The 72089-nt window shown below is 31.3% G+C and overlaps 1 long non-coding RNA gene across 8 annotated transcripts; it reads right to left on the minus strand.

Annotated features, from left to right (window-relative positions):
• Positions 1–24642: 24642 nt before the first annotated feature.
• On the minus strand, positions 24643–29378 carry LOC139857921 (uncharacterized). Of its 8 annotated transcripts, XR_011762738.1 has the most exons (11): positions 29208–29378; positions 27602–27741; positions 27110–27202; positions 26920–27000; positions 26740–26824; positions 26535–26633; positions 26123–26291; positions 25934–26003; positions 25314–25674; positions 24939–25131; positions 24643–24849 (listed from the first exon to the last, which is right to left on the minus strand). It is a non-coding gene; the product is annotated as an uncharacterized lncRNA (long non-coding RNA). The 8 variants fall into 8 exon arrangements; XR_011762735.1 differs by having other exon boundaries at positions 26123–26633; XR_011762737.1 differs by having other exon boundaries at positions 26535–26824.
• Between the last annotated feature and the right edge of the window lie 42711 nt (positions 29379–72089).

Consider the following 72089-nt stretch of genomic DNA (forward strand, 5'->3'; position numbering starts at 1 on the left):
ATATAAATATATATCTATATATTTATAATAATAGTTTTCATTACATCACATATTATTTTTCATATTTATTTTCAACAATTAAATCATATATTATTTCAAATAATAATATTTTCAAATTAATGTATATGTATCTATTTATATATAGTTGTTCGTGAATCGTCGAGAATTGTCGAAGGTCAATTGAATATACAAAACAGCTCAAAATTTTTGAGACTCAACATTACAAACTTTGCTTATCATGTCGGAATCATATAAAGATCAAGTTTAAATTTAGTCGGAAATTTTCGGGTCATCACAGTACCTACCCGTTAAAGAAATTCCGTCCCGAAATTTGAGTGAGGTGGTCATGGATAACAATAAGAATGTTTTCCTGACGAATATGAGTTGATAAATAGAGTTTTATCATCATTGAGTAATATAGATAAAACAATTCGATAACTCGAAGCATACGAATGAATCTATCATCATAACTTTTGACTAGTCATGGTTGAATTTTAGAAAATAAGGTTCATCTTAACTTTTGACGTTGTCTTGGTTGAATTCCGGAATTCAAGGGACTTAAAAGAAAATCTTTGAAAATATATAAGATCTGATTCTTCGACGAATAAGGAAATTAAGATCTCTCTAATTAAATACGGTGATCTATTTCGATTACTCTGTCTGATGTTTCCATTATAAATTAAACTCTTCCGTTCCATTATTCTCACCATTCCTATACTTTCCTTCTTGTTTCATACCTCCAAAAGATTCTGAAATGCTTAATCCAGTTCTGACCCTTGTCCTCATCCTTACTATCGCAACAATCATTCTCCTTTTCCAACTTCCACCAGAGGAATCTGCTTTCTTCTACTTCGCCCTTGGGATTATAATGTTTTTAATTCTCCCGTGTCTTTATGTTGCGATTAACATTGATATGCACGGTTTGTAATTTATGTGTTGTTATCAGACTTTATATTCTCCCTTATATTTCAAAGTTCTATGCTTTTGTTTTTCTCTTTCCGACTTCAAGTCAAGCGAATAATAGTCCAGAATTTGTAGATATAGATTTTCGAATGATCATAATGTTCTAAACAGGAAGGAATGTGATAGCGCGATTTGATTTGTCAAATTACCAGAATCTCTGAGAATAGAACCATCAAGAATATATTTTCTTGATATGTTCGGAGGTGAAGTAGAATGAACGAGTTGTGTAACATGGCACATGATGACGTTATGATCTGTGAATCATCACATTTCATTAGAAACTCAGCATGACTTACTGTAATATAATCACGGTGATCAAATGTCATTATATTATACTAACTCATGCATCAGTTCCCAACATTACTTCAATAACATTCATATTTTAAGCTCGAAAGTTTACAGGATATAGAAAGTAACTGTTTCTATATGATGTAACACTAATATCATGATGAGATTGATGATTTCAGATAAGAATAGTTATGAAAATATCTTCAGAAATATGGAGGATATTTATAATGAAAGATACGATGATATCTTGGAATTTCTAATATCGAAGGATGGTGAAGAAAATCTGTCCGCAAGAGTTTGAAGTCAGAAGCAAGGTATTTGCTAAAGATTTCAGCAGACATTGAATCATTTAGATTCTTTGAAGTCAAACTTATTCTTTGTGATTTGTCCACAGCTTCTTTCATAGTTTCGCATAATTCACTTTTTGGTACTAAATTTTTCTATTTAATGTTTCTAATATAATGATACACGGGAAGCATGAAGAAGTGTATAATTTCGAACGAGAATATTTATAAAAATATCCTCAGAAATATCGAAGATATTGATGATGATATTTTGGAATTTCTAAGTTCTATGGTTGATGGAGAAAGATTTTCCGCAAGATTTTAACATGACTTCGGAGCAAGATATTCTCTAAGGATTTCAACGGATCCAGAATTACCTGAATCCTTTGAATATAGAGTTTGGTTCTTGTATTTGTCCTTGATCTCCTTCATGGTTAGCTCAATCCATTTTTCAGTTCCAACTTTTCTGAGTTTTTCCAACATATTATTCTTTATCATCAAACTTCCGACGACTAAGGTCGTTTATGGTTGCCTACAGTTTCTGCTGCTTCATTCAGCTTTTTCAAAGTTCAATGTATTGATTCGTAAGCTGGGTGCCTTTTCAAAATTTCAGAATGAAAGATCATAATTCTAAGAGATAAATGTTATATGGATACATATAACTGTTGATGTAGATATGCTGTGAGTTTTCAAAGTACTGATAGCTGATTCCCGGTAATTGGTATGGCAGTATTCGTTACAAGATGCGGATGAGTATATGATAGGGTTTCAATGAATAAATATAATGATTTATCAGAGAGATTTAAACCAAGAAACAAGGAGGTTGCTGGTACGTCTGCTGGTAATATGGTAAAATATGAAAGGTTCCCCGGTAACAATAAAAGAGCACGTATATATATCAAGTTTATAATAAGGTTGTTTCGAACGAAAGTCGAAGTTGACTTGTTGGAGCTGTGACAAAATTGGCTAATTTGGAAAGAGATTGCAAAGTTATTTTTGCTAATAAATGCCAAAGGATTTGACGCGGCTACGTGTTAAACTTTTACTCAATTGCCGAGAGTTTCTTAGGTGCATAACTATATGCATAAATCTTTTCTTCCGTAGATGCAGTGCGGTTGATTCATCTTATCAATTGAGGTGTTTTCATGAATCATGAAAGGTTTGAATGCAGATTGTAATCGTCAAGATACTAATGAAGTTTAGAATGAAATCAAGTGGCAAACTTGAAGAATTGTTTAGTTTCATATGTTATAATCAATATTTTAATTCATTTTAATTGTCCAATGTTGATAGTCCCCAGTTGATAGTCCACAGTTAGTAGTGTACAAATAATAATTCATATATAGTTTACTATATAATATTCGAATTAATTAATACGTATCGTGACCCGACATTTAAAGTGCGTAAAATAAATAACAGAATTTAAATGACGATAAATAAAATTGTGATGATTAAATTGCGATAAATAAACTGCGATAATTAAAATGTAAACAGTTAGCTAGGAACAGTTAGTTGGAAACAGTTAGCGTGGATTCTTAACAAAATTTCTCATAGTTAATTTGTTTGTTTCTAACAATTTTTATTTTATCAAATGTTTTCTTCATTATGTCACTTGTTGAATTCTGATAGGCCAAAATCCAAATATGAAATTAAATGAAAATGGTTATTCTGCGGTGAACGGATTCGTATCTTTGTAGATGTAAGTAGGATAGTAAATGAATGTTGAATCAGATTTGAAGAATGTACAGTGTAACTTATTAATGTGAAATCTTAAATATTCCTCGGGTATTACCTACCCGTTAAAATATTTTCATCATTAACAGTTTGTACTAAAGAATTTTTAATTACAATCTTTATGAAAACATATATACATATATATTTTCTGTGAAGACCCGTCCTAATCCATCCGGACGAAGTCCATATCGATTATAAACGATTCACAACAGTTGATTACATCGCGAGGTACTTGACCTCTATATGATACATTTTACAAACATTGCATTCGTTTTTGAAAAGACAAACTTTCATTACATCGAAAGTTGACAGGCATGCATACCATTTCATAATATATCCAACTATAATTGACTTGATAATAATCTTGATGAACTCGACGACTCGAATGCAACGTCTTTTGAAATATGCCATGAATGACTCCAAGTAATATCTATAAAATGAGCAAATACACAGCGGAAGATTTCTTTCGTACCTGAGAATAAACATGCTTTAAAGTGTCAACCAAAAGGTTGGTGAGTTCATTAGTTTAACTTAAACAATCGTTTCCATCATTTTAATAGACCACAAGATTTCAGATTTCCATTTCTCATAAACATACGTCCCATGCATAGAGACAAAAATATCATTCATATGGATTGAACACCTGGTAACCGACATTAACAATATGCATATATAAGAATATCCCCATCATTCCGGGATCCTCCTTCGGACATGATATAAATTTCGAAGTACTAAAACATCCGGTACTTTGGATGGGGCTTGTTGGGCCCGATAGATCTATCTTTAGGATTCGCGTCAATTAGGGTGTCTGTTCCCTAATTCTTAGATTACCAGACTTAATAAAAAGGGGCATATTCGACTTCGATAATTCAACCATAGAATGTAGTTTCACGTACTTGTGTCAATTTCGTAAAACAGTTATAAAAGTTGCGCATGTATTCTCAGCCCAAAAATATAAAGGGTAAAAAGGCAAATGAAACTCACGATACTGTATTTTGTAGTAAAAATACATATGACGTCATTGAACAATGCAGGGTTGGCCTCGGATTCACGAACCTATATCAATTGTGTATATATTAATACGTATAATGTAAGTTACAAAATTTTATTTATTAATATGTATTATTTATATATTATAGTTTTGTAGAATTTATTCTAACCTTTATTTTAAAACGTATACTTATATTATATTTTAAGTTATATTTTATATATATATCTATTTTATGTATATATATCTATAATGATTTACGTTTATATAAATAGTGACATTAATATATTTATATACATATATTTGTGGTTAGTATTGTATTTATGAAATTTTATTAGTTTGTTATGTGAATTATTAATACAATCCTAGTATATACCATAAGTATATATATAGTGTACAAAAGATTTATTTGTTAAAATAATAATTTAGATAATAATGATTTACTAATAATAATAATAATTTTATTAATAATGATAATACTAATAGCAAAAAAAATGAAAATGATAACTGTTAATGATACTAATAATAATAACTCTAAAATAATATTAATACTAATACCATACTTATGTTAATAATAAGGGTTCTAATATTTATAAAATGATAAATGATAATCATAATAATACTAGTAAATATTAATGATGATACTGATAAATATGATATTATTAATTGTAAATGTACTGATGATACTATTATTTATAAACCGGTACAAATTCTAATATTGATGATAATAATATATTTTTATTTCCTTCATAATAATAATAATGATAATCATAATCATAATCCTAATGATGATAAAATACTAAAATGATAAGTTTATTACTAATAATAATATTATTAATACCTATCATAATAATAATAGTAATGTCTATAATACTTTCAAATATGATAACAAGTATGATACTAATAATAACAATAACAATAACAATCAAAACAATCACAATAATAATAATAATACTAATAATAATTAATATATAATAACAATAATAAAATTAGAAAAGAAAACTACCTCACATGAAAAGAGTTTCAAAAAAAAAAAAAAAAAACTACCGTCCTCTGGACTCGATCTCGTGACCACATGCTCACACGCAAACACTCTCGACCATCCCACCAATTCTGATTCTCTGTACTAATATCGAATTTAAATTTTATATATAAACTGTTTTTCTTCTATTCCTCTTCTTCTCCACAAGTCTCATGGATTCAACAAAACATCAATAACCAAAAAAAAAAAAAAATCGGGGTTCCCTTTAAAGCTTCAAAACATTACAGAAAAAAAATAATTTGGGTTCTAAAATAAAAAAAAAAAATACTAAAGGCCTACTGCAGCGTCGGTTCTTGGAACAAAACAAAAAAAATTGATTTCGTAATAGATAACATTATAGATAATGTTTATAACACGAAATAGTTTTCTAAACATGTATAAAAACTACTGGAATCGTCAATTTGATCAGAAACATATACACGAACGCGAATTTGTCTCAAGAACAATTGTTGACTTTTTTAAAACTAAACTTTGACTTCAAAATTCAAGATCGATATAAAGATTTGAGAGTTGAGATTTTGCAGATAGATTCAAAGAAAGATTTCTAACCTTTCTGCATTTTTAGATTTTGAAACTTTATTCGAAATTGAATTAAGAGAAAAAAAAAAAATTGGAGCGTGCAGAGAAGAAGAAAAAAAAAATATCGCTGTGTTCTTTAATCCCATTGGATTTCCTTTTTATTTGATTTGCAATTATACATAATCATGTTGTAATAATAGAGATCGGTTGATAAAAAATGGAGAAAATGTCAACACAGGTTCACGAGTTGGGAGCAGGAAAGAAACAAAAAAAATAATAATAATAGAGATAAAGGATACAGAGGTCACGCGTATAATATAGATCCCTACTGTTTTTTTTAATTAATAATAATAATATATAATAACAGTACTATTAATATCTAATAATATTAATAAAATTAATAATAATGATAAATATAATATTAATGATAATAATAATTGTAAAAATGATAATAATAATAATAATAATACCATACTAATTATGATAATATTAATATTTTATCGATAATAATAATATTAGTAATAATAATCTAATTTATACATCCAATTTCATCTTTATATGATATAAAGTGATATTATGAATACAAATATTGATATTTGACGATACAAATAACATTACTACAACAACTATATTTGTATTTAAATTTAATTTATTAATATCATCTATTATTATGTAATATTTAATAATTATGTAATATGTATTGTAACATATACTGAATATTATATATTTATGCATTTTAATATAAATATATTATAATATTTATTTACATACTAATTATATTATACTTATGTATGTAATTATGAAAAATATAAATGTTTTATATATGTAAGTATTATATATATTTATTAAAATAGTACATTATTTCATCATAGATATATTATAAATTTCTACATATACATAATATAATAATTATGTATAAAATCATATATATATAGTTATATTTATGTATATATGTATACTACCATATATATAAAATCATGTTTTAAATGTTGAGTAGATGATTAATTATGTATATTAAATAATTAACTACAAAGTATAACATTGTACATTTAATATTTTGATAACGTTGGTAAAATATGTTTGAATCATTTATATACAATATACTATATATATTCAAAATGAAAATCTTTAGTTATTAAATGTTATCTTTTATAATAACAAAATTACTTAATAGTTCATTAATACTAATATAATTAGTTTTATATATAATTATTTATATTTACATTCTTAGTTACAATTAAAGGTTCGTGAATCGTCGAAAATAGTTAAAGGTCAAATGTTATCATGAAATAGTTCAAACATAATGAGACTCGGTTTAATAGACTTTGCTTATCGAGTCGAATCATATAAGATTATGTTTAAATTTGGTCGGAAATTCCCGGGTCATCACAGTACCTACCCGTTAAAGAAATTTCGTCCCGAAATTTGAGTGAGGTCGTCATAGCTAACAATAAATATGTTTTCCTGACGAATATGAGTTGATAACTTGAGTTTTATCATCATTGAGTAATATGGATAAAAATAATTCGATTATTCGAAGAGTGCGAATGAAGCTATTCACAAAAGGATGAAATGAGAAACAAAGATTTGTTTTTAACTTTTGACGTAGTCAGGTTTGAATTTAGAAAATAAGGCGCGTCTTAACTTTTGACATTGCCTTGGTTGAATTCCGGAATTTAAGGGATTTAAAGAAAATCTTGAAGATCTATAAAATCTGATTCTTCGGGATTTATGGAAATTAAGATCTCTTTAATTAAATACGGTGATCTGCCCCGATTACTACGTCTGATATTTCCAGTATAAATTAAGCTCTTCCTTTCCATTATTCTCACCATTCTTATACTTTCTTTCTTAGTTCATACATCCAAAAGATTCTGAAAATGATTAATCCAGTTCTGATCCTTGTCCTCATCCTTACTATCGCAACAATCATTCTCCTTTTCCAACTTCCACCAGAGGAATCTGCTTTCTTCTACTTCGCCCTCGGGATTATAATGTTTTTAATTCTACCGTGTCTTTATGTTGCGATAAACATTGATATACACGGTTTGTAATTTATGTGTTGTTATCGGACTTTATATTCTCCCTTATATTTCAAAGCTCTATGCTTTTGTTTTCTCTTCCCGACTTCAAGTCAAGCGAATAATGGTCCATAATTTATAGATATAGAGTTTCGAATGATTATAATGTTCTAAGCATGAAGGAACGTGATAGCACGATTTGATTTTCAAATTTATCAACATCACGGAAGATAGAACCATCAAGAATACATTTTCTTGATTTGTTACGGAGTTAAGTAGGATGAAAGAGTTATGTAACATGGCACATGATGACGTTATGATCTGTGAATCATCACGTTTCATTTAGAAACTCAGGATGACTTACTGTAATATAATCACGTTGATCAAGTGTCATTATATTATACTAACTCATGCATCAGTTCCCATCATTACTACAATAACATTCATATTTTAAGCTTGAAAATTTACAGAATATAGAAACTAACAGTTTCTATATGATGTAATACTGATAGCACGAAAAGATTAATGATTTCAGATAAGAATAGTTATAAAAATATCTCCAGAAATATGGAGGATATTTATAATGAAAGGTACGATAATATCTCAGAATATCTAAGATCAGAGGATGATGGAAACTATTGTCTGCAAGGGTTTAGAGTAAGGAGCAAGTTATTCACTATAGACTTTAGCAGACATTGAATTATTTGGATTCTTTGAAGTCAAACTTATTCTTTGTGATTTATCCACGGCTTTCTTCATAGTTTCGCATAATCTGCTTTTCGGTACTATATTTTCTATTGAATGTTTCCAATATATTGATACACAGGAAGCACGAAGAGGTATATAATTTCAGACGAGAATATTTATGAAAATATCCTCAGAAATATCAAAGATATTGATGATGATATTTTGGAATTTCTAAGTTCGACGGTTGATGGAGAAAGATTTTCCGCAAGATTTTAACATGACTTCGGAGCAAGATATTCTCTAAAGATTTCAACGGATCCAGAATTACCTGAATCCTTTGAATATAGGATTTGGTCCTTGTATTTGTACTTGGTCTCCTTCATGGGTAACTCAATCTGTTTTTCAATACCCAATTTTCTATCGAGCGTTCCTAACACTCCTTTCTTTATCATCAAACTTTTGTCCGTTTAGACCATCTACCATTTTTCTGTTTCCTCTGCATTTAATGCTATGATATCTGAATCATCGGTTATTAATCCGAGGTGGTTTCAGGAGAATTGTGTTTTTAGATGATTAAACGCTGATGGTAATATGATGGAATATGAAAGGTTACCTGGTAACAATAAAAGAGCACGCGTATATATAAACGTTATAATAAGGTTGTTTCGTACGAAAAGTCGAAGTTGACTTGTTGGAGCTGTGACAAAATTGGCTAATTTTGAAAAGGGATCGAAAAGTTGTTTTTGTTAATAAATGCCAAAGGATCTGACGCGGCTACGTGTTGAACTTTTACTCAATTGCCGAGAGTTTCTCAGGTGCATAACTATATGCATAAATCTTTCCTTCCGTAGATGAAGTGCGGTTGATTCATCCTATCGATTGAGGTGTTTTCAAGAATCATGAAAGGTTTGAACGCAGAATGTAATCGTGAAGATACAAATGAGGTTTAAGACAAAATCAAGTGGCAAACTTGAAGAATTGTTTAGTTTCATATGTTATATTCAATATTTTAATTCATTTTAATTGTCCAATGTTATTAGTCCACAGTCGATAGTCCACAGTTGACAGTGCAATCATTCATATATAGTTTAATATATAATATTTGAATTAATTAATACGTATCGTGACCCGTGTACATGTCTCAGACTCGATCACAACTCAAAGTATATATATTATTATAGAATCAACCTCAACCCTGTATAGAGAACTCGATCATTACTGCATATAGAGTGTCTATGGTGATTCCAAATAATATATATAGATGTGTCGATATGATATGTCAAAACCTTGTATACGTGTCCCGATATTTAAAGTGCGTAAAATAAATAACAGAAATTAAATGACGATAAATAAAGTGCGTAAAGTAAATAACAGAAATTAAATGACAATAAATAAAATTGCGAGAATATAAATTGCGATAAAATAAATTGCGATAAATAAATTGCGATAAATAAAATGTAATACGGAATTAACAGTTAGCTAGGAACAGTTAGCTAGGATTTTGTTAGCGTGGTTTCTTAATAAAATTTAATATTGTTAATTAGTCTGTTTCTAATCAATTTTTATTGTGTCCATTATTTCTTCATTATGCCACTTGTTGGATTCTGATAGGTCAAAATTCAAATATGAAATTGAATTTGAATGAAAATAGTTATTCTTTGGTGAATGGATAAGTATCCCGGTGGTTGTAAATAGGATAGTGAATAACTGTTGAATCAGATTCGAAGAATATACAGTGTAACTTATTAATGTGAAATTTAAATATTCCTCGGGTATTACCTACCCGTTAAAATATTTTTATTATTAACAGTTTGTACAAAAGAATTTTTAATTACAATCTTTATGAAAACATATATACATATATATTTTCTTCAAATGTAATCATGAATTTAATGAGTTAACATGATATTAAACTCATTTAGTTTTCAGTTGGAACTAGAATAAATAATCTCTAAAACATTAGAGATTACATAATCACCATGTCGAACGAAGATAACTGATGTAGAATGTCATGTAGAATGATGATTATACTCGAGGTATAGATTGAGATGTTGAGGCATGTGATATTGAAATTTGGGTTGTTGGTGGTACTGTTGGTGCCGGTGATTTGGATAAAGCTGGTACGTTTTGCACCATATTTTCCAAGACTACAACTTATGCGCGAAGTTCGTTAACTTCTTCTATTACACCGGGATGATTGTCGATTCGGACGAGCGGATGAATGAGGTTTAGAATCTGAGATAGTATATGATCGTGATGAGATACTTTGGAAATGAGAGAGAAAATGGTGTCTCGAACAGGTTCGCCGGTAAACGTTTTAGGTTCATTGTCAAGAGGTGAATTTGGTTAGTGGAAATGATCGCCTTCTTCGCGTTTCCATTGATTAAGTCGACTACGAACCCATCTCCAATTCATTCAGAATAGATGATGGCTAATTGATCGATTCATTCCGGTTACTCTGCTTTCGGAGCTCGAGTGGAAATCCATATCGAAATAGCTGTCGGAATAACTATCGAAATAGCTATCGAAATCTGATGGACTCGAACTAGTTGAGGGATTCATCTTGTACGATCAGATGAAGGATTTTCGATAAGAAATATATTATAGGATGTAGATTAGTACCCTGCAATACATAATTTACATATGCATATATAATACTAAAATCCCATAAGCTACGGAGGAATCTACGGAAGCTGTCAGGCAAAGGTAACAATAACAGATACACTAAGATATGAATTTAACTATACACTGTCTATGCAATAAAGGCAGTAAGACGTGTCTTAGACTTTAAGGATGATAAGCAAATAATTTTTCGATACTAAATGATAAGCAAAACATTTGACATGCAAACACGGTCGAAGTCCAGACTCATTAATGCATTCTAACGACTATCAGTTAGACTCACTAATGCAAGACCTGGTTCGCTAAGACCACCGCTCTGATACCAACTGTGAAGACCCGTCCTAATCCATCCGGACGAAGTCCATATCGATTATAAACGATTCACAACAGTTGATTACATCGCGAGGTACTTGACCTCTATATGATACATTTTACAAACATTGCATTCGTTTTTGAAAAGACAAACTTTCATTACATCGAAAGTTGACAGGCATGCATACCATTTCATAATATATCCAACTATAATTGACTTGATAATAATCTTGATGAACTCGACGACTCGAATGCAACGTCTTTTGAAATATGCCATGAATGACTCCAAGTAATATCTATAAAATGAGCAAATACACAGCGGAAGATTTCTTTCGTACCTGAGAATAAACATGCTTTAAAGTGTCAACCAAAAGGTTGGTGAGTTCATTAGTTTAACTTAAACAATCGTTTCCATCATTTTAATAGACCACAAGATTTCAGATTTCCATTTCTCATAAACATACGTCCCATGCATAGAGACAAAAATATCATTCATATGGATTGAACACCTGGTAACCGACATTAACAATATGCATATATAAGAATATCCCCATCATTCCGGGATCCTCCTTCGGACATGATATAAATTTCGAAGTACTAAAACATCCGGTACTTTGGATGGGGCTTGTTGGGCCCGATAGATCTATCTTTAGGATTCGCGTCAATTAGGGTGTCTGTTCCCTAATTCTTAGATTACCAGACTTAATAAAAAGGGGCATATTCGACTTCGATAATTCAACCATAGAATGTAGTTTCACGTACTTGTGTCAATTTCGTAAAACAGTTATAAAAGTTGCGCATGTATTCTCAGCCCAAAAATATAAAGGGTAAAAAGGCAAATGAAACTCACGATACTGTATTTTGTAGTAAAAATACATATGACGTCATTGAACAATGCAGGGTTGGCCTCGGATTCACGAACCTATATCAATTGTGTATATATTAATACGTATAATGTAAGTTACAAAATTTTATTTATTAATATGTATTATTTATATATTATAGTTTTGTAGAATTTATTCTAACCTTTATTTTAAAACGTATACTTATATTATATTTTAAGTTATATTTTATATATATATCTATTTTATGTATATATATCTATAATGATTTACGTTTATATAAATAGTGACATTAATATATTTATATACATATATTTGTGGTTAGTATTGTATTTATGAAATTTTATTAGTTTGTTATGTGAATTATTAATACAATCCTAGTATATACCATAAGTATATATATAGTGTACAAAAGATTTATTTGTTAAAATAATAATTTAGATAATAATGATTTACTAATAATAATAATAATTTTATTAATAATGATAATACTAATAGCAAAAAAAATGAAAATGATAACTGTTAATGATACTAATAATAATAACTCTAAAATAATATTAATACTAATACCATACTTATGTTAATAATAAGGGTTCTAATATTTATAAAATGATAAATGATAATCATAATAATACTAGTAAATATTAATGATGATACTGATAAATATGATATTATTAATTGTAAATGTACTGATGATACTATTATTTATAAACCGGTACAAATTCTAATATTGATGATAATAATATATTTTTATTTCCTTCATAATAATAATAATGATAATCATAATCATAATCCTAATGATGATAAAATACTAAAATGATAAGTTTATTACTAATAATAATATTATTAATACCTATCATAATAATAATAGTAACGTCTATAATACTTTCAAATATGATAACAAGTATGATACTAATAATAACAATAACAATAACAATCAAAACAATCACAATAATAATAATAATACTAATAATAATTAATATATAATAACAATAATAAAATTAGAAAAGAAAACTACCTCACATGAAAAGAGTTTCAAAAAAAAAAAAAAAAACTACCGTCCTCTGGACTCGATCTCGTGACCACATGCTCACACGCAAACACTCTCGACCATCCCACCAATTCTGATTCTCTGTACTAATATCGAATTTAAATTTTATATATAAACTGTTTTTCTTCTATTCCTCTTCTTCTCCACAAGTCTCATGGATTCAACAAAACATCAATAACCAAAAAAAAAAAAAATCGGGGTTCCCTTTAAAGCTTCAAAACATTACAGAAAAAAAATAATTTGGGTTCTAAAATAAAAAAAAAATACTAAAGGCCTACTGCAGCGTCGGTTCTTGGAACAAAACAAAAAAAATTGATTTCGTAATAGATAACATTATAGATAATGTTTATAACACGAAATAGTTTTCTAAACATGTATAAAAACTACTGGAATCGTCAATTTGATCAGAAACATATACACGAACGCGAAATTGTCTCAAGAACAATTGTTGACTTTTTTAAAACTAAACTTTGACTTCAAAATTCAAGATCGATATAAAGATTTGAGAGTTGAGATTTTGCAGATAGATTCAAAGAAAGATTTCTAACCTTTCTGCATTTTTAGATTTTGAAACTTTATTCGAAATTGAATTAAGAGAAAAAAAAAAAAATTGGAGCGTGCAGAGAAGAAGAAAAAAAAAATATCGCTGTGTTCTTTAATCCCATTGGATTTCCTTTTTATTTGATTTGCAATTATACATAATCATGTTGTAATAATAGAGATCGGTTGATAAAAAATGGAGAAAATGTCAACACAGGTTCACGAGTTGGGAGCAGGAAAGAAACAAAAAAAATTATAATAATAGAGATAAAGGATACAGAGGTCACGCGTATAATATAGATCCCTACTGTTTTTTTTAATTAATAATAATAATATATAATAACAATACTATTAATATCTAATAATATTAATAAAATTAATAATAATGATAAATATAATATTAATGATAATAATAATTGTAAAAATGATAATAATAATAATAATAATAATACCATACTAATTATGATAATATTAATATTTTATCGATAATAATAATATTAGTAATAATAATCTAATTTATACATCCAATTTCATCTTTATATGATATAAAGTGATATTATGAATACAAATATTGATATTTGACGATACAAATAACATTACTACAACAACTATATTTGTATTTAAATTTAATTTATTAATATCATCTATTATTATGTAATATTTAATAATTATGTAATATGTATTGTAACATATACTGAATATTATATATTTATGCATTTTAATATAAATATATTATAATATTTATTTACATACTAATTATATTATACTTATGTATGTAATTATGAAAAATATAAATGTTTTATATATGTAAGTATTATATATATTTATTAAAATAGTACATTATTTCATCATAGATATATTATAAATTTCTACATATACATAATATAATAATTATGTATAAAATCATATATATATAGTTATATTTATGTATATATGTATACTACCATATATATAAAATCATGTTTTAAATGTTGAGTAGATGATTAATTATGTATATTAAATAATTAACTACAAAGTATAACATTGTACATTTAATATTTTGATAACGTTGGTAAAATATGTTTGAATCATTTATATACAATATACTATATATATTCAAAATGAAAATCTTTAGTTATTAAATGTTATCTTTTATAATAACAAAATTACTTAATAGTTCATTAATACTAATATAATTAGTTTTATATATAATTATTTATATTTACATTCTTAGTTACAATTAAAGGTTCGTGAATCGTCGAAAATAGTTAAAGGTCAAATGTTATCATGAAATAGTTCAAACATAATGAGACTCGGTTTAATAGACTTTGCTTATCGAGTCGAATCATATAAGATTATGTTTAAATTTGGTCGGAAATTCCCGGGTCATCACATTTTCTTCAGATGTAATTATGGATTTAATGAGTTAATATGATATTAACTCATCTGATTTACCGTTAGAACAAGAATATATAATCTCTAAAACATTAGAGATTACATAATCGCCATGTCGAATGAAGATAAATGATGTAGAACGATACGTAGAACGATGATTATACTCGAGGTATAGAATGAGATGTTGAGGTTTATGTTGCAGATGTTGTTGTTGATGGTACTGGTGTTACTGGTGCTGTTGCTGAAGCTGGTAGGTTTTGCACCATGTTTTCCAGATTGGTTATTCGAGCGCGAAGTTTGTCGACTTCTTCCATTATTCCGGGATGATTGTCGGTCGGAACGAGCGGATGAATAAGGTTTAGAATTGAGGATAGAATATAATCATTACGAGATACTCTTGAAATAAGCGAGAAAATGGTATTACGGACAGGTTCGTCGGTAAGTGCTTTAGGTTCATCGTCAAGAGGTAAATTCGGTTGGTGAAAAGGATCGCCTTATTCACGTCTTCATTGATTAAGTCGACTATGAACCCATAAGACGAATTGGGGATGGCTGATTGGTTGATTCATTCTGGTGACGCTGCTTTCGGAGCTTAGGTGAACATCCATGTCGGAATTGCTATCGGAATAACTATCGGAATAGCTATCGGAATCTGAGGGACTCGAACTGGTTGAGGGATTCATCTCGTACGATCAGATGAAGGATTTTCGATAAAAAAATAGATTATAGGATGTAGATTAGTACCCTCCAATACATAATTTACATATGCATATATAATACTAAAATCCCATAAGTTACGGAGGAATCTACGGAAGCTGTCAGGTAAAGTTTACAATAACAGATACGCTAAGATATGAATTATCAGATATGCTAAGATATGAATTTTGTCTATACACTAATCATGCAATCAATGCAATAAGATGTGTCTAGACTAAGGATGATAACCAAGTAATTTCCGACAAAAATGATAAGCAAAACTTTTGACATGCAGACACGGTCGAAGTCCAGACTCAGTAATGCATCCTAACGACTTATCAGTTAGACACACTAAGGCAGACCTGGTTCGCTAAGACCACCGCTCTGATACCAACTGTGATAACCCGTCCTAATCCATCCGGACGAATACATTACATTTGGTTACATCGCGAGGTACTTGACCTCTATATGATACATTTTACAAACATTGCATTCGTTTTTAAAAGACAAACTTGCTTTACATTGAAAGTTGACGACACGCATACCATTTCATAATATATCCAACTATAATTGACTTAATAATAATCTTGATGAACTCAATGACTCGAATGCAACGTCTTTTGAAATATGTCATGAATGACTCCAAGTAATATCTTTAAAATGAGCAAATGCACATCGGAAGATTTCTTTCATACCTGAGAATAAACATGCTTTCAAGTGTCAACCAAAAGGTTGGTGAGTTCATTAGTTTAGCCTAAATAATCATTTCATAATTTTAATAGACCACAAGATTTCTATATTCAGTTCTCATAAAAAAATACGTCCCATGCATAGAGACAAAAATATCATTCATATGGATTGAACACCTGGTAACCGACATTCACAATATGCATATAAGAATATCCCCATCATTCCGGGATCCTCCTTCGGACATGATATAAATTTTGAAGTACTAAAGCATCCGGTACTTTGGATGGGGCTTGTTGGGCCCGATAGATCAATCTTTAGAGTTCGCGTCAATTAGGGTGTCTGTTCCCTAATTCTTAGATTACCAGACTAAATAGGGGCATATTCGATTTAATAATCCAACCATAGAATGTAGTTTCGATTACTTGTGTCTATTTCGTAAAACAGTTATAAAAGCAGCGCATGTATTCTCAGTCCCAAAAATATATATTGCGAAAGCATTTAAAAAGGGATTAATGAAACTCACAATACTGTATTTTGTAGTAAAAATACTTATGACGATATTGAACAATGCAGGGTTGGCCTCGGATTCACGAACCTATATCATGTATATATATTAACACACATAATTGTAACCGAATAACTTATATATTATTATTAATTGTTATTTTAGTAATTTTTTATGTTTCATTAATAACTTTATTAATAAAGATAATACTAATAATTAAAATGATAATAATAATAATAATAATGATAAAATTTGTAATAATAATAATAATAATTATATTAATAATAATAATAATAATAACAATAGTAATATTCATAATAATAATAATAATAATAATGATAATAATAATAGTAATATTAAAGATAATAGTTTTATTACTATTAATAATACTAGTTATATTAGTAATCTTTATTTAATAAATTAGTAATAATAATCTTAATAATGATAATAATAATAATAATATTAAAAATTATACTTTTAACAATAATGATAACTCTAACAATAATAATAATTGATAGTTTTAATAATAATAAAATTGATAAATTTAAAAAAATACTTTTAATAATAATAATTCATTTAATCATGCCTTACTTATAAATATATTCATAACCAAATCTTATATTATCTTATTCATAATCTATATTATTTTCATATTTAAACATCTTTTAAATCATATGCTTAACACTAATTTCCTTAATCTCAATGTTTTGATGATAATAATAATAATAATAATTAGAAAAATAATACTACCTCCAAGTAATGAGCTCTAAAAAAAAATAAACACCACCGCCCGGGCTCGAACCCGAGACTTCACGCTTAAGACACAAACCCCTTATCCAATGCTCCGCCTTCTGCTTTTCTATTTTAATAATCGAAATAAATCTATATATCATATTTCTGTTTTCCCTTCTGCATCATCATAGCCCAAGTTGCTAACCCATTTACGTTAAGGAAGACCAACACCGAAATCAGTCCATGTATGTATTTATTTGGATCTTAAGCCCATTAACAAATATAAAAAGGATTTCGGTTGAACCCTTAAAACAAGCAGAAACCGTATAGTAGCATAGTAGGGTTTTGTTTCTCCTTGTTCCTCATTATAATCGTACCCATGCTGTAGCAGTGTTCCAGTGTAGAAAGAAGAAGAAAGAAACAAATTGTTTTCGGTTTAGTTCGATTGAAACAGAAAAAGAGTACCAACAGGAATTGTGAAATCGTAACAGTATCATCTTCAATTTTTCCCATCATCACTTCATTCTCAAATCGTCGTCTTTACATTATTGTATCCATCACCTCAACATACTCTTGAATACCCGTCACCCTTATCATTCATATCGGCTCAACATAAGACTTTGGCCCAACATAAAAATTGTTGGAGTTCGGCCCAACTAATTAAACCAATCCCAACAACAATCTAATTTCGGTCCAGTTCACAATTTAATTAGGGTGTACGGCTGTAATGAAGTTGGCTTTTGATTAAAAGCAACAGACAAGTGAAGTAAATTAAATAAGTGGTTATATATCTTATAATTGTGTCGACCACATTGTAGAAAAGAGTGAGAATAAAGTTACGCAAAAGCAATGAAATTATATCCCTTTTCTTCTCGTTATTTTGCTCGACAAAAGAAGGAAAGAGAATATAATTAATAGCCACATGATCTTTAGGTTGATGATATAATTCGAATCAGAAGTAGTGGGTTAGTATAGCAGCTTGTTTAAGGTGTTTGGTTCGTTAGCAGAAGAAGAAAATAGAATACCGTAATGCACAATCACAGTCCATCATCGATCTATTGTTCATCGTATCATACAAGTGGGTTCGGATTATCACGTTTGAAAATAGAAGAGAAGTATAGCAGTAGCAACAATCAGTACAGTAGGTGTTGTGTTGATCGAATGGGTGGTGAAAGGTGGTGGTCATGAAGAGGTATGGATGGCGAGTGGTGATTTTTGTGTTGTCATCAAAACAAAAACGGAAAAACAACCCATACCTCTTCGTTTAGTAGTCTTAATCTGTGTAGTTTTGACGTCAGGTTCACACGTATCACCGAATCATGATGAAGCACTAACAGTGAGCGTGAGTTGCATTTAAAATTCATCTTCGAAGGAACTAATATCGATTATAGGAAAAAAAAATTATTTGCTAATGTTGGTATGCATGGAATATGAATCACAAGCTCGATTGGAAATGAAGACGATGGTGAGAGGAATTGGGCGGTGATATGGTTGGGTGGTGATCCAGAGATGGGAGATGATGGTTGATCGAAGAAGGAAGGAAAACAAGAGTGATGATGTGTGTGTCGATATGGTGAGAGTGAAGGTTGAAGGGGTTCCAAGTGATGGTGCGTTATTGTCTATATCTATGAGTATATGTATAAAGATATAATAACAAATATCTTAACTAACACTATCACCATAATTTTGATTCATAAAACAAGTACAGTGAACAAATAGTAATAATGGTTGTTAAATGAATTGTCTTCTGTCGAGCTGTAAAAGAAAGTGGGTTTGTTACCTATCCCTCTCAATATATATAATTCTAAAGATTATAATGATTAATAATAATATATAGTACACTAGTAATTAATCATGTAATGTAAACGTGTGATTACGGTGAAGCAGCCAGAGGTTTGTCCTACTACGGAGTGTTATATTATGTCCATTGCTAAACAGTTACACATAAAAGTGTTCCTAAAAATCCCAAACTTTTAGATTAAATATATTTAATTATTTCACTCATTACCTGTTTGAAACCTGATCCAAAAGGTTCGGTAATTATTTATTTTTTGTACCAATTTATATGTATGGAGTACTAATATTTAATCTTAAAAGAGTAAAAATATATTTGACAAATCTAAAATCTTCGTAATCAATTTACAGTTCAACTGTTATTTCAATCTTTCATGGACATGTACAATATCTATTTTAAAACTAACAAATCGTCAACCGAGTGCTACCGACGTTTACTAATTAGACTCGAAATCATTTATTTTTAATATATTCTCTTTATATATATAAAGAGTTTTAAATAGCAAGTTTAACTACTAAATAACTATATTATATATCTTTAAACCATTGAATTTAATATAATTTATATATTTACAAATAATATTTATATACATATTTATATATATAAATATATATCTATATATTTATAATAATAGTTTTCATTACATCACATATTATTTTTCATATTTATTTTCAACAATTAAATCATATATTATTTCAAATAATAATATTTTCAAATTAATGTATATGTATCTATTTATATATAGTTGTTCGTGAATCGTCGAGAATTGTCGAAGGTCAATTGAATATACAAAACAGCTCAAAGTTTTTGAGACTCAACATTACATACTTTGCTTATCGTGTCGGAATCATATAAAGATCAAGTTTAAATTTAGTCGGAAATTTTCGGGTCATCACATTATAAATGTGGAAAACCAGGCCACATTATTAGAAATTGCCCGAATCAAGGGAATACTAATGGGCAGGGCCACAGAAGAGTTTTCAATATTAACGCGGCAGAAGCACAGGAAGACCCGGAGCTTGTTACGGGTACGTTTCTTATTGACGATAAATCTGCTTATGTTTTATTTGATTCGGGTACAGATAGAATCTATATGAGTAGAGATTTTTGTGCTAAATTAAGTTGCCCATTGACGCCTTTGGATAGTAAATTTTTACTCGAATTAGCAAACGGTAAATTAATTTCAGCAGATAATATATGTCGGGATAGAGAAATTAAACTGGGGGATGAAACGTTTAAAATTCATTTAATACCAGTCAAGTTAGGGAGTTTTGATGTAATAATTGGCATGGATTGGTTGAAAAAAGTGAGAGCAGAGGTCGTTTGTTACAAAAATGTGATTCGTATTATGCGCGAAAAAGGAAAACCTTTAATGGTGTACGGAGAAAAGAACAACTCGAAATTAAATCTTATTAGTAGTTTGAAGGCGCAAAAACTAATAAGAAATGATTGTTACATCATTCTAGCACACATCGAGGAAGTTAAACCTGAAGAAAAGAACATCAGTGATGTTCCCGTCGCAAAAGAATTTCCCGATGTATTTCCGAAAGAATTACCGGGATTGCCCCCACATCGATCCGTTGAATTTCAAATAGACCTTGTACCAGGAGCTACACCAATAGCTCGTGCTAAATACAGACTCGTACCCAGCGAAATGAAAGAATTACAAAGTCAGTTACAGGAACTTTTAGAGCGTGGTTTCATTCGACCAAGCACATCACCGTAGGGAGCTCCTGTTTTGTTTGTCAAGAAGAAGGATGGTACATTTAGGTTGTGTATCGACTACCGAGAGTTGAACAAACTTACCATCAAGAACCGCTACCCACTACCAAGAATCGACGACTTATTTGATCAACTACAAGGCTCGTCGGTTTATTCGAAGATTGATTTACGTTCTGGGTATCATCAAATGCGGGTGAAGGAGGATGATATTCCAAAGACTGCTTTTAGGACGCGTTACGGTCATCACGAGTTTATGGTTATGCCGTTTGGGTTGACTAACGCACCAGCTGTGTTCATGGACCTCATGAACCGAGTGTGTGGACCATACCTTAACAAGTTTGTCATTGTTTTCATCGATGACATACTTATTTACTCAAAGAATGACCAAGAGCACAAAGAGCATTTGAGAAAAGTGCTAGAGTTGTTAAGGAAAGAAAAACTGTACGCTAAGTTTTCAAAGTGTGCATTTTGGTTGGAAGAAGTTCAATTCCTTGGTCATATAGTGAACAAAGAAGGTATTCAGGTGGATCCAGCAAAGATTGAAAATGTTGAAAAGTGGGAAACCCCGAAAACTCCGAAATATATACACCAATTTTTAGGACTAGCTCGTTACTACAAAAGATTCATCCAAGATTTTTCCAAAATAGCAAAACCCTTGACTGCATTAACGCATAAAGGGAAGAAATTTGAATGGAAATATGAACAAGAGAAAGCGTTTCAATTGTTGAAGAAAAAGTTAACTACGGCACCTATATTGTCATTACCTGAAGGGAATGATGATTTTGTGATATATTATGACGCCTCAAAGCAAGGTCTCGGTTGTGTATTAATGCAACAAATAAAAGTAATTGCTTATGCATCTAGACAATTGAAGATTCACGAGCAGAATTATACGATGCATGATTTGAAATTAGGCGCGGTTGTTTTTGCATTAAAGACTTGGAGGCACCACTTATATGGGGTTAAAAGTATTATATATACCGACCACAAAAGTCTTCAACACATATTTAATCAGAAACAACTAAACATGAGGCGGCGCAGGTGGATTGAATTGTTGAATGATTACGACTTTGAGATTCGTTACCACCCGGGAAAGGCAAATGTGGTAGCCGACGCCTTGAGCAGAAAGGACAGAGAACCCATTCGAGTAAAAGCTATGAATATAATGATTCGCACTAACCTTACTACTCAAATAAAGGAGGCGCAACAAGGAGTTTTAAAAGAGGGAAATTTAAAGGATGAAATACCCAAAGGATCGGAGAAGCATCTTAATATTCGGGAAGACGGAACCCGGTATAGGGCTGAAAGGATTTGGGTACCAAAATTTGGAGATATGATAGAAATGGTACTTAGAGAAGCTCATAAAACCAGATACTCAATACATCCTGGAACGGGGAAGATGTACAAGGATCTCAAGAAACATTTTTGGTGGCCGGTATGAAAGGCGATGTTGCTAAATACGTAGGAGAATGTTTGACGTGTTCTAAGGTCAAAGCGGAGCATCAGAAACCATCAGGTCTACTTCAACAACCCGAAATCCCGGAATGGAAATGGGAAAACATTACCATGGATTTCATCACTAAATTTCCAAGGACTGCAAGTGGTTTTGATACTATTTGGTTAATAGTTGATCGTCTCACTAAATCAGCACACTTCCTGCCAATAAGAGAAGATGACAAGATGGAGAAGTTAGCACGACTATATTTGAAGGAAGTCGTCTCCAGACATGGAATACCAATCTCTATTATCTCTAATAGGGATGGCAGATTTATTTCAAGATTCTGGCAGACATTACAGCAAGCATTAGGAACTCGTCTAGACATGAGTACTGCCTATCATCTACAAACTGATGGGCAGAGTGAAAGGACGATACAAACGCTTGAAGACATGCTACGAGCATGCGTTATTGATTTCGGAAACAGTTGGGATCGACACCTTCCGTTAGCAGAATTTTCCTACAACACACTACAAGAAAAATGCTCCTATAGGACCCCCAATTTGGTCATATAAAGCCACTTTATATGACCTTTGGGCTTGATAGGACCTACCAATGGGGGTTGTATCTAACGCGGTCGTATAAAGTATTGAAACTAAAAAGTGTCCTAAAAGGTCATAAGATTATGAAACCAATTATCAGGTCCTATAATATAATTAACAACCACAAAGAAAGGTCCTTAAAATACATATTAGGAGATATTTTTTGAAATTGAGACATACACAGGGCGTCTCAAAAAGTAAAAATAGATGATATAAGTACCAACAAAAGTGTCCTAATAAAAATTTATAATTCGTAAGGACAAAAAAATGGTCCTATTGTAAAAAAAATTTACATTAGTACCAATAAACAGAGTCCTAATCTAACGATATACTAGTTTGGTACCAAGGAAAAAAGTCCTAATATGCACAAATGTTACTTTAGTACCACATAAAGGGTCCTAATAAAATTATTTTTAAGGATACTACAAAAGAACTGGTCTTTGAGAACCTGCTGAAAGGTTCTATTATGTACCCTGATAGGCACTTTAGGCTGAAAGGACCCTTATTTTAAGTGACCTCCCACACCCCTGTCCCAATTGGGTTTTATGAGTCCTAATAGCGTAACCTATTAGGACCTTACGAAGGGTTCTATTAACCTATTAAGACATTATTTATGGTCTTATAATCGAATAGTTAAATCTTAAAACATATAAGGACTTTATTAAAAGGGTCCTAAAAACATATTAGGATCCTTAAAAAAGAGTCATAATATCCTAAATAAGCTAATGGAACCCATGAATGAAGGTCCTAATATGTTCATGGAATCCTTCTTAAAGTCCTAATAGGTTATGCTATTAGGAATCACAAGACCGACAGGAATGTAGAAGATCCCTAAAAATAAAGGTTCTATAAAGGTCCTATAATAGGACCTTCAGTGGGTTTCAAAAAGCCTTTTTTCTTGTAATGTAGGGTCCTATTAACATAATAGAACCCTTAAAAATGGACCTATTATTCCTAAAAATGGTCCTAAAAAGCATGTATTAGGACCTTTTGGTAACCAATTTTAAAGTTCTAAAAAATACATTGCAATGGCCTATATATATATATATATATATATATATATATATATATATATATATATATATATATATATATATATATATATACATATACATACGTACATATACATACGTATTTCTAGAAATGGAATGTGACATTCAAAGTAAATAGAAATTTCATAAAATAAAATAAAAGATTCAATACATAATTTTGTTGAAAACAACACTAAACATAATTAACTTAAAAAAATGATATCGAACATATGAGTAAAGTAACATTTGACAATTAATAAAAAAAAACAACCAAGTCTTTGAAGGATGCGGTTTCCCCCGGCAGAAATTTGATAGTGTCCACATGGCATTTCTTAACGTAGAAAGCTTAGCATGATGTATGTGTACCCCATTTGCTGCACATAAATTAAATACAACACATAAGATGTAAGGTCTTTGAAACATGGATGCACTACACAACATAAAGAAGTCGAAGTGATTTTACCTTTATGTTAGTTTACATATATGTGGTTCACACGGAGATAAAGGTTTGTAGATGATATTGCTCTCACACGCCAATCCGTCTTGGAACCAAATGCAGCTTGTTCATAAGGACTTGTGGTGGTTACAATAAGTTCATTACGGTGAACATTTGTGGTCCGGGTGGTGACAGCCGTTAGTTGACTCGCTTCTTTTGCCTAAAGGATACAAATCAAATATAAAGTCAATGTTAGCAAGTCAAATTTTATCTGATTGTTACTGAACATTAGAACATAATCTTCATAACAATTTATACAAAACAAGAACAACAATCGTACACAAAAACAATTTATGTAGTAAGGCAATAAAACTGATGTTCATTCAGACTGTTAGCAAGTACCTGTTTCTCTATCTCAGCTATTTGTTGTCGCTACTTTTCAGAACTGCTGGCTCCATCACATTGATAAAGATCAACTTGTTGACTCTTGTTGGTTTGACATCCTGGTGCTCAAAGTTGACTCCAAAAAATATACGATGTGCAGCTGCACCTTTATCGTCACCACTAAAACATGAACATACGAAGTGCAGTTGACCTTCAGCGAGTGACAAATGAATTATAGAGATCATCCATACATCGTGCAGAAACTGCACCTTCATTATCACCACTGATTCAACAATAATAAAAACCGGGATGACTGATATGACTTCATGTATAAAAAGATTTGGTGCCTCTCGTTCTAAACTCGTTTTCTTGATGCATCCTACAAAGTTCAATAACGCGGGCATTAAGTGCTGCTAATGGATATTTAGCTGATTGTTTGAGATTCTTGGGCTCGACAAACGCATGTTCTAAAAGCTCTCTAGCATACATTTCTCTATGAACTCTTTAATTTTGGGATCACTGACATTTTCAAGACAAACAGGGCATAATACCCTTTTAAATAAACTCGACGTATAAGAAACAATATTCGATACAACATTGAGAAACAGAAACAGCTCAATGCTTGTGGAGATACTAACCTTTAGTGTTAATGGATTTGTTCTTTAGGATCAGGTTGGCTTCGGGCTTAATCTTTAGCTTTGTTTCCACCTGTAAATTCAATACAACAGAATAGGAAATCAACAATGTAAACAACAGACTTAAAGTTAAAGGAACTATCTCTATTATATTTTACTTAAACATATAGAATCAAACATCCTATAACGAACCAATAAATGTACTTTCAGTACGTTCGGCCATACATGGTACAATCTATGAATAAATCCTTATCAGTTCCGCATTGATCGCATACTTCGAAAAGATAACAGTGTGACCACTCTGACAAAAAGTTGTTTCAGGCCCTCACTAACGGGTTTGCATAAAATGTGTATCCGTTACCTGAAACCAAGACAAGTAAAATAAAATCAATCAGACTTTGCATCATAAACTCACCCCCTACGATACGAGCAGTAGTAACAAACTAGATTAATTTTTAAGACTAATATGAGTATCAATTTTCAATAGGCAAATAAAAACTGCCACCCAAACATGTATATATAACAGTCCAGCTTTGTACGGTGTGAGTGATAGTAATCGTCTAAACAAGCTCAAATTTGGCGGTGCGAGTGATAGTGTGGTTACCAGAGGGAGAGCTCTTCTTCCTGATTTGTCCACAAAAATCACACCAAGAATCATTACAGGAAGGCATAAGCAACAATCCAGCTATGTAAGATAAAGGTCCTTCACATTACAAGTTTTATTTAGCAAAGGAAATTGTGGATTTCGAAACATGATCGAAATGGTTTGAAAGGTTTCGCGTTGTAGTTAAAAGAACTGTACTACATACCAGCAGTTTGAAACGGTTCGCTTACATAAAAGCCTATCCCATTAATTCCTCCAGATTGTTGACAGACCATTAATCCAACAACAATCTAGAACATATACGAATAACAATTAGAAACTGAACTGTATGACCTGACATTTCTATTAAACAATAGCAACAGATCAAAAAGTGGCAGTTGCTTACAATAACTGCTTTAATGTACTTGGCATCGAACAAATCCAAGAAGCGTGCTTTAGGAAGACTTCTAACAGCAAGTATAGTTTCCTATAAAAAAATACATAAATCTATTAGCCTTTATTTTTTTATTAAGACATACAAATAAGACATCAGCAGGTAACTCGTAAAGATTGCAACGAAAAAGTTAGTACTATACATGTATCTCATCAGCTTCAACAAAAATATTTGCTTTTGCACCACGAAGCTTGCGTAAAGAATATTCGAATTCTGCTTCACGTCCTACCTTCGCCTGAAATAAAAAATATCCATATAATGTTATAAAGCATTAGTATTAGGAAAGTGACTAGGTCTACATCAACTTATTTGCGTATCCAACTCAAAACTTTTTAAATATTGAATAGCATAAGGGTTAGAGAAGTGACCGGGTCAGGTTTTGTTAAGTTAGAGACATATATTCTTAAAAAAAATCTAATCCTATCTATGATGTTGTTGTAGGTTTATACTTAAAGACAACTATTGCATGACAGAAGATGATATATTGAGTTTGAAGTCGGCATTTATCATAATTATTCATTGTTAATTTAATCATGTAATCGCTGTGACAATGGAGAAAAAAATAAAAATATAATGACACATCTTTAACTAACCATATGACTAATTATGGAGACTAATATATCAGAGAGCTTGCCTATATAGGTAGATCCTCGTGGTCGAGCTCACTATACCTTTCATTTTGTTCCATCGAAGACTACCTTCAACGTTTTCAGCTCTAGTAAATCCGGAAGTGTGAAAGTGAATAGAAGTCTTTAAAGAATTGCCTTCCAATTCCTACATTATGGTACATAATAAGACACAGTATGTATATGCGTAAAAATAAACATACAATGAAATTTACACCAAAAAAATTATTTTTACTTTGAGCTGCCACATCGAATAATATTTGATCATAACTACTACACATTTATGTAGCTATGAAGAAACATTATAAAAGTAACTTCTTGTTAGTATTTATGAGTTGTAATCACTTGCATCCATAAATTTGCTTGAAAACAAAGGGATCAATGAGAACGCGACATGTGGCGCGAAAATCACATGTGATTGGAAAAAAAAATTCGAAATTTTTTTTTTTGAAATATTTTTTTTTCAAAATTTTTTTTTTCAAACTTTTTTTTTTCGAATTTTTTTTTTTGAATTTTTTTTTTTCGAATTTTTTTTTAAATCATATGTGATTATGCATGTCAATCACATGTGATTGTAAATCCAATCACATGTGATTATGCATGGCAAATCCAATCACATGTGATTGTACAATTCAATCACATGTGATTGTGCAGGTAAATCACATGTGATTGTAAAAAAAATAAAAAATAAAAATTTCGAAAAAAAATTTTTGAATTTTTTTTCGAAAATTTTTTTTTTAATTTTTTTCAATCACATGTGATTTTCGCGACACATGCCGCGCTCTCATTGGTCCCTTGAATCTCAACTTAATTTATGGACTCAAATGAATATTCCTCTAATATTTATATTAAAATACGTTTTCATCTGTTCAACTAATCATATCATATCATATGAATTATTATTATACATATAAATATAGGAGATACCAGTTAGTAACTAACATGCATAATAAACAAATACTCATAATATACTTCATAAATCCTAGTTATGTTAACATTACAACATATATGCATGGTCTGACTTCAAGCTAAAGTTATCAAACAATTAGCTCCAAAAGGCTTATGATAGTAAACTTAGAGAGCAAATATCAACTTTTTACATAACAAACCATGGCTTGAACATTACTAGGAAAAAATAACCTTCCATATACTCGTAGTTGTAGCAGTTATACCATAAACAGATTAAATAATCAACCAACAGTTCAATTCAATAAGTGTTACCGTACAAAATCATAATCAAATTTACCAAAGAAACACATTAATTTTGAAAGTTGATTTATCCTTTTAAGTGAAAAAAACATCATATGTTGGGCATCATATGTTGGAGAATATTACAAAAAAATTGAAATAATCAATGACGAACATACCTGACGGTGGTGAATTTCACACAATTAATCGGTTTTGAGATTAGAATAAGACCCAACGAGTTTTACAAATACCCATCAAATTAAACCCTAGAGATTGCAAAAGTTTGAAGAAAAGCAATCATTTATCATATATTGATCAGATCAATTTTCATATTTGTATTCAAAAATTCGATTGGGAACTTCCACAGAAATCGATAGAACAAATCGATTTCGATTAAGTAATCGATTGAACAAATAGATTACTTACACGACTGAGAAAATACATGTGTTTATATCTCTAGCGATGTTTTTAAAAAAATCCATTAAGATCGATTGAGAAAAGCAATCGGTTATGGATTAGGGTTCTTAAAAGAGCAGCGATCCGTTTCGTTTCCGTCTCGCGAACGGAGATTTTTGGGGGATTTTGAAAGTGAAATTAGTTTAGGCGCTGAAAAGAATTGAGATAAAGTGAGTTAATTTGGGATCTTTAAATTTTTTAAGCAATAGTTTTCTTTCATTTTTAAAAATTCAGATTCGTTAAAATTGTTATAATTCAGTAGGCTTATAACTACCTTTAGTGGCTGATTCTTCGATTTATTCATATTTCAAACATGAATGTGTTTGTGTGTTTCATGTGTGTGTGAGAGAGAGAGAGAAAAAGAATGTGTGTGTTAAGTTTGAGAGAAAGATGTGTATTAAGATGTATATATGTGTTTTTGTAACTTACATTACACATATATATATAGTACAAATTTTACTATCCATATTTGACTAATTACCATCCATATTTTACTACTAAATTTACAACACTCCCCCTTGGATGGTAATTTTTTTTTTTTAAAGAGCAATTAATACTGCCTCGTTAAAAACCTTGCTAAAGAAAACCCAGTGGGATAAAACTTTAGCTAAGGGAAAAAGAGTGCAGCATAGAGTTGACTCCCCCTCAAGTAGACAATGCTGAGTCGTCACATCTTTTGAACTTGCCTCATGCCAATATTGTGAACGTATGTTTTGAAAACAGCGATTGACAGTGCTTTGGTATAAAGATCAGCAGAGTTGTTGATTGAACGTATCTCATTTTAATCTGGTTGTCTTTTACGAGATCTTGAGTATATGAGAAGAATCTGAGGTTTTCATCTGAAACTGTATCATCTGAATCTTTTATGTACAAGTTTGGCCCATGTGATTTGTCTACAGTCTCCTTCATGGTTTGCTCAAACTGTTGTTTCAATTCCTATTCCCTTTCAGTCTTTTTCTGAGCCTTACCAATATACCATTCTTTTCCATCAAACTTATGACCGTTAAGACCGTTTATAGCTTTAGCGCCTCGTCAGCATTTACGTTTTGTTCTGTCATTTTTGATACTCTTCTTTCATTTGTACTATGTAAGCTGTATTATCTTCACAGATAGTTGTTGGGCTTTTATAGCGTTCTAGTCCACAAGAATCAATAATGATTTGTATCATTGATCTTAACTAAAATCATTCCCGAGTAGTTTCATGTAATGCAATCACTTCGGCATGATTTGATTATGTTTCAACAAGTGTTTGTTTTGAGAACGTCATGATATTGTGGTGCCTCCATTTAGGAATACATATCCAGTTTGAGATTTAGCTTTATGTAGATCAGATAAATAATCTGCATCTGTATAACCAAACAAATCTTGTTTCGAGTTGTTAGAATAAAATAATTATAAATCAGTAGTTCCCCGAAGGTATCAAACTATTTGTTTGATCCCATTCCAATGTCTTTTGGTAGGGGCTGAGCTGAACCTTGTCAATAAATTAACTGCAAAAGAAAAGTCAGATCTTGTATAATTTGTAAAATACATAATAACCCCAATTGCACTAAGATATGGGACTTCTGATCCGTAAAGATCTTTATGATCTTCTCGGGGATGAAATGGATCAGTGTCAATATTGAGCGATCTAACAACCAATGGTTTTGACTTTAAAAAATTTAAAAATCTTTTCGGTATAAGTTGTTTGATGTACAAGTAAACAATTAGGCATATGTTCAATTTGCAATCCAAGGTAATACTTGGTTTTTTTTCAAAATCTTTCATTTCAAATTAATTCTTTAGAAGTTGAATGATTTCATAGATCTCTTTATTTGTTCATATGATGTTAAGACCATTGACATAAATAACTACGATATATATATATCTGGTCATTGTTTTCATAATTAAAACATATGTGCAAATAAGTTTATATGTATACACTTTTCTTATCAAGTAATCACTTAATCCGTTATACTATTGTATCAAACCATATAAAAATCTTTGTGATTCAATGGAACACATTTCTTTAGGTTTTGTATTAGATGTTTCTGATACCTTAAACCCTTTAGGTATATTCATATATATCACTATCAAGTGATCCATATAGATAAGTAGTAACAACATCCATGAGATGCATTTAAGTAACTACCAGGTTGATTAAGTATCTAATAAGTAATTGTATCCATTACATAAAGATAAGTTTTTCTCATAATTCATTTCTGGTCTTTGTGAGAAATCTTGAGTTACAAGTCTAGTTTTGCCTTGTAACTTCATTTGCATATTTCTTTTCGGATAAAAATTCATTTGTATCCCATTATTTCACATCTTTAAAAGTGATAACGATTGATCCAAAAACTTTTCTTTTATTGAGCGATTCTAATTCAGCTCGTATTGCTCCTTTCCGTTGAGCTCAATCACGTCTATTTTGATATTCAATGACAGATTTTGGTTCCAGATCATCATCTTTATTCATGATGTCATTGTAACATTATATGAAAATATCTCATCAAGATTTTTCATTTCATTTCAGTTCCATAATATTGCATAATTTATTGCAATTTATGTATTTACATTTATCAATATCCTCTGCAGAAGGAGTATTGATTTGTGGTTCTTCTTGAACACTTTCTTTTACCTCATTATCAGCTGATTTTCTTTTTCGAGGATTTTTATCTTCGGAACCAATTGATCTTCCACGTTTGATGCGTGGCAAAGACTCAACAGTGACATTATTGCCAGCTTTTGGAATTTCAGTTCGAGCTGGAGCATTTATCGCTGGTATATATGATTTAGTCACCTTTTTTTATATCTGTAAATGCATCAGGAAATTTATTCGCAAGTTCTTGCATATGCATTATTTATTGAACTTCGATCTCGCACTCTTTTGTGCGAGGATCAAGATACATTAATTGAGGTTCACACCATGAAACATCATTTTCTTTATATTTTTTATTTCTCCCCCTAATCTAGGGATCAATGTTTCATTAAAGTGATAATCGACAAAACTTGATGTAAAAACATCACCCGTCATGGGTTCAATATATCTTATGATTGAAGATGTTTAATATCTAACATATATTTCAATCCTTCTTTGAGGAACCATTTGTTGTGGTTGTTCAATTAAAAATACACTGCACAACCAAATGTTCTAAGATGAAAAATATTTGGTCTCCACCAAAATTAAGTTGGTAATGGAGAATATTTATAACTTGCACTTGATTTAATGCGAATTAATGTCACATCATGTAAATTTACATGTCCCCATATAAATATTGAGAGTTTTGTACTCATTTTCAATTGTCTAGTTATTAGCTGCAAGCGTTTATCTATTGATTCAGCTAAACCAATTTTGTGTATGCACATGAGCAACTGGATGTTCAACAACAATCCTTGTAGACATATAATAATCATTAAATGCTTGAGATGTTAACTCACCAGCATTATCAAGTCTCATCCTTTTAATGGTGTAATCAGAATAATGTGTTCTTAATTTAATAATTTGTGCAAGAAACTTTGTAAATGCCATATTACGGCTTGATAACACACAAACATGAGACCATCTGATAGATGCGTCTATTAGAACCATTAAATATCAAAATGGTCCACGTGATGGATGAATTGGTCCATATATATATATAACCTTGAATTCTTTCAAGAAACATTGGTGATTTTTTCTCAATATTCTTTTCACCATATACGCTTTTAATCATATGCGCTGTGTTTTTCACCATATGCGTTCTTCATCATATGCGCTTTTATAATATGCGCCTTTTATGTGAATAGTAAATTAATTAATTTCGTTTTACTATTCATATGAATTAATTTCGATTTACTATTTTGTTAATTGAGTAATATATATACATCATATACTTGTGACTCCGAAGGCTCAAATGAATTTGACCATATAGTTATATGTTGTACCTTGCACATTAATTTTCAGTAGAAGCTTTAGATGCATTTTTTTTATGAACTATTTGTTTCATATCTAGCTTAGGCAATTATTGTGAACATTTGGTCCCTATAAGAGCATTTATCTTTTAGACTTTTAGTTGATTTGTACTTGTCACAATTAGGGATAGCACCCGCGGTCGTGGATGCGGATTCATTGGATCCATCACCCGTACCCGCGAATTTTTTTTTCTTTAAAAAAAAAATCAAATAACTGAAAATTTGGATTTTTTTTTTTTAAGAAACATCCAATTGAACCCTTGTTCGTTGTAACAATTTGACTATCTTTTTAACTTTCCATTATTAAACGTAAACCCTCTACAAATCAATTACCATGTTGTTTCTAAAATTTCAAGGTTTTTTTATTTTTACTTGATTGTATATAAGATAAGATAATAAAAATAAAATATACTCGTAATATATATTTTAATCAAATACGGAGTATATAAAGCTCTTTGTCCAGCTCACCATAATCCTATTTTTACTTTATCATCTCAACAAATAATTCACTAACCCCTCCCACTATGTTGGCTTTATTATCTAGGATCCCACATAATAACGCATATCATTATTATTCATCATATTTAATTTGTGACAATAAGGCCCCAATATACTTTCAAATAATACGGATCTTAATTGTTGGGTGACTGGACGTCCGAAACAGATACAAGGATTTTAATCGTGATCTCCACATCATCGTTCATCTATTTTATTTCTTCATGTTAAATAAATCTGTAGTATAAGACTCGTTGGCTTAGAAGTCCCTTTAGCAAACTAGTTGGCCGAGTGGCCCAATTTATTTGTTCACTTTTAGCTACAAACTTTCTGTACTTTTTGTTCAAAAAATATGTTGATATTTTAATTTTTCTTCATGTACTTGGTATCTAAAATCAAAATCACGAATTCTTTAATTTTATGGAAACACCTTATTTTAGTTGTTTTGAAAGTGGATATTTAAAGTTACTAGACCACATGTTCCTTTACTGAAAATGGGTAGTTGGGTTAGTGGCCCACGTGTTGCTTTCCCCATTTTTTTTTTAACTGGTAAACAAATTATATGGAGTAAAAATAATCAAGATCCATAAAACAAAACAAACCCTTACCTACCATTTATCTTTGAAGCTTACTTTCTGGAGCAGACACCATAAATGATCAACCAAAATAAGAAATTATACATAAATAATAAATTTTAAGAATAAATATTAGTATGCATGAAATAAATAATGATTAATTGCATAAGCAATCATAAATGTTAGATAACATATAAAGACCCCATCGTATTCGTATTGATCGGAATTAATCTCGACCCATGGTACCGTGTTGTCAAATGACGTGTTGCGTACATAAAGTACCGTGTTGTCAAATGACGTGTTGCGTACAATCATGAGGTCTTATTAACATAAATATAAATGTTAGTGAAGTTAATAAGAGTTAGATTACAGAAAAAATAATTCATGCGGTATAACCGACCATATATAACTTAAATAACATAAATATAAATGTTAGTGAAGTTAATAAAAGTTAGATTACATAAATATAATTCAGGTGGTATAACCGACCATATATAACTTAAATAACATAAATATAAATGTTAGTGAAGTTAATAAAAGTTAGTAAACATAAATGATAGTTAGGCGACAGTGTCGACCATATATAATTTAGGTGGCAGAGCCAACCATATAATAAGAACAATACAAATGCACTAAGAACTTAATAAAAAAAAAGTTGGTAGTCCAAAATTTGATATGTCTGAGTCTGAAAATTATTAATAATTTCATACCTTGATTAGTGACTCGTGATCGTTTGAGATATCCTTTGATTACACTAAGCTCTTCGTGCTGATAACGTGTTATAATTCAGTAGGCTTATAACTACCTTTAGTGGCCTGATTCTCCGATTTATTCATATTTCAAACATGAATGTGTTTGTGTGTTTCATGTGTGTGTGTGAGAGAGAGAGAAAAAGAATGTGTGTGTTAAGTTTGAGAGAAAGATGTGTATTAAGATGTATATATGTGTTTTTGTAACTTACATTACACATATATATATAGTACAAATTTTACTATCCATATTTGACTAATTACCATCCATATTTTACTACTAAATTTACAACAAAAATTAAAATATTAAAATATTTTTTACTTTAGTTTTTCATAAAAGGTAATCTCTATTCATTTTGACTTTTAAATGATTTTTTTTAGAGAAAATTGTTCAAATTTTCATCACAACACCTAAAGTTTATTTTTTACGTCGTTAGTACCTAATTTTTATTAGACTTGCGTGGTTAGTACCCATATCAAATTAACCTTTCACATGTGCCACACATGTGAGGGTAATTTAGTCCCTTTACACATTTGGAAAATAAATTCATCTGCTTCACTTTCTCTTTTTCTCTTTGACCTTAGACATCAATACAAGATGACGTACAGGTACATAAATTTCATTTTCATTCATCATTATAACAAGTAGAATATTAAAACCTTTCCCATGAAATGAAGTAGCCATTCAACGGCGAATGAGATTCCGATAAACAACATATTCAATTTAATGATTTTTCCTTCAATTTCTTGTAATCTGATATTGAAAATCATCATTTGTTTGTAAATCTCATCACGTCACGTTTTCTACGTCCAGATAAACACGACCCGATAAGATATGCATAATAATTTGATGTGCATGTGCATTTGTTGGCATTGCACACTACCTGCTTGATCAATTGATTGAACGAAATACGGCGTCTAATATACGAAAGGTTGGCTGATGAAGTACAACGATGTGATGGGAGAAATAAGTGTCTTGCACATACCAAAAGCCCATACGATGGGGTAGATGTTAGGTGGTACTTTCGTAAGGTTACAATGGAGAAAAATGGTGGGTCTTTTTATTCATATTTCACACCTTTAAAATGATTCCTAAAATCCTAATAATTCATGTTATTTTCCAAACTTTTGAAGGGATGAAATTACCCTCACATGTGTGGCACATGTGAGGGGTTAATTTGATATGGGTACTAACCACGCAAGTCTAATAAAAACTAGGTACCAACAACGTAAAAAATAAACTTTAGGTGTTGTGATGAAAATGTGAACAAACTACAGGTATCAACGGCGTAATTTTTTCTTTTTTTAACAATGAGATTGAAATCACCAATGAAGACCACCAAAGGAGTTCCCACCACCCGATTTATTCATTTCTCGTGTCAAGAATATTTCATCGAATAACTGTCATAGCACATGTGCTGCGTGTAGTCACCCTTAAGAAGCATCCCCTTAACAAATGTCATAGGACAAGCTCAGGCAGCGATGCCTCCGGAAGCACCCCTTCAACAACTGCCATAGAATAGGCTCAAACAAGGATGCCTCCAAATGACTCCATGACCAACTACAAAACAAATTGCATTGTGAAATCCCCAAACGAGACTCAAACTCGAAACCTCACAAATACTTAGAATGACGGTAACCAATCAGCTAAATGAAGATGGTTATTTAGACTTTTATTATTTATCAAATATATTAATAAAAAGATGAGTATCTCTACATTTAAGTTAGAACTCCGTTAAAAAGGTAACGATACTCCTCTTTTATTAGCATTTGATAAAACAATACATTTTTCCATTAATTTGGATAAAAAAATTAAAATTTTCCCACTTGTTCGATTTGAATTTTGTTAAATCTTCTCTCGAGTATTGTTTTATTACATGTTAATCAAAAAATGGAGTATTGTAAATTTTTAACGAAGTTTTAACTTAAAACTAACAATACTCATTTTTTTAAAAAAATTTTTTTTGGGTAAAACAATCATTTAATAGTCCAAATGAAATATATTTCATTTTTTTTTAATGGAATTCATTCTTTTAAAATTTTAATTTTTATTCATAATTACACCTCTTAATTAAACTTATTTCATGATTGTTATTGACTTTTTGTCGGTTGAAACTATAATAAAATGCTAGTTTATATGATGTAAATTAAAATCTAGGAAGTTATAATTATATTTGTTTTTTGTAAAAGTTGACTCAGGGTCAAATTTGTATTTAGATAAGTATTTATAAGGTTTATCAATTATAAATAAAAAAATTTGGTGCTATAATACAAATAATACTATATTTGTCTCAAAATAATTATATCATAAGAATTTTTGCTGAATTTAAAGGTATATTTGATAAATGTCAGTTCTATCTTTATATTCAGCATGATATTTATTGAATTTATATAAAGTATAAATGATTGAAAATATTAAATTGTGAAAAATTATACATGGAGTTTTATGATATTTAGTAGTATATTTTGTAAATAGTCATGTATTACATGGACAATTATTTTTGGAGTTATGAAGTATTCAAATTGAACAATTATTTTATTTCAATATTTCAGTTATATTAGATATGGATATGAATATTATATAATTTATAGAACTTAATTGAGGAACTTATATCATAGTATTTCAAGGAATTCAAGGAGTTATACGTTAATTTGTTCAAATGTATCTAAGTTTGTATTCAATATATAATGTCAAATAGATGTCAGATCTATAAATCGAGTTAAAAATAAATAAATAAATAACCTTAAATGTGAAAGAAGTTGTGATCGAGATGCTTTTTAAGATGAGTATATTAATGGAGCGTTAACTCTAATCTAAAGTCGTAAAAATTGACGTGACAATACACTCAACGAACAATAACATATTGGTGCCTCCTAGTGAGGCATTATTTTGACGAAAATAAGTGTGAGTCAAATGAGTGACTGGTGAAATGAAAATTTGACACCCAATCAGATTTGACACATTATTTTCTACACTCAACATCCAGTAATATTTTACCAAATCACCAAAAACCTTTCAAAATAAATTTAACGCTCGAGCATCACTATTAAAATTTCAGATATTAAAATTTCAAATGTTGACACCACCAAATCATAGGTAAAAACTCACTTTTATTCTACAAAGTCTTTGTACCATTTTTCATATGGGTGTTTCGGTTTGAAATCAAATCGAAAAAATCAAACCGAATTTGAAAAAAAGGTTTTCATATGGATCAAAACTGAAACCGAATTCGTTTTTCAGTTTTGAAAATTTTAAATTCCGTTAAATCGAAAACTAAATTCAAATCAATAATGATTAGTATATATACATTATTTTATTATTATATTTTTAGGTGTTATCTTTTTCTGAAATAATTTCAAATTCACATTGTTTGTTCAAAGACTAGTAAATTATAGGAGTGATCAATATTCGGTTAGAACCATTTAGTATCAATACCGGATTGAAACCAAACCAGAAATAAACGAACTTAAAATTAAAAATGGTGTTTGGAGAAATCTAAATCGAAACTGAATTCTAATTCGGTTTTCAGTTTTGAACATTCAAAATTCGGTTGAATCGAAAACTAAACTTAAAACTGAATTTAAAATAATTATATATTTTATTTTTATTATAATTTCTATTGTAATTATAATATTTTACTGTATTAGACTAGATATTAGAGACTCCATTAGATTAGATAAAGGTAATATTTATCTTATAAAATTTTAGATTCTCACATTATTTTCACATCATATCCTACTATACATTAAAAGAGAGTCTAGATTACGTAATAAATGTTTTCAAAACCCCCTTAATCTCCGTTAGATTAAAAAATTACATTATAATACCCCTTAATCTAATGGTCCATATTTATTCTCTTTCATTATTAAGTAATAAATAATAAAAAAAAACTATCATAATATACCTAAAATACCTAAAATCAGAAAAATCACGGTACCTTGTAAGATAGGTCCCAACGGTGCGTCCAGGCGAGCCGCCCAGCTCCGCCCAGGCTGGGCGCCGATGGCACTGAAGCCGCCCAGGTCCCGCCCAGGAGGCCGCCCAGCTCACACGTCCTCGTTTTCGTCCATTTTGAGCAGATCTGTGGACGGATGAAATGGGTGTATTTTGGCCAAATATTTTCTTTTTATATTTTATATTTTAGCTAATGAAATTAAGATGAGATGGGTTTTGTGAAGAAGATGTGTAAAAATGAAAGTTGAAAGTTGGGATAGTTGAAGAAGATGAGTGTGGGTCCCATTATTAAATGAAAATGTGGTCACAAATTAGTGTACATGTCATATTATTTGATTTATTTGATTAATTTTTAAGTTTTAATTAAATGTAATTTTATAATTAATAATTCTTTTAATATTATTAATAAATATAAGATTTATTTAAATAATTGTAATTACCTGTTATTATAAAAAAAATTAAAAAAGAAAATAAAATATGAAAGAAGTAGTGTTCAGTCCTGGATTTAATTCTGGGAAGGAAGTGGAATGGAAGTGATGATGTGACGCTGAATGGTTGGCTAGTCATTCAAGAAGTTTGTCTTGATTTGAAGCACTCTAATTTTAACAAAATTAGGGGTTTCCTCCCATCCTCTGATAATTGGGAGATGATATATCTACATCTACTTTTACTTCTTCCATCATTATTTAAGTCTTTTTTTCCAAAATATCCCTCAATAATATTTAATAAAAAATTTGTATAAGGTATCATTTAAGGGTGCGTTTGATAAAACTGAATGATTTAGTGCTGAATGGTTCAGAATCTGAATGGTTCAGAGCCTCTGAATAAATTTGCTCTGAATGAAAATAAGCTGTTTGATAATCATTTAGAATGAACGATATGAACTGAGTAAAACTACCTTATTAACGTGTTACATTAGTAAAAAATTTAATATACTTGTTAGTTAAGTGATCAGGATATAATTTCAGGATAATATTACAGAAAATTTAGGCTCTTAATGGTTAAGAGAGTGTTTCTGCTCTGAATGGTTCAGAGCTTAATTCTAAACCATTCAGCATCATATGTCATTCAGAGGTCAGAAACAAACGCACTGAATGCCGAATGGTTCAGCATTCAGTGCTGAACCATTCCATTAAGAGCTAAACAAACGCACCCTAAGGGTATTTTTGAACATGGAGTAAAAAAGTGCCTGTGTATATATCATCTCCCCTGATAATTACCTCTGATCGCTCCCCGAAACATTGATCTAAACCACCGCCTTCATCTTCCTAGCTCTATCCACCGCCACTTCATCCCTCCATCTTCGTCTCTCCATCTTCATCATCCCTCCATCTATCGTCATCTCATCGCCGCGATGTTAAAAGGTGTAACCCTTTTAATTTTCGCAAAGATGTTTACAACTTTGTTACCTTTAATCATGTAAACAAGGGGCTGGTTTCGAATACTCGTGTTTTTGGTAAGTTATGTCAATCCAGATGTGTTATCTTTAATATTATGTTATAATCACCATTCTTAAAAGTAACTATGCACCTATTCGGTAATGAAATCTAACTCTACGTACACCTATTCCATAGATGTGGTTGGATAATTAGTCAAAAACAAAAAATATGCAGTTAAAGAGGAATCTACTAGTGAAAAGAAGTCTATTGAATTTGAACTAGCAGATGCAAGATTAGTGTCTTTGGATTCTTATTTAAAATAATAAAATCATTTTATAAATACTTGCAAACACTAATTGCCCACCTCTGTTTTCTAAATTTTGCAGTGGAGAGAGGGTTCGATGTAAGCTGTGGGGTGTTCATATAGAAAGGTTACATGAATCTCTATTGCCTAATGCTGGAAAAGAATTACCTATTATTGTGATGCTTCACAACTGTAGAACGAAAGACTGTGAAGGTAAATAAAATAGAGTATGAGATGTATATGTCACTGTTAACATTAGTTTCTTTACCATTTGAGCCGTATTTGTGTATGCATAAATAAACTAGGTCCTCAAATCAATAATCGCCGGTGGGGGTCTAGACTTAACATCAACAAACAAGTTAAACCCAGTGAGGATTTTCAGATAGTGTATGTCTCTGTCCTTTATAACTGAATTCTTTTGATATGTATCGCTTAACCTATACAAAAAAATTATTTCACACCATGAACTTTCAAAGGTTGGCAACTGCTCAGCGAGAAAATGTTGGTTATGTTAAACATGTTATCGAAATAGATCTGGGTAAGGATCTCTCATCTGCTTTTGATAAATTCACTGACCAAGAACAGAATAAAGTGTATGTACTGGATGGCGTTCGTTATATTGCAAAGGTATGCAACTCAACTTGTTACAGTTTTATCATAGGCACTATACCTGGCAAACCAAACCCAAAGTACTCTATCATTTTATGAAACTCGCGAAATCGCGGGTCTTTAACTAGTTTTACTTTAAAGAACGGTACAAATTGTCATTGTAATTGTTGTTGATATGATAATAATATTTGTTGTACAAATTGTCATTGTTGATATGAACAAATTGTAATTGTTGATATGCACAAGTGACTGTAAAAGGGTACTTCTAAAGGGTACTTCTGATCCAACAAACTTGGTGAACTTCATCAGCAAGAGGGCAGGGAGGGATACAAAGAATGTGAATCACGATATTGTAAGTTAATGGTATAATTTATTTTATTTTTAATACTACTACATTATCTTAAATGGGTGTAAAACATAAGGTTTTAAGTTAATTAGTAATGAAGCTGCTATATGAATTTTAAATCATCTAACTGCTTAAATTAGGTTCTGAATTGTTAATGAGTTGAATTTTTTAGAGCTACAGACCTGTATAATTTGATTGTTTACTTTGTTTACTTTGTTTACTAATGGTAAAATAAATCTGGATATAAGGAGATATAAGGACAATGAAGGATATGAGTCTAAGCATGAAATTAATGGTAAAAAGATGAATACTATTTTGCTTTTTGTGTAGCTTCTTATCATCTTTGTTGATTCCTTACTGTTTGGTAGACCTTCCTTTGGCATCATGAGATGTTCAACAACTTTTCATTTGGGTGTTGTTGTGGTTGTTATTATTGTTGTTTTCGTCATTTATATGGTTTCTCATGTGTTAAGATGCTAAAGTATATGAATGCTACATAGGCCTGTTAATCTATAGGATACACGGGCCGTTATAGTGGGTATTTTGTTGGTGTTACTGACAGGGCAATCCAGCTAATGATAAACCTTGGTGTTGGTGGTGCGGATAGGGGTTATGATTGTTAAGGTGAATTGAAGTGAAGTCAGAATGGTGAAAACATACAACATGCTCGATTCACTTGCTCATGGGGCTTATTTTCTGTACTTATTCTCTGAAACTAAACAATCGAGAATTACTAATAATCAGTGTTATCACATGAATGTTCAATGTCATGTTGTCCAATGTCAGACAGTAAGCTGTTTTAATGCCTTTGTGAACAATACTTTTTTTGAGTGAACACATTCAATTATATGCTCGAGAAGACTAATAATTTTTATGTGATATGCAGGGTGCTTCACTGGTAGTATATGCGAGAAGGGAACATAACGTCCAAGTATCCTGGTTTATGGAGTATTTGCCAATCCAAGTTTGGAGTATTTGCCAATCTAGGTATTCTTCTCAATCTTCTTGATTATAAGTGGTAGGATCAAGAGGGAAGTAACCAATCGGGGGGAAGCGGGGGCAAGCAAAATATTTTTTTTTTCTTCGTTTTTTGAAAAAACTTTGTTCACGAACATTATAGATTGGATGAAAATATGAACATTTAATAAAGACACTTTGTGATAAATGTTTTTATTTTGGCGGGAAAACGCTCGAAGAACTAATATATAACAATTATCGTGTTTTTCGAGCGTATGTTTAGGTTTTAGATATTAGGGTTTATAGGGTTTAGATATTAGGGTTTAGAAATTTAGGGTTTAGGGTTTAGATTTAGGATTTAGATTGAGTTTTTAACACGAACGGTTTAGGGTTTAGGGTTTGGTGTTTTGGGATTATGGAATAAACCCATAACACCAAACCCTAAACCCTAAACTCTAAATCGGGCTAAATTTTTACTTCACAAAACATGAAGAAAAAAAAAATGTTAACATTCTTCACGAACAATATTATCTTGAATGTTATTTTTGTCGATCGTTTTCCCGCCTAAATAATAACATTCATCACGAAGTGTCTTTTCTAAATGTTCATATTTTCGTGTGATCTTGATGCCTGAAAAAAAAATTCCAAAAAAAAAAAAATGAAGTTTTTATTTTTTTTGCTTCCCCCGCTTCCCCCGATTGGTTACTTCCCCATTGATCCTGCCCCTATATATATATATATATATATATATATATATATATATATATATATATATATATATATATATATATATATATACACGGAAATCATTTTAAACATTACTATTCATATATACACCCGTCTTTTTGGGTCATAACCTGCCAATTTATAGGACAAAGGATATGGTTGACTGCCATGGAATAGTTGATGTCACAAGGAATGCAGTAGCTAGCTACTCTTATTCAATCCTTTGTTCATTATTTCAAGCTAAGCATTGCTTATTTATACCTGCACGAATAGGTGATGTTACTTGATGTGTAAACTGTAAGGTTTATTATTTCATACCTTATAATCTGTCTCCTTATTGTAATATTGTTGGTGTTAGTTCTTATTTTGGAACTATTATCCCTAACTAACTTACTATCTACGATAATTTTATTTCAGCCACTTACGAGTTTTGTCAACACTTCCGCAACAAAAGTCTTACATTTCTGGTTAGCGTGATTTTGTTAAAGGCAAAAATGTTAATCTTTGCGACAAGTATGGCATAATTCATGTAAAATACAATGCTCTTCGTGTGCAGCTCATGCTTTACTTTATGTGAATGTTCACATGCTCAACTAAGATTGAATTTTGGTCAACTTTATGTGAATGTTCACTTCTTTCAATTGGTAAATGTTTATGTTGTAAACGATTTTTGCTATATTTTGGTTTCTAAATTCGTTATGGGGTAAACATTTTGATGGGTGTTGCATGACTATAAGTTTTTAGATTACTATTCTATTATGCTTTTGTTCTGTGAAACTATCTACTAATATTAATATTATGCTTTATAATTATAATAATGTTGTTTTACATAATTAGTTAAAGGTCCTGATTTAAGTCCTAAGTCCTAATTGAGACCATTAGTTAGTATATATTCAGGTCTAATTTATTGTAAACAAAATTCCTAAAATAATCCTGTGAATTTATTGCTCACATTTCGCCTATAATTATAATTAAATTAATTAATGAACATTACAGCGAGCTATTAAGCATCAACAAAACAGCTACCAAAATATGTGTCATGTCAATTATTAATGTCATATGGATGTCACCTACTCAATTTTGTGTTATGTGGATTGGTGGTATTCGTCCATCTATCTATTATAAACATTAAACGTGTCTTATTAAATATGATCTCATACGATCTCACAAAACCCCGCGAATTCTTGGGTCTTCAGCTAGTATATGATAATAAGACGCAAAAAAATAATGTGTCCCACTAAATAGCTCTTTAGGACCCCACTCTAAAAGCGTATATCATAATGGGACTCTAAATATTGTCTGGTTCTATCTTAGTAGCTTTTAGGACCCTATTTTATTAGGTCCCAGGAAAAAAGGTCTTACATACTCATTTTTGTTTTAGTGTAAGCATGGTATTTTTGTTGATGAGTCATTAAATGATACAATTAATAGTTATGTTGATAATAATGGTACTGGTTATGTGTACATGGATGTAGTAATGGGCCAAACAAAGAGACGACCAATGGCGAGACGAATCCCTCGTCTTATAAAGTTTCATTTTATGATTCACAATGAAAGTGTCATATGAAATGATATGACAATTGGGACCTCAACAACTCATCCGTCACATTACAGAATCAAAGTGTCCTAAATATTTTTAATGATACGACATATATTTCACATGTCATATTAGCTTATGATATAATCCGACTACGAAAAAAATGTCCTATGATAGTTTACTTCATGACTCTTTTATAAAGTGTCTTATTAAATAAACACATATTGCGACACTAAATCGTTAAATGTCTTATAAAGTTTCATGTTATGATTCACAATTAAAATGTCCTATGAGATCGTATGATAATTAGGATCCCAAAAACGCATCCGTCACATTAAAGAATCAACGTGTCCTAAATATTTAAAATGATACGACATACATATCAAATGTCCTATTAGCTGATGATATAATACGACTATGACAATTAAATGTCCTATGATATTTTATTTTATAAGACTGTTTTAAAAAGTGTCCTATTAAATAAACACATAATGCGACACTAAACCGTTAAATGTCTTATAAAGTTCTATTTTATAATTCACAATTAAAGTGTCCTATGAATTACTATGATATTTAGGACCCCAACAACTCATCCGTTACATTACAGAATCAAAGTGTCCTAAATATTTATAATGATACGACATATATTTCACATGTCCTATTAGCTTATGATATAATACGACTATGAAAAATAAATGTCATATGATAGTTTATTTCATATGACTCTTTTATAAAGTGTCCTATTAAATAAATACATATTGCGACACTAAATCGTTAAATGTCTTATAAAGTTCCATTTGATGATTCACAATTAAAGTGTCCTATGAAATCATATGATATTTAGGATCCCAACAACTCATCTGTCACATTAAAGAATCAAAGCGTCCTAAATATTTATAATGATACGACATATATTTCACATGTCCTATTAGCTTATGATATAATACGACTATGAAAAAAAAATGTCCTATGATAGTTTATTTCATTTGACCTTTTTATATAGTGTCCTATTAAATTCACACATAATGCGACACTAAATCGTTAAACGTCTTATAAAGTTCTATTTGATGATTCACAATTAAAGTGTCCTATGAATTCATATGATAATTATAATTAACGTGTCGTAAAATTTTACAATGATACAACATAAATATCATATGTCCTGTTAGCTTATGTTATAATACGACTATGACAAATAAATGTCCTATTAGAGTTTATTTCATATGACTTTTATATAAGGTGTTCTATTAAATTAACATGTAATACTACACTATGCCGATAAATGTCTTATAAAGTACTATCTTATGGTTCACACTTAAAGTGTCATATGAAATCATATGGCCATTAAGCCAGAAAAATATCAATCAGTCATATTAAGTCCTATTATGTTCTACTATGACACGACTCACAAAAATAAACATCCTATAAAGGTACATTTCATATGACCGTCATATAATGTGTCTTAATAACATAAATTTATAGGACATAAGTACCAAAAGTCCTAACATGATACAATTTAATAAGACTCTCGGAAATAGTTGGCCTCTAAAGATATATTTAATATGACGTTCATATTAAGTGTCCTATTACATAAACATATAATGAGACTCTATCAAATAAATGTCTTATAAGATCCTCTATTAGGATCTACTTTTTAAGTGTCCTATGAAAATATATGATTATGAGACCTACTCTAAAAGTGTATCTCATCATAGGACCCTACTCTAAAAGCGTACCTCATAATAGGACCATACTCTAAAAGTGTAGCTCATAAAAGGACCTAAATATTGTTTGGTCCTATGTAAGTAGCATTTAGGACCATATTTTACTAGGTCCCAGAAAAAAAGGTCCTATAGGAGCATTTTTCTTGTAGTGACAACAGCTACCATTCAAGCATTGAGATGGCGCCGTTTGAAGCACTTTATGGTAGAAAGTGCAGGTCTCCAATTTGTTGGAGTGAAGTGGAGGATAGACAGATTACGAGTCCGGAGATAATACAAGAAACTACCGAGAAGATCATCCAAATTCAACAACGGTTGAAAACCGCCCAAAGTCGACAAAAGAGCTACGCTGATATTAAAAGAAAAGATATAGAATTCGAAATTGGAGAGATGGTCATGCTTAAAGTTGCACCTTAGAAAGGTGTTGTTCGATTTGGTAAACGAGGGAAATTAAATCCAAGGTATATTGGACCATTCAATATTATTGATCGTGTCGGACCAGTAGCTTACCGACTTGAGTTACCTCAACAACTTACGACTGTACATAACACTTTCCATGTCTCAAATTTGAAGAAATGTTTTGCTAAAGAAGATCTCACTATTCCGTTAGACGAAATCTAAATCAACGAAAAACTTCAATTCATCGAAGAACCCGTCGAAATAATGGATCGTGAGGTTAATAGACTTAAGCAAAACAAGATACCAATTGTTAAGGTTCGACGGAATGCTCGTAGAGGACCCGAGTTCACCTGGAAACGAGAAGATCAGATGAAGAAGAAATACCCGCACTTATTTCCAGAAGATACGTCAACACCTCCAACTGCTTAAAATTTCGGGACGAAATTTATTTAACGGGTAGGTACTGTAGTGACCCGAACTTTTCCATGTTTTTATACATTAAATGAAATTGATATTTACATGATTAAGTGTTTCCAACATGTTAAGCAATCAAACTTGTTAAGACTTGATTAATTGAAATAGGTTTCATGTAGACATTTGACCACCCAAGTTGACCGGTGATTCACGAACGTTAAAACTTGTAAAAACGACATGATATATATATATATATATATATATATATATATATATATATATATATATATATATATATATATATATATATATATATATATATAGTCAACATGGTATATGATATGTAAGTATCTCACTAGGTATATTAACAATGAGTTATATACATAAAAAATGAGATTACTAAGTTAAGAAACACGAAACGATATATACGATGATTATCGTTATAACAACGTCTTACTAAATACATATGAATCATATTAAGATATTGATACACTATGTTTAACATGATAAAATGATAATTAAGAAGATCATTAAGTATGTTAACAATGAATTACATATGTAAAAACAAGACTGCTAACTTAAGAGTTTCGAAACAATATATATATGTAACGATTATCGTTGTAATAGTATTTTAACATATATATATATGATGTTAAGATATATTTTTACAACATGTTATTATATTAACATAACAATTTAACATCTCATTTAAGTATAATAACAATGGATTAGTTACATTTAACAAGATCGTTAACTTAAAGGTTTCAAAACAACACTTACATATAACGACTAACGGTGACTTAACGACTCAGTTATAATGTAAATACATGTAGTGTATTAATATGTATTAGTACACTTTTGAAAGACTTAAAGACATATATCAAAGTACTTCTACTTAGCAAAAATGCTCACAATTACATTCTCATTCATTTCCATCAACATTTCTACTCATATGCACCAGTATTCGTACTCGTACAATACACAGCTCCTAGATGTATGTACTATTGGTATATACACTCCAATGATCAGCTCTTAGCAGCCCATGTGAGTCACCTAACCATGTGGGAACCATCATTTGACAACTATCATGAATGATTACACAAAATTACAAACTAATGTGACTTTATATGGAGTACCTACATCACATTTTCAATCATCACCATAAACACTTTCATTTTTCAATTTTTATGCATCAAACTAAACTCTCTCAAGAGTTCTTCAATTGTTCTAAGTGTTCTTCATCATCTTCATCAAAATCTAGCTCACTCTAGTTCATAAATCCATACATAAACCAAGTTATAAAACAACTACTCAAGAACACACCAACAACACTTCCAAGTTTGCTAGCTTACTTTCAATCTTGCAAATCCACTTGGAGTGATCATCCAACCTTAAGAAATCTTTCTTATTTATAGTAAGATATCTTTCTAATACAAGTTAATACTCATATTCAAACTTTGATTCAATTTATATAACTTTAACATTCTTATTTCGAGTGAAAATCTTACTTGAACTTGTTTTCGTGTCATGATTCTACTTCAAGAACTTTCAAGCCATCCAAGGATCCTTTGAAGCTAGATCTATTTTTCTCATTTCCAGTAGGTTTATCCACAAAACCTGAGGTAGTAATGATGTTCATAACATCATTCGATTCATATATATATAAAACTACCTTATTCGAAGGTTTAAACTTGTAATCACTAGAACATAGTTTAGTTAATTCTAAACTTGTTCGCAAACAAAAGTTAATCTTTCTATATGATATGCTAACTTGATGATTTAAAACCTGAAAACACGAAAAACACCGTAAAACAGGATATACGCCGTCGTAGTAACACCGCGGGCTGTTTTGGGTTAGTTAATTAAAAACTATGATAAACTTTGATTTAAAAGTTTTTCTTCTAGGAAAATGATTTTTCTTATGAACATGAAACTATATCCAAAAATCATGGTTAAACTCAAAGTGGAAGTATGTTTTCCAAAATGGTCATCTACACGTCGTTCTTTCGACTGAAATGACTACCTTTACAAAAACAACTTGTAACCTGTATTTCTGACTATAAACTTATACTTTTTCTGTTTAGATTCATAAACTTAATTTCAATAAGAAACCATAGCAACTTGAATCACTCAAAACGGATTTAAAACGAAGAAGTTATGGGTAAAACAAGATTGGATACTTTTGCTTGTTGTAGCTACGTGAAAATTGGTAACAAATCTATATTAATCATATCCTAGCTAACTCATATTGTATTATACATGTATTCTAATATGTTAGCAACGATAAGCAGTGGTCTGAGATGATGAGTATGTTCTAGCAGTGTCTTCGTAGTTCCAAGTAGTGATCGGTGGTGGCGGACAGTGTTGAGTAGTGACGAGTTGTGACATGATTACACATTTCTTATAGGTTATAATAACATTTAATGCGCACAGTGTAAATTTCTACTCATATTTGAGATTATACGGTTCATGTTCTAAACGGTGTTTATCCTAGTAATCTACTTGACTCGCTCCCAATTCCTTATTTTGTGATGTCGGAACTTCTATATGAGTTACCGTATTGTAATCACGGTCATTACATTACACTTATCTCACATATCCATTCGACATTACTCCATAAGTTCAAAGTAGCGTAGTCAACTTAATTCTCTTAAGTGTCACGTCGTGCATACGTATGTGATTCGTGAAATCATATATCTAGTCCAAGTCCATATCATTATGGGTATAGATGCGTATATGCATGTGATATATAATATGTAACCCTACGTGGAGCATAGTAGAGCAAACCGTGTAAGCATGGCGTATAACAGTCATTCTAAGTACACGGCTATAGACTAGACCCACTAATGCGCCCTACGGTTAGACACACTAATGTACCTAGTTCCCTATAGCCAAAGCTATGATACCAAATGTAATACCCCGTCAGAATCCACTAACGGCGTATTAACTCTAGTCCCAATGCTTGGCTTGACTTCTACATAACAGCAATGTTCTATAGCCGAAGCAACTAATACCTGAGATAAAATGTGCAAAACGGATCAACATTGAAATGTCCCGTTCTTATTGATTAAAAACGTTCCATATTAATTGATTTCGTTGCGAGGTTTTGACCTCTATATGAGACGTTTTTCAAAGACTGCATTCATTTTAAAACAAACCATAACCTTTATTTCATCAATAAAGGTTTAAAAAGCTTTACGTAGATTATCAAATAATGATAATCTAAAATATCATGTTTACACACAACCATTACATAATGGTTTACAATACAAATATGTTACAACAAAATAAGTTTCTTGAATGCAGTTTTTACACAATATCATACAAGCATGGACTCCAAATCTCGTCCTTATTTAAGTATGCGACAGCGGAAGCTCTTAATAATCACCTGAGAATAAACATGCTTAAAACGTCAACAAAAATGTTGGTGAGTTATAGGTTTAACCTATATATATCAAATCATAATAATAGACCACAAGATTTCATATTTCAATACACATCCCATACATAGAGATAAAAAATTATTCATATGGTGAACACCTGGTAACCGACATTAACAAGATGTATATATAAGAATATCCCCATCATTCCGGGACACCCTTCGGATATGATATAAATTTTGAAGTACTAAAGCATCTGGTACTTTGGATGGGGTTTGTTAGGCCCAATAGATCTATCTTTAGGATTCGCGTCAATTAGGGTGTCTGTTCCCTAATTCTTAGATTACCAGACTTAATAAAAAGGGGCATATTCGATTTTGATAATTCAACCATAGAATGTAGTTTCACGTACTTGTGTCTATTTTGTAAATCATTTATAAAACCTGCATGTATTCTCATCCCAAAAATATTAGATTTTAAAAGTGGGACTATAACTCACTTTCACAGATTTTTACTTCGTCGGGAAGTAAGACTTGGCCACTGGTTGATTCACGAACCTATAACAATATATACATATATATCAAAGTATGTTCAAAATATATTTACAACACTTTTAATATATTTTGATGTTTTAAGTTTATTAAGTCAGCTGTCCTCGTTAGTAACCTACAACTAGTTGTCCACAGTTAGATGTACAGAAATAAATCGATAAATATTATCTTGAATCAATCCACGACCCAGTGTATACGTATCTCAGTATTGATCACAACTCAAACTATATATATTTTGGAATCAACCTCAACCCTGTATAGCTAACTCCAACATTCACATATAGAGTGTCTATGGTTGTTCCGAAATATATATAGATGTGTCGACATGATAGGTCGAAACATTGTATACGTATCTATGGTATCTCAAGATTACATAATATACAATACAAGTTGATTAAGTTATGGTTGGAATAGATTTGTTACCAATTTTCACGTAGCTAAAATGAGAAAAATTATCCAATCTTGTTTTACCCATAACTTCTTCATTTTAAATCCGTTTTGAGTGAATCAAATTGCTATGGTTTCATATTGAACTCTATTTTATGAATCTAAGCAGAAAAAGTATAGGTTTATAGTCGGAAAAATAAGTTACAAGTCGTTTTTGTAAAGGTAGTCATTTCAGTCGAAAGAACGACGTCTAGATGACCATTTTAGAAAACATACTTCCACTTTGAGTTTAACCATAATTTTTGGATATAGTTTCATGTTCATAATAAAAATCATTTTCTCAGAATAACGTCTTTTAAATAAAAGTTTATCATAGTTTTTAATTAACTAACCCAAAACAGCCCGCGGTGTTACTACGACGGCGTAAATCCGGTTTTACGGTGTTTTTCGTGTTTCCAGGTTTTAAATCATTAAGTTAGCATATCATATAGATATAGAACATGTGTTTAGTTGATTTTAAAAGTCAAGTTAGAAGGATTAACTTTTGTTTGCGAACAAGTTTAGAATTAACTAAACTTTGTTCTAGTGATTACAAGTTTAAACCTTCGAATAAGATAGCTTTATATGTATGAATCGAATGATGTTATGAACATCATTACTACCTTAAGTTCCTTGGATAAACCTACTGGAAAATAGAAAAATGGATCTAGCTTCAACGAATCTTTGGATGGCTCGAAGTTCTTGAAGCAGAATCATGACACGAAAACAAGTTCAAGTAAGATCATCACTTGAAATAAGATTGTTATAGTTATAGAAATTGAACCAAAGTTTGAATATGATTATTACCTTGTATTAGAATGATAACCTACTGTAAGAAACAAAGATTTCTTGAGGTTGGATGATCACCTTACAAGATTGGAAGTGAGCTAGCAAACTTGAAAGTATTCTTGATTTTATGTAACTAGAACTTGTAGAATTTATGAAGAACACTTAGAACTTAAAGATAGAACTTGAGAGAGATCAATTAGATGAAGAAAATTGAAGAATTAAAGTGTTTGTAGGTGTTTTTGGTCGTTGGTGTATGGATTAGATATAAAGGATATGTAATTTTGTTTTCATGTAAATAAGTCATGAATGATTACTCATATTTTTGTAATTTTATGAGATATTTCATGCTAGTTGCCAAATGATGGTTCCCACATGTGTTAGTTGACTCACATGGGCTGCTAAGAGCTGATCATTGGAGTGTATATACCAATAGTACATACATCTAAAAGCTGTGTATTGTACGAGTACGAATACGGGTGCATACGAGTAGAATTGTTGATGAAACTGAACGAGGATGTAATTGTAAACATTTTTTTTAAGTAGAAGTATTTTGATAAGTGTATTGAAGTCTTTCAAAAGTGTATAAATACATATTAAAACACTACATGTATATACATTTTAACTGAGTCGTTAAGTCATCGTTAGTCGTTACATGTAAGTGTTGTTTTGAAACCTTTAGGTTAACGATCTTGTTAAATGTTGTTAACCCAATGTTTATAATATCAAATGAGATTTTAAATTATTATATTATCATGATATTATCATGTATGAATATCTCTTAATATGATATATATCCATTAAATGTCTTTACAACGATAATCGTTACATATATGTCTCGTTTAAAAATCATTAAGTTAGTAGTCTTGTTTTTACATATGTAGTTCATTGTTAATATACTTAATGATATGTTTAATTATCATAGTATTATGTTAACTATAAATATATCCATATATATGTCATCATATAGTTTTTACAAGTTTTAACGTTCGTGAATCACCGGTCAACTTGGGTGGTCAATTGTCTATATGAAACATATTTCAATTAATCAAGTCTTAACAAGTTTAATTGCTTAACATGTTGGAAACATTTAATCATATAAATATCAATCTCAATTAATATATATAAACATGGAAAAGTTCGGGTCACTACAGTACCTACCCGTTAAATAAATTTTGTCCCAAAATTTTAAGCTGTTGAAGGTGTTGACGAATCTTCTGGAAATAGATGCGGGTATTTCTTCTTCATCTGATCTTCACACTCCCAGGTAAACTCGGGTCCTCTACGAGCATTCCATCGAACCTTAACAATTGGTATCTTGTTTTGCTTAAGTCTTTTAACCTCACGATCCATTATTTCGACGGGTTCTTCGATGAATTGAAGTTTTTCGCTGATTTGGATTTCATCTAACGGAATAGTGAGATCTGCTTTAGCAAAATATTTCTTCAAATTCGAGACGTGGAAAGTGTTATGTACAGCCGCGAGTTGTTGAGGTAACTCAAGTCGGTAAGCTACTGGTCCGACACGATCAATAATCTTGAATGGTCCAATATACCTTGGATTTAATTTCCCTCGCTTACCAAATCGAACAACGCATTTCCAAGGTGCAACTTTAAGCATGACCATCTCTCCAATTTCAAATTCTATATCTTTTCTTTTAATGTCAGCGTAGCTCTTTTGTCGACTTTGGGCGGTTTTCAACCGTTGTTGAATTTGGATGATCTTCTCGGTAGTTTCTTGTATAATCTCCGGACCCGTAATCTGTCTATCCCCCACTTCACTCCAACAAATCGGAGACCTGCACTTTCTACCATAAAGTGCTTCAAACGGCGCCATCTCAATGCTTGAATGGTAGCTGTTGTTGTAGAAAAATTCTGCTAACGGTAGATGTCGATCCCAACTGTTTCCGAAATCAATAACACATGCTCGTAGCATGTCTTCAAGCGTTTGTATCGTCCTTTCGCTCTGCCCATCAGTTTGTGGATGATAGGCAGTACTCATGTCTAGACGAGTTCCTAATGCTTGCTGTAATGTCTGCCAGAATCTTGAAATAAATCTGCCATCCCTATCAGAGATAATAGAGATTGGTATTCCATGTCTGGAGACGACTTCCTTCAAATACAGTCGTGCTAACTTCTCCATCTTGTCATCTTCTCTTATTGGCAGGAAGTGTGCTGATTTGGTGAGACGATCAACTATTACCCAAATAGTATCAAAACCACTTGCAGTCCTTGGCAATTTAGTGATGAAATCCATGGTAATGTTTTCCCATTTCCATTCCGGGATTTCGGGTTGTTGAAGTAGACCTGATGGTTTCTGATGCTCAGCTTTGACCTTAGAATACGTCAAACATTCTCCTACGTATTTAGCAACATCGGCTTTCATACCCGGCCACCAAAAATGTTTCTTGAGATCCTTGTACATCTTCCCCGTTCCAGGATGTATTGAGTATCTGGTTTTATGAGCGTCTCTAAGTACCATTTCTCTCATATCTCCAAATTTTGGTACCCAAATCCTTTCAGCCCTATACCGGGTTCCGTCTTCCCGAATATTAAGATGCTTCTCTGATCCTTTGGGTATTTCATCCTTTAAATTTCCCTCTTTTAAAACTCCTTGTTGCGCCTCCTTTATTTGAGTAGTAAGGTTATTATGAATCATTATATTCATAGATTTTACTCGAATGGGTTCTCTGTCCTTCCTGCTCAAGGCATCGGCTACCACATTTGCCTTCCCCGGGTGGTAACGAATCTCAAAGTCGTAATCATTCAATAATTCAATCCACCTACGCTGCCTCATATTCAGTTGTTTCTGATTAAATATGTGTTGAAGACTTTTGTGGTCGCTATATATAATACTTTTGACCCCATATAAGTAGTGCCTCCAAGTCTTTAATGCAAAAACAACTGCGCCTAATTCCAAATCATGCGTCGTATAATTTTGTTCGTGAATCTTCAATTGTCTAGACGCATAAGCAATCACCTTCGTTCATTGCATTAATACACAACCGAGACCTTGCTTTGATGCGTCACAATAAATCACAAAATTATCATTCCCTTCAGGCAATGACAATATAGGTGCCGTAGTTAGCTTTTTCTTCAATAACTGAAACGCTTTCTCTTGTTCATCATTCCATTCAAATTTCTTCCCTTTATGCGTTAATGCAGTCAAGGGTTTTGCTATTCTGGAAAAGTCTTGGATGAACCTTCTGTAGTAACCGGCTAGTCCTAAAAACTGGCGTATGTGTTTCGGAGTTTTCGGAGTTTCCCACTTTTCAACAGTTTCTATCTTTGCCGGATCCACCTTAATACCTTCTTTGTTCACTATGTGACCGAGGAATTGAACTTCTTCCAACCAAAATGCACACTTTGAAAACTTAGCGTACAATTCTTCCTTCCTCAATACTTCTAACACCTTTCTCAAATGTTCACCGTGTTCTTGGTCATTCTTTGAGTAAATAAGTATGTCATCAATGAAAACAATGACAAACTTGTCAAGGTATGGTCTACACACTCGGTTCATAAGGTCCATGAACACAGCTGGTGCATTAGTTAAACCAAACGGCATGACCATAAACTCGTAATGACCGTAACGTGTTCTTAAAGCTGTCTTTGGAATATCATCTTCTTTCACCCGCATTTGATGATACCCGGAACGTAAGTCAATCTTTGAATAAACAGACGAGCCTTGTAGTTGATCAAATAAGTCGTCGATTCTCGGTAGTGGGTAGCGGTTCTTGATGGTAAGTTTGTTCAACTCTCGGTAGTCGATACACAACCTGAATGTACCATCTTTCTTCTTGACAAACAAAACAGGAGCTCCCCACGGTGATGTGCTTGGTCGAATGAAACTACGCTCTAAAAGTTCTTGTAATTGGCTTTGCAGTTCTTTCATCTCGCTGGGTGCGAGTCTGTAAGGAGCACGAGCTATTGGTGCAGCTCCTGGTACAAGATCTATTTGAAATTCAACGGATCGATGTGGGGGTAATCCCGGTAATTCTTTCGGAAATACATCGGGAAATTCTTTTGCAATGGGAACATCATTGATGCACTTTTCTTCTGTTTGTACTTTCTCGATGTGTGCTAGAACAGCATAGCAACCTTTTCTTATAAGTTTGTGTGCCTTCAAATTACTAATTAGATGTAGCTTCGTGTTGCCCTTTTCTCCGTACACCATTAAGGGTTTTCCTTTTTCTCGTATAATGCGAATTGCATTTTTGTAACAAACGATCTCTGCTTTCACTTCTTTCAACCAGTCCATACCGATTATCACATCAAAACTCCCTAACTCTACTGGTATCAAATCAATCTTAAATGTTTCGCTAACCAGTTTAATTTCTCGATTCCGACATATATTATCTGCTAAAATTAATTTACCATTTGCTAATTCGAGTAAAAATTTACTATCCAAAGGCGTCAATGGACAACTTAATTTAGCACAAAAATCTCTACTCATATAGCTTCTATCCGCACCCGAATCAAATAAAACGTAAGCAGATTTATTGTCAATAAGAAACGTACCCGTAACAAGCTCCGGGTCTTCCTGTGCCTCTGCAGCATTAATATTGAAAACTCTTCCACGGCCTTGTCCATTCGTGTTCTCCTGGTTCGGGCAATTTCTAATAATGTGGCCCGGTTTTCCACATTTATAACAAACTACATTGGCATAACTTGCTCTGACACTACTTGCTCCGCCATTACTCGTTCCGACATCATTTGTTCCTTTCGTTCTATTAACCCCTGGTCCGTAGACCTCACAATTCGCCGTGCTATGACCATTTCTTTTACACTTGTTGCAAAATTTGGTGCAGAACCCCGAGTGATACTTTTCACACCTTTGGCATAGCTGCTTCTGATTGTTGTTGTTGTTGCAGTTATTATTGTTATTGGGATGATTGTTGTAGTTGCTGTTGTTGTTGTTGTTGTTGTTGGGCCGTTTGTTGTAGTTGCGATTGATGTTGCGATTGTTGGGATAATTGTTGCGATTATTGTTGTAATTGCTGTTGTTGTTGTATTGGTGATTCTTATCACCGTTTTCCTCCCACTTTCTTTTGACTTGCTTCACATTAGCCTCTTCAGCAGTCTGTTCTTTAATTCTTTCTTCAATCTGGTTCACTAGTTTGTGAGCCATTCTACATGCCTGTTGTATGGAGGCGGGCTCGTGTGAACTTATATCTTCTTGGATTCTTTCCGGTAATCCTTTCACAAACGCGTCGATCTTCTCTTCCTCATCTTCGAATGCTCCCGGACACAATAGGCACAATTCTGTGAATCGTCTTTCGTACGTGGTAATATTAAATCCTTGGGTTCGTAACCCTCTAAGTTCTGTCTTGAGCTTATTGACCTCGGTTCTGGGACGGTACTTCTCGTTCATCAAGTGCTTGAATGCTGACCACGGTAGTGCGTACGCATCGTCTTGTCCCACTTGCTCTAGATAGGTATTCCACCATGTTAACGCAGAACCTGTGAAGGTATGCGTAGCGTACTTCACTTTGTCCTCTTCAGTACACTTACTTATGGCAAACACCGATTCGACCTTCTCGGTCCACCGTTTCAATCCGATCGGTCCTTCGGTTCCATCAAATTCCAAAGGTTTGCAGGCAGTGAATTCTTTGTAGGTGCATCCTACACGATTTCCTGTACTGCTAGATCCAAGGTTATTGTTGGTATGTAGCGCAGCCTGTACTGCGGCTATGTTTGAAGCTAGAAAAGTACGGAATTCCTCTTCATTCATATTCACGGTGTGTCGAGTAGTCGGTGCCATTTCCTTCAAAATAGTCAAATGGAACAAGTTAATCATACAGAATATTAAGAGTAGTTAATAGTATTTCGTAGCATAATATGAACTCATTTATAAAAGCTTTTTCTTCATATTAGCGTTTTATAAGTTTAAATTCGGGTAGTACCTACCCGTTAAGTTCATACTTAGTAGCTAATATACAATTCAACTACTACAATTCTATATGAAATACTGATTATAATAATATTTCGCATTCAAACTTTTACACAATATTTTACAAACTTACAATACCGCTTATTTTACATATAGCATGAAATATAGCACACAATAAATTTGATACAAGATGGTTATGAAGATAATTCTAGCTAGTACACAAGTCGTTCAGCAAAGGCAATAAAGACACGTAATTCATACATCCAGAAACAAGTCATGCATTCTGGTTTTACTAGGATTACTTCCCATCCTTGGTCTTGTGGAACATAACCGTTATGGCCGTTGATAAGATAGCGTGTTGTAATGTCGTCAAAGGGACGAGGGTTACGTAATGTCCAACAGTCCCGTAACAATCTAAAAACCTCATTTCTTACCCCAATTACCGACTCCGTCACTTGTGGGAACGTTTTGTTTAATAGTTGTAGCCCGATGTTCTTGTTCTCACTTTGGTGAGAAGCGAACATTACTAATCCGTAAGCATAACATGCTTCTTTATGTTGCATGTTAGCCGCTTTTTCTAAATCACGAAGTCCAATATTCGGATATATTGAGTCAAAATAATTTCTTAACCCATTGCGTAAAATAGCATTTGGGTTCCCCGCAATATATGCGTCAAAGTAAACACATCGTAACTTATGGACTTCCCAATGTGATATCCCCCATCTTTCGAACGAAAGCCTTTTATAAACCAAGGCATTCTTGGAACGTTCTTCGAATGTCTTACAAACTGATCTCGCCTTAAATAGTTGTGCCGAAGAATTCTGACCGACTCTAGACAAGATTTCATCAATCATGTCTCCGGGTAGGTCTCTTAAAATATTGGGTTGTCTATCCATTTTGTGTTTTTATACTGTAAAATAGACAAGAGTTAGATTCATAAAAAAAATACTTATTAATACAAGCAATTTTTACATATATCATAAAGCATAAGCACACTATATTACATATAATACACCACACGAATACAACTATCTTATTCCGACTCGCTTGTTTCTTCTTCTTTGGTTTTGGTTTGTTTTGCCAAGTTTCTAGGGATATATGATGTTCCCCTAATACGAGCTGTCGTTTTCCACATTGGTTTAGAAAAACCTGGTGGTTTAGAGGTTCCCGGGTCATTGTTACAACTTAAGGACTTCGGGGGTTGACGATACATATAAAGTTCATCGGGGTTGGAATTAGATTTCTCTATTTTTATGCCCTTTCCCTTATTATTTTCTTTTGCCTTTTTAAATTCAGTTGGGGTAATTTCTATAACATCATCGGAATTCTCGTCGGAATCCGATTCATCGGAGAATTGGTAATCCTCCCAATATTTTGCTTCCTTGGCGGAAACACCATTGACCATAATTAACCTTGGTCGGTTGGTTGAGGATTTTCTTTTACTTAACCATTTTATTATTTCCCCCACCGGTTCTATTTCTTCATCCGGTTCTGATTCTTCTTCCGGTTCCGATTCTTCTTCCGGTTCCGACTCTTCACCGGTTCCTCTTCGGGAACTTGTGAATCAGTCCACGAATCATTCCAATTTACATTTGACTCTTCATTATTATTAGGTGAGTCAATGGGACTTGTTCTAGAGGTAGACATCTATCACATACTATCAAACGCGTTAAGAGATTAATATATCACATAATATTCACATGTTAAAAATATATAGTTTCCAACAAAATTTGTTAAGCAATCATTTTTCAAGTAAACACGGTCGAAGTCCAGACTCACTAATGCATCCTAACAAACTCGATAAGACACACTAATGCAAAATTCTGGTTCTCTAAGACCAACGCTCTGATACCAACTGAAATGTCCCGTTCTTATTGATTAAAAACGTTCCATATTAATTGATTTCGTTGCGAGGTTTTGACCTCTATATGAGACGTTTTTCAAAGACTGCATTCATTTTAAAACAAACCAAAACCTTTATTTCATCAATAAAGGTTTAAAAAGCTTTACGTAGATTATCAAATAATGATAATCTAAAATATCCTGTTTACACACAAGCATTACATAATGGTTTACAATACAAATATGTTACAACAAAATAAGTTTCTTGAATGCAGTTTTTACACAATATCATACAAGCATGGACTCCAAATCTCGTCCTTATTTAAGTATGCGACAGCGGAAGCTCTTAATAATCACCTGAGAATAAACATGCTTAAAACGTCAACAAAAATGTTGGTGAGTTATAGGTTTAACCTATATATATCAAATCATAATAATAGACCACAAGATTTCATATTTCAATACACATCCCATACATAGAGATAAAAAATCATTCATATGGTGAACACCTGGTAACCGACATTAACAAGATGCATATATAAGAATAGCCCCATCATTCCGGGACACCCTTCGGATATGATATAAATTTCGAAGTACTAAAGCATCCGGTACTTTGGATGGGGTTTGTTAGGCCCAATAGATCTATCTTTAGGATTAGCGTCAATTAGGGTGTCTGTTCCCTAATTCTTAGATTACCAGACTTAATAAAAAGGGGCATATTCGATTTCGATAATTCAACCATAGAATGTAGTTTCGCGTACTTGTGTCTATTTTGTAAATCATTTATAAAACCTGCATGTATTCTCATCCCATAAATATTAGATTTTAAAAGTGGGACTATAACTCACTTTCACAGATTTTTACTTCGTCGGGAAGTAAGACTTGGCCACTGGTTGATTCACGAACCTATAACAACATATACATATATATCAAAGTATGTTCAAAATATATTTACAACACTTTTAATATATTTTGATGTTTTAAGTTTATTAAGTCAGCTGTCCTCGTTAGTAACCTACAGCTAGTTGTCCACAGTTAGATGTACAGAAATAAATCGATAAATATTATCTTGAATCAATCCACGACCCAGTGTATACGTATCTTAGTATTGATCACAACTCAAACTATATATATTTTGGAATCAACCTCAACCCTGTATAGCTAACTCCAACATTCACATATAGAGTGTCTATGGTTGTTCCGAAATATATATAGATGTGTCGACATGATAGGTCGAAACATTGTATACGTGTCTATGGTATCTCAAGATTACATAATATACAATACAATTTGATTAAGTTATGGTTGGAATAGATTTGTTACCAATTTTTACGTAGCTAAAATGAGAAAAATTATCCAATCTTGTTTTACCCATAACTTCTTCATTTTAAATCCGTTTTGAGTGAATCAAATTGCTATGGTTTCATATTGAACTCTATTTTATGAATATAAACAGAAAAAGTATAGGTTTATAGTCGGAAAAATAAGTTACAAGTCGTTTTTGTAAAGGTAGTCATTTCAGTCGAAAGAACGACGTCTAGATGACCATTTTAGAAAACATACTTCCACTTTGAGTTTAACCATAATTTTTGGATATAGTTTCATGTTCATAATAAAAATCATTTTCTCAGAATAACATATTTTAAATCAAAGTTTATCATAGTTTTTAATTAATTAACCCAAAACAGCCCGCGGTGTTACTACGACGGCATAAATCCGGTTTTACGTTATTTTTTGTGTTTCCAGGTATTAAATCATTAAGTTAGCATATCATATAGATATAGAACATGTGTTTAGTTAATTTTAAAAGTCAAGTTAGAAGGATTAACTTTTGTTTGCGAACAAGTTTAGAATTAACTAAACTATGTTCTAGTGATTACAAGTTTAAACCTTCGAATAAGATAGCTTTATATGTATGAATCGAATGATGTTATGAACATCATTACTACCTTAAGTTCCTTGGATAAACCTACTGGAAAAGAGAAAAATGGATCTAGCTTCAACGGATCTTTGGATGGCTCGAAGTTCTTGAAGCAGAATCATGACACGAAAACAAGTTCAAGTAAGATCATCACTTGAAATAAGATTGTTATAGTTATAGAAATTGAACCAAAGTTTGAATATGATTATTACCTTGTATTAGAATGATAACCTACTGTAAGAAACAAAGATTTCTTGTGGTTGGATGATCACCTTACAAGATTGGAAGTGAGCTACCAAACTTGAAAGTATTCTTGATTTTATGTAACTAGAACTTGTAGAATTTATGAAGAACACTTAGAACTTGAAGATAGAACTTGAAGATAGAACTTGAGAGAGATCAATTAGATGAAGAAAATTGAAGAATGAAAGTGTTTGTAGGTGTTTTTGGTCATTGGTGTATGGATTAGATATAAAGGATATGTAATTTTGTTTTCATGTAAATAAGTCATGAATGATTACTCATATTTTTGTAATTTTATGAGATATTTCATGCTAGTTGTCAAATGATGGTTCCCACATGTGTTAGGTGACTCACATGGGCTGCTAAGAGCTGACCATTGGAGTGTATATACCAATAGTACATACATCTAAAATGTGACGACCCGGAAATTTCCGACCAAATTTAAACTTAATTCTTATTTGATTTCGACACGATAAGCAAAGTCTGTAAAGTTGAGTCTCAAAAATTTTGAACTATTTTTATGAATTCATTTGACCTTTGACTTTTCCCGACGACTCACAATACGATTACTTGTAAATAGATATGTATATAATTATATATATATATATATATATATATATATATATATATATATATATATATATATATATATATATATATATGTAAATAATAAAATGAAATATTATATATTGTAATTGTTAGAATTAATTACATAAATAATAATAATATATAATAAATATTATTTAGAAAGTATATATACATATAAATAAAGTGTATAGAATATATATTTAGTGATTTCGAAGTTATTTAGTAAACAACGGTAACGCTCAATTGTCATTCAATTGATAGTAAACGAGTTAAAAAGGAACTTATGTGATTTTAAAATAAACGATGATCCGAAAATGAGTTTTATAAATTATAGGCTTATTAAAAATATAATAAATAATGAAACACACCAACTAGGTATGACGTCAAGAATTTTAAAAGGTTTAAAACAATATAGATATATATATAATTTTTATAAATATAAAATTAACCAATCATTGAATCATATTAAACTAAAATACATTGGGTTTTAGATAACAGATAAAAATTAAATACCAACCCGTGACTACACATTTAATACCCGAGTTTATTTAATTATTACACCGTGTTATATCTATACCCGTGATTAACCAGTAAAACACCCGTGACCTTATCTAATCTATCTATATTCCAGATTCATTTTATCAAACACCCAATTTTTCTCTCAAGAACACCCACTACTATTCATCATCATCATCAATCTTTTATCACTCAAGAACACCTTAAAAACTTGATGGATCATAAAATCGTTTATATATTCGGATTCCTCTCGAAGAGCTCTACACATCCATACCAACAATTTCATGATTTGTGTAAGTTTTAAAAACTCAAATTTTTGGGTTTTCATGTTTTTGTTACATATTAGGGTAGATATAGTGTCTATTGCTCAAGTCTATATGATTATACATGATTGTATGTGTTATATTGCTCGTTTGATGTGTTTATGTTTAATTCCGAATTTATTTTGTGTGGTTACAGAAACTTGGTTTTCTTGAATGTTAAATATTATGATATAATTAAAATCCTCTCGAAAAATTAATAATTTTAGGCTTTAGATTCGCGTATTTTCATTACCGTATGCTTAAGATATGATTGATTGAAGTTTTTGTGATGAATATGTGATTATGTCAAATTCTGGAAAAATGGACATAGAATTGAATTTTAAACTGATCATAATTGTGTAGAGGATTTAAAAACACTCAAGTTAGACTAGGATATCATGATATTTGGATTTGTAATACTCCCGTTATGCTTAATTGATCGTATATGAAAAACTGATTTACTCAGTATTATAAAACTGACTTTTAAATTTATTTGAATTATGATAGTGATTAAGGACTTTGCATATTTGAAAATTTCATATGTTGTAGTTAACGTTTCATCTAGGCCTTGCATCATTTGGATTTGTGAAGCTTGAGTAATGTGCGTGTCGAAATGGTAACCTGCATTCTGTCCAAATCTGTAACGTATGCACCTATAGTTTTATAGTAAGAGTTGTACACCTTTTGAGACCTTGGCCTTCTGGATTATCGAACTTTGTATGTTATGTGATAAATTTCTAGTTTATTGAAACCTCTGAAACTAGATACATTGTGCACACTAAGGCCGTAGATTTGGTAACTTCTGAATTGAGCTGAAACAGAATGTCCAATTTGATTGAATAAACTGTACCAATTGGCTAAACAAAGTTTCTCATTTAAGGATATGTGGTAATTTGACTTGTCCTTGAACTAGGACCACTGACCTAGCTTGATTTGCATGTCCCTAGCTCCGGTTATAGCCATTACGAGATTGGTGCGCAGTCAGAAACTGATTTAGCGAACCATAAATGTACCTCTTCTGAAACCCGACTTGTAGACATCGTATGAGGCCCTGGCTGGATTTTTTTGGAATCGATTTTGAGTCTACTTTTGATCTGGAGTTTTCCATGTTACCATGTTTTATGTGTTATGAATTATGTCCGATGTTTGTATGACGCGCGTGAAAATTTGTGACAATACGTGTTAACTACAAACTAAACAGGCCAATATGTTTAATTAACTTGAGTTCTGGAAAATGTGGATTTTATATTTGAAAAGTTCATGATTAGTAGTTAAGTTTTAATATAGGTGTTGTATCTTAAAAGTTTCTAGATTTTGAGATAATTGCATGCGAAAATGGACACCCGAACTTGGACCGTCCATTTGGACACTTGACCCGTTTGAGTCTAAAAATGTCAAAATGGATAACGGTCAGCGTAAACAAATCCTATATGTTGATTTAAGTATGCCTGCAAGTTTTGGTGCTTTAAAAATGAGTTTTGGGTCTATTTTGATTTAAAGAGAGATTTATGACCTATTCGGGTCAAACGTGAATAAATTGACCCATATGCACAATTTTGGAAAACGAAAGTCACCAACACGTCTAAAATGTCATTTTTGAGCTGTGATACAAATTTGGTTAACTCAGGTCAGCCGAATTCAAATTTGGATCGTTAACCGAAAGTTTTAGCATTTTTAACAAAAGTGTCAAAAATGACTCTCGAGCCTACTTTGCGGACTCATAAGTTGAAATTGGTTAAGTTTGGATAAAAACCATTAATTGATATTGAAAGTATTTACGACAAGCTTTAAAACGATATGTTATATGTATGATTTTGTCGAGAGTAAACTGGTCTAAAACGAGTACGAAAATGGAACACAGGGCTGATCCAATGCTGTTAACAACAGCAAAACTCAACATTTAGTGTTTTGAAGGACTGTTTTCGCGAGATCATAACTTTCAAACTGTAACTCCGTCTTTGTCGAATAAACTATCTATAGAAAGGTGTGATGACATACTTTCCAACGGTCATGACCCAAAGTATTATATCGGATTTTGTGGGACCCGAAATCAGCTGTAAAGTTACTACATATACATATATGTAAATAATATTGTTTTTACTAAATAAAAATGTATAAATTAAGTTTGACCTATGTTTGACTATTTGACCAACTTGAGTAATATTATGAGATTGTTGACTGGTGTTGACTATGTTGACTGTGTTTGACTTGCGTTTGACTTACATTTGACTTACTTTGACTTTTGTTGACTTTTGCTAAATTTTGCTAAATTTATGAGTAGGACTTGAGCAATAAGACTATACGAACCCTATAGACCGACCTAGCTTATTAGACACTTATTGACCAACATATGTTCTCTAGGTTGGGGTCTACGGTTACTTGCATTCCGATTTTCGGTCACATCTCTGTGATCTATTTCTGAAGTTGTCAGGTGAGTTTCATTTGCTCCCTTTTTACTCATTATATTTTTGGGCTGAGAATACATGCAAATGCTTTATTAACTGTTTTACAATATTTATATGCGTGAGTTTCATTTGCCTTTTTACCCTTTATATTTTTGGGCTGAGAATACATGCGCAATTTTTATAAATGATTTACAAAATAGACACAAGTACGTGAAACTACATTCTATGGTTGAATTATCGAAATCGAATATGCCCCTTTTTATTTAGTCTGGTAATCTAAGAATTAGGGAACAGACACCCTAATTGACGCGAATCCTAAAGATAGATCTATCGGGCCCAACAAGCCCCATCCAAAGTACCGGATGCTTTAGTACTTCGAAATTTATATCATGTCCGAAGGAGGATCCCGGAATGATGGGGATATTCTATATGCATATTGTTAATGTCGGTTACCAGGTGTTCAATCCATATGAATGATACTTTTGTCTCTATGCATGGGACATTTATTTATGAGAATTGGAAATATGAAATCTTGTGGTCTATTAAAATTATGAAATGTTTGTTTATGATAAACTAATGAACTCACCAACCTTTTGGTTGACACTTTAAAGCATGTTTATTCTCAGGTATGAAAGAAATCTTCCGTTGTGCTTTTGCTCATCTTAGAGATATTAATTGGAGTCATTCATGACATATTTCAAAAGACGTTGCATTCGAGTCGTTGAGTTCATCAAGATTATTATTAAGTCAATTATAGTAAGATATATTATGAAATGGTATGCATGTCGTCAACCGTAGATGTAATGAAAGATTGTCTTTTCAAAAATGAATGCAATGTTTGTAAAATGTATTATATAGAGGTCAAGTACCTCGCGATGTAATCAACTGTTGTGAATTGTTCATAATCGATGTGGACTTTGTCCGGATGGATTAGGACGGGTCCTTTCATAAAAGCTGTGTATTGTACGAGTACGAATACGGGTGCATACGAGTAGAATTGTTGATGAAACTGAACGAGGATGTAATTGTAAGCATTTTTGTTAAGTAGAAGTATTTTGATAAGTGTATTGAAGTCTTTCAAAAGTGTATAAATACATATTAAAACACTACATGTATATACATTTTAACTGAGTCGTTAAGTCATCGTTAGTCGTTACATATAAGTGTTGTTTTGAAACCTTTAGGTTAACGATCTTGTTAAATGTTGTTAACCCAATGTTTATAATATCAAATGAGATTTTAAATTATTATATTATCATGATATTATCATGTATGAATATCTCTTAATATGATATATATCCATTAAATGTCTTTACAACGATAATCGTTACATATATGTCTCGTTTAAAAATCATTAAGTTAGTAGTCTTGTTTTTACATATGTAGTTCATTGTTAATATACTTAATGATATGTTTACTTATCATAGTATCATGTTAACTATAAATATATCCATATATATGTCATCATATAGTTTTTACAAGTTTTAACGTTCGTGAATCACCGGTCAACTTGGGTGGTCAATTGTCTATATGAAACATATTTCAATTAATCAAGTCTTAACAAGTTTAATTGCTTAACATGTTGGAAATATTTAATCATGTAAATATCAATCTCAATTAATATATATAAACATGGAAAAGTTCGGGTCACTACAAACATAAAGTTGAGTGAATCTACAGATTTGAGTAAATAGTTCTCGTATGTTTCGTAAAATAGTTTCCATAAATCGTTTGTCGAAAATCATTTTTCAAAATCGTTTATCTGAATAAACAGCTAAGGTTTAATCTCAAAAGTTTACGTATAGCAAATGCTAAGTAATAAACTGTTTGTAAGATGTCAAGTTTCAACTGTGAGTGACATCAAAAAGTTCTTTTTGTTTCATCTGTTTGTAGACATTACCATGTCTAGTTTCAAGTTTGTAAACATCATGTTTGAGTAACATTCATCGTAAGTTAGGTCACGAGATTTCTGAAAAGCTTCGTAATAATATACATATCATGAGCACTTGATTATAAAGCTTTAAGCTTTGCGGATAGCCGAGCTACACGTCTTCAGTTTACGCTATCTAAGCGATACACCAATTAAGTGTACGAGTAACAACAAAATAAGCACCAGTTATGTTGCGGTGAGGTTTATCAAACCTAATGGTACCGTCCCTATAAGTCGAGCTTACATAAAGTAACTAATATAATCAAGCTAAGGGATTTTTGATCTGAACTCATATGTATATTCTGGTAAGTTACTCGTGCCTAATATGTAAAATAGTGGTAAAAATAGTTTAAGAAATAGTTTCAAAAGCAGCATGTATCTCATCCCAAAAATGTTGGTGAAAAAGGGACTGTATACTCACCTTAGCAAAAGCACTGAAATATCTTAGCAAATCGTACTGTAGTCGAACAATCACGACTGAACAATGTAACCTAGTCAAATAGGTCATCTTAAGTATACACATATAGGTCATAATGTTAACCCATAGTGTACGCAAAGTCCTAGTGCTCAGACTGACTCAACAAGCAAGTAAAAGTCAACTAATCCAAGCAAGTTAACAAAAGTCAACCAAAGTCCAACCAAAGGTTAACTCGGTCAAAGTGGTCAACTAAAGTTAAACATCTCAGTAGGTCATGCAAACATGGTCAACATGTCAAACCTAGGTTAAGTATCACTTTACAACTCATAGTTAAGCAAATTGCACATTCGCAGTTTAAAGCATGCCTTCAAAATACGTACATCGTCGAAAGATACAACTATAGCTCATAGCACATAACTCATAAAATTATGACCCACTCCAGATCATAACTAGACTTAAAATTGATTCTAAAAGTCCGGCCAAAGCCTCATACGATATTTAAAAGTTGGATATCAGAAGGGGTCTAGTTATGGTTTACTAAATCAGTTTCAGCACGCGCATCAGTTTTGTAACATTTCTCAAAAAATATAGAAAATAGATTTGGATGAACTGCCAATTGGAGATTACTCTTGACATCTCAAATATTAGTGATAAAATAATCAAAAACATCTCTTAAGCCAATTCGTATAGTTTAGCAAACCTTTATAGACCTATCAGTTTTAATCAACAAATAGACACATCACTTAGACGAGCATATATCTCATGGAAAATCATGTTTTTTGCAAGTTTGCATACAAATGAAATATGTCAAGGAACACTTATACTAAAATATTCCAGAAGATCAAAGTTTCAATCAACTCCTAACTCACTCTAGCAATTTTTGTTTAACATTAAAATCAATTTCAGCTCACTTAACAATACGAATCTTTGTTTTAACATATCGGAAGCATTACAAAAGCTTTTGACGCAAATATTAAGTCTAGCATGCATGCTTTTTCACAAGGAATACAATAGTACACTTTTCATTAACCAAATCACAAAACATACAAGTCATAAAATTCGGATATCATGTAACCCCTAACGAAAACTTCGATTAAGCATATCTTGAGAATACGCTAACGAAATCAAGCAAAATCAAAGTCCAAATTCAATAATTTTTTGATACCTTTTAATCTAAACACATTACAAGATCAGTCCACAATTCAATTTTATCAGATCAATAAGATACAAATTCTTTTTTCATGCAAACAACAACATCGAGCAATTTAACGATAAACGATAACACAAGACACCATTAATTGAGCACTAGACTTGATTACACTATGTAATTGAAAAAAAATCAGATCTAATAAGATTAGAGTTTTCAATTATACCTTAGAATCACAAATTGCAAGTACTATCGCGTAGAGGATGAAGAAAGCAACAACTTTAATGCACGAGACTTGTTCTAATTTTGAGTTTTGAGTGGTGTTCTTGTGGGGATGGTGATAAAAGATGGGAGAGGGGTTTGGGGGCTGCAAAATTCGTGGGTGGAGGTAAGGAGAAGAAGAGATGTGCAGTTAATTGATTAATGAGGCTAGGTTTAGTTATTTATGGAATGTAATTAGCAAGTGGACCAAATTTAATCAAGGGGTGCCCATATAAGAGAATTTTCGGCCAAGAGGGTACAAAAGGAAGTTAATGGATTCAAAAATGATGCTAGATGACGTTCTATGGGATTCGGTTAAGAGCCTTAAAGTGTCGTTAGCCGAAAACGCAAATCGGAACGTTAATCGTCAATTTCTCGCGTTTTTATTGTATATAAATTCTAATAAATTGAAAGTATGTTTAAAACATAATAATTAAATAAAAAAATTATTAAAAGTGAAATACAATTCGTTTCGTTATTTTCTTGTATGCGCGCGGTCCGTTTCGAGTGTTGTTAACTGTACCGGGTTTCCGAAACGTTAACTAGTCTTTGAAACGAATTCACCGGGTTTAATTTACAAAATAAATAATAAATTAAATAAGTTTTTTATAAATTCAATAATTATTAGAAATAATTATTTTATCGTTTTTCTGAGTTCCGTAAACTGAAAAGCTTTCTAGGCGATTTTCTTAATCGTAACGTTTTCTAAGTATTTCGTCAATCGAAACAAGTTTATCAATTAATATAAACATATTAACTCAAGTAATCCACTAGGATAAAGTATGTATTTAAATCCATTAAACACGTAAAGTTCTAAGTATTCTCCGTTAAATAGTTAACGGTCAAGTAACAATAGTAACGGAAAAAGTCGGATTGTTATATATATATATATATATATATATATATATATATATATATATATATATATATATATATATATATATATATATATATATATATATGAGAAGGTTCAATAAAAAACAAAAAAGCAACATAACTAACTAATGTGCACAAATATACACTTGTGCACATTAAAAAAGTACTTATTGAAATTTTGGATTTTTATATATATATATATATATATATATATATATATATATATATATATATATATATATATATATATATAAATATATAAGATAAAGGGATCAAATGAGAACGTTTTTTGTGTGAGAACCCTGAGAACTTCAAAAAACACTGAAATTCGAACAAAAAAAGGGGCGGTCGAAAGAAAAATGTGAAATTCGCACAAAAATGGTGAAATTCGAACAAAAATAAAATGACGGGTGAACAAAAATGTGAAATTCGAACAAAAATGGTGAAATTCGAACAATTTTGTGTTCTACATTTTTCAAATTCGAACAAAAAAAATCCTAAACCCAAAACACTAAACCCTTAACCATAAACTCAAAATCGGGCTAAATTTTACTTCACAAAACATGAAAAAAACGTTAACATTCTTCACGAGCAATATTATCTTGATTGTTATTTTTGTCGATCGTTTTTTCGTCTAAATAATAACATTCATCATGAAGTGTCTTTTTTAAATGTTCATATTTTCGTGTGACCTTGATGCCTGAAAAAGAAAATTAAAAAAACTAAAAAAAAAGAATTTCTTCACCCCGTTTCCCCCGATTGGTTACTTCCCCATTGATCATGCCCATATATATATATATATATATATATATATATATATATATATATATATATATATATATATATATATATATATATATATATATATATATATATATATATATATATATATATTTAATGTGCACAGATATATACTTGTGCACATTAAAAAAGTTTTGTATTTTTGTACGAAAATACACTTGTGCACATTAAAAAAGTTCTTATTGAAATTTTGGATATATATATATATATATATATATATATATATATATATATATATATATATATATATATATATATATATATATATATAAGAAATCAAATGAGAACGTTTTTTGTGCGAGAATCCTGAGAACTCCAAAAAACACCAAAATACACTGAAATTCGAACAAAAAAAGGGGCGGGTGAAAAAAGGTGAAATTCGAACAAAAATAAAATGGCGGGCAAACAAAAAAGTGAAATTCGAACAATTTTGTGTTCTACATTTTTCAAATTCGAACAAAAATTTGTAGAACA

Source organism: Rutidosis leptorrhynchoides, chromosome 7, assembly GCF_046630445.1.
Source record: "Rutidosis leptorrhynchoides isolate AG116_Rl617_1_P2 chromosome 7, CSIRO_AGI_Rlap_v1, whole genome shotgun sequence".
Classification (NCBI taxonomy): Eukaryota; Viridiplantae; Streptophyta; class Magnoliopsida; order Asterales; family Asteraceae; genus Rutidosis; species Rutidosis leptorrhynchoides.